At 28.0% G+C, this 59,370-nt stretch overlaps 4 protein-coding genes across 10 annotated transcripts; 2 read left to right on the top strand and 2 right to left on the bottom strand.

Moving 5' to 3' along the window:
• The first annotated feature begins 1,687 nt into the window (after positions 1-1,687).
• Positions 1,688-4,571, top strand: LOC100205523 (myoneurin). The gene is made up of 4 exons (XM_065792682.1): positions 1,688-3,565; positions 3,676-3,930; positions 4,022-4,240; positions 4,357-4,571. The coding sequence occupies exons 1-4, from the start codon at positions 1,750-1,752 to the stop codon at positions 4,506-4,508; spliced, it is 2,442 nt and encodes an 813-aa protein (XP_065648754.1). The 5' UTR covers positions 1,688-1,749; the 3' UTR covers positions 4,509-4,571.
• Positions 4,572-11,035: 6,464 nt separating this feature from the next.
• Positions 11,036-17,292, bottom strand: LOC136078028 (uncharacterized). The gene is made up of 7 exons (XM_065792680.1): positions 16,655-17,292; positions 16,207-16,436; positions 13,715-14,110; positions 13,276-13,618; positions 12,315-12,553; positions 11,998-12,173; positions 11,036-11,904 (listed from the first exon to the last, which is right to left on the bottom strand). Exons 3-5 carry the CDS (start codon positions 13,736-13,738, stop codon positions 12,330-12,332), a joined length of 591 nt encoding a protein of 196 aa, XP_065648752.1. The 5' UTR covers positions 13,739-14,110; positions 16,207-16,436; positions 16,655-17,292; the 3' UTR covers positions 11,036-11,904; positions 11,998-12,173; positions 12,315-12,329.
• Positions 17,293-22,288: 4,996 nt separating this feature from the next.
• On the top strand, positions 22,289-44,027 carry LOC100209036 (poly(U)-binding-splicing factor PUF60). 7 transcript variants are annotated; one of them, XM_065792677.1, is made up of 13 exons: positions 22,289-22,584; positions 24,349-24,430; positions 24,864-25,337; positions 25,676-25,878; positions 25,974-26,065; positions 36,112-36,232; positions 36,337-36,429; positions 36,845-36,972; positions 40,673-40,844; positions 42,731-42,848; positions 42,979-43,421; positions 43,500-43,689; positions 43,781-44,027. In XM_065792677.1, the coding sequence occupies exons 4-13, from the start codon at positions 25,708-25,710 to the stop codon at positions 43,888-43,890; spliced, it is 1,638 nt and encodes a 545-aa protein (XP_065648749.1). In that variant the 5' UTR covers positions 22,289-22,584; positions 24,349-24,430; positions 24,864-25,337; positions 25,676-25,707; the 3' UTR covers positions 43,891-44,027. The 7 variants fall into 7 exon arrangements, with proteins under 7 accessions (XP_065648749.1, XP_065648750.1, XP_065648745.1 ...); XM_065792678.1 differs by having other exon boundaries at positions 22,371-22,584; positions 24,864-25,277; XM_065792676.1 differs by having other exon boundaries at positions 22,405-22,584; positions 24,864-25,277; positions 36,112-36,250.
• Positions 44,028-50,828: 6,801 nt separating this feature from the next.
• Positions 50,829-51,530, bottom strand: LOC136078568 (uncharacterized). The gene has a single exon (XM_065794346.1). It carries the CDS (start codon positions 51,528-51,530, stop codon positions 50,829-50,831), a length of 702 nt encoding a protein of 233 aa, XP_065650418.1.
• Between the last annotated feature and the right edge of the window lie 7,840 nt (positions 51,531-59,370).

The following is a 59,370-nucleotide window of genomic DNA, read 5'->3' as shown; positions in this document are numbered from 1 at the left end:
TTTTAAAACACTAAACGAACAAAATACTTGTACAATGAGATATTTTGCACATTATCTGTTTTCTAACTCGATGCCTAACTACAAAATATTACACAAATCTGTCATGCCAGGTATGAAGCTTGTTTATCTTTTAAACATATAGCATAAAGTGCATTGGCTGATCTAACAGTTGGTTTTCTGATAATTTCCTTATGCAGTTTCTTTTACTTTTGCAATTATTTTAACTGAGTCTTCTTATTTTTCTCACACTTACCTTAAAAATTCTGCTTCTTCTATTATTTGGCAGGTTGATGAGCTGAGGATGTTCTTTATCAAATAAGATTGGGTAAAAAATGTTGTAACTAAATTCAGGTTCAATGGGTAAGTATTCATTTTCCAAATTTCTTGTAATTTTGACAAAGTACTTCTTGTGTGCAGTTGAGTTAGTACAGAATTAAGTTATGGGCAACATCTATGCAACAAAGCTTTATCAACTTAAAAACAAAACCTATTTGAAGCATAGATATTTAATACTAAAAAATCAGCATAAAATATATTCCAAAATCTGTGTAAAATTATATTATCTATTGTAAAATTTAATGATCCAACAGTTAAACACACAGCATGCACACATTAACATGCAAAGAATCAGTAAAATATAAAAAATTGAAATAATAAAATTTTGATTATATGCTGGCAGAAATAGGCAAACTAATAATGAGTAAAATATAATTGTATTGTTTTCTTTGACACTGAAAACAACTAGAGCCTAGGACTCTGGTTATTTTTTTAAAAAGCTGCAAAACTTCAGAGCAAAATGACATAGGGTTAAAGCAGTTTTTTCTTAAAAAATCTCTCAGAATAGATAATACATAACTGTATTATATGTATTTGTTATGGAACTATTATATGCGTTAAAAAAAATCTGTCTGAAATCTGGATTTTGTTTGTTTTTCCATACAGCTTGTCAATTTATATTATTTTCACACATATTGTTAAAGATGTCACTTAGACATATTATGATGTAAAAATATTATATATATATATATATATATATATATATATATATATATATATATATATATATATATATATATATATATATATATATATATATACATATAGTAAATTATATATACAGTGTGTGGTAAAAAACAGCTCGTAGCTTGCCTATGGTTTTTAAACTGACAAAATTAAGGTTAGATTATAACAAAATGCATTAATTGAATTGTGGAAACTAATTAAATTTAATGTTTTTAAAAAACTACAAAAACACCTAGAATGTTTTTATTTTATTTTTATACTGTAAAATATGCGCAGAGTGTTGCTACATCAACTATCTTATAGCCTGACTCGCAACAGTGCTGCTACATCGACTCAGGGTTTGATTAGGGCAGGCAGTCTACAAATAATTTAAAAAAAACTTTTTCCGGTCTTCAAAATATTTTTTTTTTTAAATAACCTAAAACAGACCTATTAATGGTAAAATTAAAAACAACCATGCAAGAGTGTGTATATATATATATATATATATATATATATATATATATATATATATATATATATATATATATATATATATATATATATATATATATATATAAATATATATATATATATATATATATATATATATATATATATATATATATATATATATATATATATATATATATATATATAATAGTACTACTAATAATAAGAATTGCTTAAAGTTTACTTTTTTGTTTATTTCAAGTTAGATTAATTTTTGAAGTTTTTAAATGTAAAATGAATGACCATTATGATGTACTAAAGGATATTCGTTTGTCTGATATTCCATCTCTTGACGATGACGAAAATATTGCTACAACAAAGTCAGTGTACTCAGGAGCAGATGTTAAACTTGATGCTTTTGATAACTTTCATAAATCACTAAATCATAGTGTTTCAGGATACATTTTTACTATTTCTGAAGCTGCAATTTTTTTGAAACAATTTTCTCCAGATATTATTAAGCAGGTAGCTCCTTTGATAATGAAACAGAGGTTAGGCTCTGAAACTATAAAAAAACTACCTGATAAAACAGAATATTGTGATGGAGCACTTGATCAAGAGGTAAGTCAAATAACTATTCAAAAAACTTTTTCTGGTAATAATAAGCTAAATAAAAATATTATAAAAAGACCTGATGCATCTCGTCCTACACGTATGCTGTCAGCAAGTAGCAACTCATGTAGTCCAGTATCTGCAGCTGTTCATGCTTTAATCAGTATTAGTGCACCAGTTACAGATGCTATTAATACAAAAACAACTAGTTACAATACAAATCCCCAAGATAATGGATTATTTATTGAACAACAAAGAGTTTTTAAGCCTCTATCAAAACCAGAAACATTAGGTTCTGAAAGTGTGCAAGTTCTAAAACCTCTTGTTGATAAAAGGGAGAAAAATTTTGTGGTCACAAATGATAATAAAGATGAAATTTCTGAAGTGTTAGTATCTTCAAAAAGTGACCCCTTTATTTTTGTTACAACATCAACAAATGAAGCATCTCATCAAACAAAAATGTCTACTATAGTTAATTCTTCTAATAATCCAATATCGTTCACTGATATGCTTCAAAGTAAATCATTTTCTGATGCTAAAGATCTTGAACAAACTAATTCTTCTCAAAATAATTTTAGTCATTATGATGTTCTACCGAATTTCAATCTTCTTTTGAGTACATCTGGTGTAGATTTACAGTGTGGGTTACCATCACCCTTTCAGCAACAATTTCCTACTTCCCCTTTAACTTGTAACTCGCAACAAGAGCCAGTAAGTACAGTTTGTCAGAACTTTCCACATAATACAATAATGCATTCATCGACTATGTCTCAATTGTTTTCTTCATTGGTAAACAGTTCATCGATTGAGCAACATTCATATATAGATCAATCACAAGTATTTGTAAATAATGATCCGATGCTAATGAGTATTCGATTTCAAAATCCTCTTCGAAATATTCTTCCAAAACCAGAAGTTACTTCAACTCTCGTTATGCCTATAAGCACTTCAATAGTTCCTCCGTCCTCTTTATCACAATTATCTCCTTTAATTAAACTTGATGAGAAAAAGATGTTCCGTTACAGTGTACCTCCAAATAATATATTTCCAGTTAAAGTAGGATCAAATAGTGTTCAACCATCAACATCAACTTCAAAGTCTGCTCATCGCAACCAAAACTTTTTTTTCCCAACTAATCTTTCATCAATGGATGCTTTGATGTTTGGAAAGCATAAAACAAAAAAAACAAAAATTAAGGAAGATAATGAAAAAAAAGAAAATGCATCACATAGTTCTGATTTACTTGTATTGCCAAATGTATTCAAAAGGCATTCTTTAGAAGCTGAAAATACAGGTGGAAGTCTTCCGCTTGAGGTTGCATCAGCTCTTTTAAGTATGGGAACAGAGTCGTCAGCAGAAAACGAGGATACTGTTCAAAATATAGTTGAAAATAGTATTAAAAAGCAAAATCTTCATATCGATGTATCATTTTCTGAAAGCGGCACTATAAAGATTGATGATGTTGAAATTGATCCTAAAAAGCATGGCATAAAAAGAGGTATTCCATTTTATTACTTTAGTTATAATGAAAATAAAAAATCTTTTTTCATAAATGATAATATATTTATTTCATTTGTTCATAATAACTTATCAGTAATTTTTTTAAAGACAAATTTAGTTGTGGTAAATGTGGAAGAATGTTTACAACTATTCTTTACTTGTCTCGACATATTAAGAGAGTGTGTCCAGACATGAGTCAAAGAAAATGGAAGTGTGACAGATGTGACAAAGCTTTTAGGCATCCTTTTGGGTTACAACAGCATTTATATACTCATACTGGTGAACGACCTCACAAGTGCCCACAGTGTGCAAAAGCATTTTACAGTGCGAACGATTTACGGAGACATGTAAGAACTCATTCAGGTAAAAAATAAATTTGTATGAAAATGATTTTTGTAATCTTTTATGTTAAAAGAAAAAGTATTCAGCAGTTTAGTAACGCCTTTGGTATTAGGTGAGCGACCATATGAATGTAGCCAATGCAACAAGACTTTTTCTACAACCATTTCGTTAAAGACTCACAGTTATATTCATACAGGAGAGCGTCCTCATCGTTGTTTACATTGTCCCAAAACTTTTGCTACTTCATCGAAGCTTAGTCGTCATGTTGTTACTCACTCAAATAAGAGACCTTATCCGTGTGATCTATGTTCAAAAACGTTTAACCGTTCAGGTAAATAAACAATATAATATTCATAATTAAGAGATCTTGTTTATATATTTTTTTGCGGTGTATTTTAACATTTATTTTGCGTTGTGTATTAGGATATTACATTCTTTCTAATTAAGGTGATCTTCGTCGACATTCTGGTCAGTTTCACGGAAAAGGAAATGAATTGCTGGAATGCGACCAGTGTAACAAAGTGTTTGCTACTCAAAAATGTTTAGATAATCATAAACTTTCGCATAATCGCGACATTCTCATAAATAGTGATAAATAGTTCTTTAAATTTTATGTAATTTGAATATTTTATACAAATGATAAATATTGCTTGTTTTATAAATGATTTCTCGTTACTTGTAGATTAATTTTATATTTGGTATATCACATAATTTAATACCTGACGTAAGGTTTTATACTTAACTTAAAAAAATATGTAGCTGTATGTAACATCTAAATATGTTGTTTATCGGAATATATATCTTAAATTCAATTGGTAACCGCAATAAAATAGTGCATTTTATTGCTGTTTTACATGGTTTATATGATTCTAGTTTACTTTTCTTGTAATTAGTGTTTTAGAACATGTTTAAGTAAAATTATCAATGGAGTGCTGGAAGTACTGTCATTTGTGGTAATCTCTTCAATAACTTGATGGATAGAGTCAAAATTTAGAGGGAAATAAAAGCATTTTTAAAGAAATATTTGTTTGATCTTGTGTTTCTAGAGAACAGACATAGCGAAATACTGTTCCACTTGTAAATGATAGCGAAAAAAATATTCGAAATGTAATTTGCACACGCGTATCACACTCTTGCATCACACCTAAAGCTTTTTGGTTAATTTTTTTTAAAATTAAAAACAGAAAATTTTTTCATCTCACAAAGTTTTCTTACAAATGTACGGTTAGGATATGAGCTAGTCTCATCGTATATATATTTGATCCACAATTGCAAAAGAATTAGTGAATTTTATTTATTACTATTATTTTGGGTATTAAATGTCATAGTAGCGTCTAATTAAATCGTTCATAAATTAAATCTCCTAATTGTAAATCGCAGAAATGATACTTTAAAATGTTTTAACACGCAAAGACTTCAGTGGTACCAAGTAGTTATGCCTCTTTTTCCTGAATACATTTTTCCACCAAATTTTTACTTTGCTTTATTAGGAATCATTAAAGTTCTTTACTTAACATCATTAAAGTACTGGCAATAATATTTGCTATGGGGTTCATCGTTTAGTCTTTAAACGTTATTGTCATTTCTAAAGTACTAAATATTACACTCACACACTGCTAAAATCTTTTAACTTAATGTTTGTTAATAACTTTTAACGAAATTTTTTGTCTTTTTGAAACTTAACTACTATTTTTTTTCATAAATTTCAATCATGAAAATGAAAAGTTATTTCCGATATTCGTTATAACTTTTAACTATAATTTATTATAAATTGTAACCCGTTATAACCCTTACACACACACACACACACACACATATATAAATAAATATATATATATATATGTATATATATATATATATATATATATATATATATATATATATATATATATATATATATATATATATATATATATATATATATATATATATATATATACATATATACATAAATTGTATACAAAATTCAAAACTTGACAAAATTAAAAAAAGTTAAAACAGGATGTTTTTACTAAAATGTTTTTGCGGTTTCAGCATTATTATAAGATAGGGATTGACAAGAATAGTTTCTTACATTTCCACCAAATAAATTGAGTTGTTTAAAAGAATAACTTGATGCTTGAGTAGCTAGTACATATTGAGCTAACTGCAAAAAAACAACAAAACTTTTTTTAGTATTCTAATGGGCAATTATTACTACATAAGATTTGTAACAAACCAAGGTACCCATTTCCTTGACAATGAGTTTTTAACAGTTCAGTTTTTTAGCAGTTGAGTTTTTTACTGAATTTCCAAGTACGTTGAAATAAATTGCGTAGTTTTTGCTAAAGAAAAAGTCAAACGCTGCATAAAGATTTTTTCCAAACGACTTCAAATGCCTCTTTTTTTTTGCTTTGCTTTTATCTAAGGGAAAAAAAAAATCATTTCAAATAAATAAAATTTCAAATAATTTTTTGAGGTACCCCAATGCATATGTACATTCAATGACACTTAAATTTAGCTTTGCGTTCGTTTAACAGCGAACACAGGTTTCAACTCTTATATGGGTTGCAGTGATGGTTCCAAAGATTTTGTATCATCAACAACATTCCACTCATTTTTTTTCATCCGAAGTTGTTTTTTTAGTTTTAGCTTTTAATTACCGCATTAGACACTGATTAGTCATCATCACTAACATAATTTTTATGTATGATGTTCTCTCGGTGAAAATTTTTACATACTTAAAAGTACAAACTTTCAAGATTTTCTTCAACCCATTTTAAATAAAACATCTTGTATCTAAACCGTTCAATAAGTGAATAAAAACAAGTACTTAGGTGCCATATTCCAGTCACTCTCGCGATTTTATAAAATTAAAATTTGAAGGTTGGTTTTGCCTTGATAACGTAATCATAATATATTAAAACAGTAGTTTTTATACTAAACAGATCGCAGTTCATTATAGGCTACGTGTAACCAAACTTCTTAGTTGTGCATATTGTCATTTTATTTGTTTTAATTTTCAAAACTGAAGTATAATTAACAGTGCTAGTAACTGATGTTAAATGATATTTATTTAAAAACCCATATACTATAATAGACAGCATTTATATTTTTAATTTCTAATTAAAAATTTAACGAGTATAATTTTCTTATAAATTATTTAGGTTTTTCTAGATGTTGTTTCAAATCCCGGTGAGACAGTTAAAAACAAAAGAGAAGATATGAAAATATTAAGTCATCAAATTTTAAGGAAGGATTAAAAAGATGATGCCATCGTTATTTGAATTTGAATACATCATTAATTGTAATAACTCTCTATATATATGTGTATAGATATAACACAGAAATAATGTTGAAATGCTGCTTTACAAGCCCTGTTTGCATAAAACAATCTTTATTTTGTGGACAAAATATTAAACTCTGTCAAGTCGTGTGTGGTATATCTTCAAATTCCATGGCAACTCATCCTTATTATATTCTTACATGAAATAGAGGAGAGGTTTTTTAAAAATGATTGCACTGAACTGCAAACATTTGAGTAACTAAAATTAAGGTGTAAAATGCGTAAATTGAGTGGATTAAAAAAATATAAAGTTAACCGTCTTCCTTTATTAGAACGTTATTTGATGGGACAACAAACTATACCTGTTTTGGAGATACAAACCATATCTTCAAAAAAATAAGCCGCGTGAAACATTTACCGAAATTAAAGAGTTTTGATTAAATCTAAACATAAGCATTTTTAGATAAATTGCTGCATAGGCTATGCAGCATAGAGAGTTGGTGTTATATTATTAACCAACATCTAAAGGATGAAGAACGCGCAACAAATGAGCCGGTAGGCATTTGAACTTGACGTAATTTTTAATACAAAGTAGAGCAATCTGGTATTTAGTAAGTGTGGAATTTTTTTGGAAATCGGAATAAATATTTATGTTAATCATTGGATGAATTATTTGTCTTCTATTCAATCTGACGGTGAAGTTGCATATCCTGCAATTTACGGAACTTTTGTAAACCAATTTACTGCAAGGTGTTTGGCTTTAAAAATTATAAACGGTTGTTAGTGCAACTCCCGCAGCATTTATGCAGTGCCTACCCAGTAGGCATAGCACGTAAAAATAACGTCTCTTTTGAACATTTTGGAAAACACCTTTTGAACGTTTTGGACGTCTTTTAACATTCAAGAGACGTCTTTTTAGGTACGGTGTAGGTTATTTTTTTTATCGTTTCCGGCTACTACAAGAAGACGCTTGAAAACATGTTTGCAGAGAATTGTTTAATTACCCGCGTCACCATGAAAGCCGATTTTATCAAATTCCAGACATTTGACACAGAATATTCATCGATGCTTGATTCTACGAATTAAGTCTTGAATTTGTTGAAATGTTTGTGCATATTATTTTCATTAAAAGAAGCTGCTCTTAGTCTTCTCTAATTTTTGTTTCCAAAGTTTGATGAAAGCAAAGTACAAAGCGTCGACTGGTTTACCGTTTGTAAATAAATTAGCTTATTTTGTATGTTGTAAATAACTAGCAACAAGGTCAAGTACTTTTTTGCGCGCATCACTGAAACCTCAATCGGCAAGTTTAATAAGCATTTCAACATATTGACTCATTAAAATTACTTAAAATGGTGACTGTGCCAGTACCAATAGAGTGTGCAGAGTGTTCTTCATCCTGAACGATAAAGTTGACTTTGGAATACACTATATAAATGATGCTATACATAATGGAAAGTTGCAAGATTTTATTTTTGAAATTGCAGTATTAAGTTGCTCGTCTGTATAACTCCTTATTTTTTTGTTTGCGATTTTGCAAATCTTTTTTCATTGGCTTTGATTTTTTAAGTTATTATTCTACGTAGGTTGCTCATGTTTATAAGAGTAAATGCGTAACTAAATTTTAATTTTTAAATACGTGTGAAATAATTCTGTAACTGTATAAAATAAATAGAATAAATAGGCTGTTCTATTAAACAGGAAATTTCTTTAATTCGATTTTTTCTTCATAACTGATTTTCTGAACTGCGAATTCATTTCTGAAATAACTTTTGAGGCAAACAACAATGGCAAATTAATCTTAATTCACTTCAAACATAACAAAAAAAAACGTCTAGGTTTAACGCGACTGAATCGTTCAATAATGTCAGGAATGTCAGTTTCTTTCTCATTGTATATATTCATTAAACACACGCCAGTCAAACGCGTTTGATGCATAGTTGAAAGCAGATATTTTTTGTTTGGGTTAGTACAGAATATGGCCTTTCTGCTTTAGCAGAAAGGCCATATTCTGTACTAACCCGAACAAAAACGTCTCCACGTCCAAAACGGGCCTATTTAGACGTTCATAGGACGTCAAAAATTCGTCCGTTCGTCCAAGTCTACAACAGACCCGTGTCACATGATAGAGCCGAAAATATTTATCCTCGAAAATATCACCGAAATATTTCACAACCGAAAAATTTAGAACCGAAAAGTATACTTTCATTGCAGGATCGAAGTTTTAGAACCGAATTTTACAACCGAAAAAATTTGGATGGAATTACAAAATCCTTTCTCTTTTTATTTTAATTTAATTAAAAAACTTTATTTCACGTTTTTCGATCGAAATTTTTTCGGTTCTAAAATTATTTATGACATTTCGATTGATGATTCGATCCAAATTTTTTCGGTTCTAAATACAATTATGACTTTCGATCAAAAATTCGATTGAAATTATTTTGGTTCTAATTTTTTTCGTGAACATCGAAATTTTTTCGGTTCTAAATACAATTATGACTTTCGATCGAAAATTCGATTGAAATTATTTCGGTTCTAATTTTTTTTGTGAATATTTTCGGTTGTGTAATAAATTTCTCATATTCGGTTCTAAATTGAAATTTACGATTCGGTTGAATCATAGGACGCCCAAAAGACCTATTTAGACGTCCAAAACGGGTCCATTCTGGTCCGGCCGAACGAACTATATTATATTTAGGGAAACACTAAATCCGATCCTTTAAAGTGTTATCTACATTTTACTAACTACCAATGCGATCTCCAACGGGATTATATTTGTAATTTAAAATAAAAGAACTCTAAGATGGAGTGAAAAAATTTTGAGTATTAATTCAGAAACTTTCTTAATAACATTCTAAGAAAAAAAAAAAAAAGATTCCAAAAGAAATTAGCGGAGTAAATATTTCTCTAATAAATTTAGGTTTTAAATACTTTGTTTTTAAATATCATCGGTAAAATTAAAATTAAAGTATATTTATAAATAAATGTTTGTGATTAAACAATCAATTAATATTAAATATAAATAAATCAACAAATGCTTTCACGCCATCTGATTCTAAAAGAATCTTACTACTAAAATGATTAAAACCTATAAAAAGTTGTTTTGTTACAAATATTATGGTTTATAATGTAATTTTTAAACATTAAATAACACTTCTTGTATCTTTATTTTCCGCAAAGAACTGCTGTTTAAGTTTTACATTAAAAAAAGAGTGTTATCGAGTGTTATGAGTGCTTTTCACTAGTTAAATTAAGTGTGGAGTAACACAACTTATCTACAACTGTGCACAATAAGCTCACGTTTGTGAATAGGAGTTACAGATGCACATCAATCTAAAGGAAAACTTCACCCTTTCCCTTAAAGTGTATTTGTGGAAACGTGAGAGATGCAACTTTACGAGTTTTGGGACAGAGACTCTAGCTCTAATCAGAGGAGTCGTATATATTCCAACTCTTCTGTAGAACTGAGTTTGCCAAGACTCAGCATGATAGATAACTTTTAAACTGATTGAACACCATATTTATAGTTAACTAATAAAATATGATTGACTTGAATGTTCAAAGACTATTTTCTCAACTAAAAATTATGCACGAACTAAAGTGCATGGTAGCGTTGATACTTAATTACATAAGATGCGCTCATACTCTATAAACATAAAAATAAAAAATTAGCACATCTTTAACAAAATTAAAGTCTATACACATGGGTGTAGAGTCTTTAACTTTGTTGAAGCCGAAAGACTAAATAGCGCTTAAGACTAACACTCATAGCTTATATACCCATGTGTTATTAGTAGCAACAATAAAAAATTAATAATCTATATAATAAAATATACCGGGTAATAAAAGATAATGAGATTAAGGTTTCAACTTCAATTATTTATTTTACTATTGAACATTATATAAATTTTTTTTTCCAGAAGCTTCCGTCCCAATCAATATTTTTGATGCCGCTTTTCGTGCGTCATTTGCAATACCAACTCTACCTGAAAGACTCGATTTCTTTTTTTTGGTAGAAGGTAGCATATCGAAGTAAATTTCGTTTGTTTGGCAAATAGCAGGATATCTTTTTTTTTCATGTTCGACAACTAACCCGTGATCTTTTCATGTACTTTCTTCACAGTCTTTTAATGCGGTTTGTAGCCTTTCCTCTAGTTGATCAAACACTTCTTGAGACTCAATTAAGTAAGTCAATGACTTTATTTGATTTAGCGATTCGCGGCAAATAGAAGCTTTACCTTGTTTTGGATAACTTTTGATAGGTATATTAGTTATATATATTAGGTATATAGTTGAGATGGATCATCTACAGGACATGGTTCTTTGACCGACATACTTTCTGAGTTAACTGTACGCGATCCCATTACATCAAAGTCCAAGTTTAAAAAAACAGAGTTCTTGTATTGTGTACCAAACGAATCCCAAGATATTTTATATTTTGTAGTCACAGCGAGCATATGTTTACACGGAAGTAAGTTTTTTTTCCAATCAAAGCAACTACAACTTGGCATTCGCAATTCATCACCAAAAAAAACTTCATAAAAACTATCATTTTTTTCACTTTAAAAACTACACCATCTTTATAAATCAAATTGCTTGCTATGAAATTTGATGAATCCAATTTCTTAATACAGTGGGCAACAAATTTTTTGGGTCGGTTATGAGGCCAAGAAGGCAGACTTTGTTGGTAGGAACGGTAATAACCAGACGCTTTAAAATTAGATTCAACATAACTAAAAAATTAGTTTTATAGTTATAAGCTATTTATATGCACAAAAACACACACACATATACGTGTGTGTCAAAACAGCAGCACTAAAATATACCTGGTATACTTATCAGGTAAAAATTACTCCACAAGAACCGTAATCATTCCACTTAAACTTTTATCATGGAATTTACTTAAGTAGCCATATTTAAATTCTTTATTCTTACTTTCCACTCCATTATTTGTATTAAATGCAACTTCAAGCAAACCCAGTCGATAGTAACGTACCCAGAGCTAATAAAAGAAAATACATATATTAAAAGTTATTAAAATACACTTATCTTTTGCATTAATACAATTGACAAAAATTACAGTATAAGTTTTGCTTAAAACTATTTCTCAATACCTCTGAGTAATAAAACTATTCTATTGTACCTGGTGGACTGGAAACTAAGTTTTGTTTCGAAAATTCTTGGAACTATCACTTTTCCAAAGCTCACTCGCTTTTAACTCTCTAATATGTTCTTCATACAGATCATGTGTTTCAGATGATGCAATCTTTCTTAGAATAACAAAAATTGTTTCTCTTTTATCTCGTAGTCCATTATTATGAGCAGATAACCATCGAACCCATGCTTGCTCCCGATGGAAATCGCATAATAAAAGATGTGTATCTAAAAAGACGAAAACGATTAATTTTCTTTGCAAGAAAATGTCAAAAAAAATTGATAGTTTTCATCTTTTATTATATTATATATAAAAATACGTTTTATAGTAAATAGAGTACTTTTACTTGAACAAACGTTCAAGTAAAAGAATTAAACAACATAGTACTTTTGTTACTTTTCAGACCTATTTTTTACTATATAACATTTTTTTACTATATAACGAATGAAAGAACTGTCTGCTTGGAACACTTTTCAATAGCGTTTATAACAATACGCAGCTATGCTGTTTGTATAGTTTTATCGCTTCAAAGACAACGAGAAAATATTTTATCATTTCATTGAATAAATTCTTTTTTTACATAAATTTGTATTATACAATAACCCCAAACATTAACAACCGCTGAAACACATTTGTTGTAATAAAATTTCTTGCATTGATGGATAAAATATATGTAAAGTTTTATGACAAGATAATTTAAAACCTTATTTCTTTCATGTTAATGTTTGATGTATTTAATTTTGTGACACACCAACTTATACACCGTACTTTTTACTTTATAACTAAAAAGTATTGCTAAACCAAAATACATTTATTTTAGTATTTTGGTTAAGCAATACTTTTTAGTTCACTTTGTTACTTTTAGAGTCAGTACTTTTACTTTTTACTTTTTTTATTTTTAAGTATCTTTAAAATGTAACGACCTCATCCCTGCAAATAATGTACTTACTTGGAAACAAAAATAAGATGGATTGAATTTCTTCAACGCAGTTGTCTACCATAAATGATTGTGGTAGCCATAGTGGATTCCATATTTTAATGAATGTTAAATATTCTGTCATTGAGGTAACTATCTCATTTTGAATGGCAAATGATGCTACAACTTGGTAGTCCACATTAGTTTTAACGACTAAAAAGAACAATGGGATGGCATATCTTGTCGTTTTGTATGTTGCATCAAGAAGACAAATACTGTTCCCATACCTTTGAAGTAAACGACGCTGGTTAGCATTTTGGTAAATAAAGAGTAATCTATTATTTTTTGACTCATTCAAATCAAGTGATGCTACATTCTAAAAAGCATCAAAAGAATTCATGTTACAATAATGACACAATTTTAAGAAATATGTTATTTTGATACAGATAAAACAATACATAAAATGATTTACATTGACGTCAGTTAGATTTTCCATTCCTCAGTTAAACCACAATCTTTCTTTTTGATTAATATTGTGTGAGTCCACTTTTTTGTATCCTCTGAACAAAATTTTATCACTTGGGTGTGATTTTTGCCATTCGCTTATCTTATAAAAAAGAATTTCCTGATCCATTTTAAAATATTTGAGTGCACTCATTGTGATGCTAATATAGTTTCTGATATCAGAAATTCGAGGATGAAAACGCCTGTTACTTGTTTCCGGCTGCTGCAAGCCTTCGAAAATGTCATGCTTAACATAGCGTTGAAGAATCCTTTTTATTTCATGAGCATCCCTAATACCTTCCCCAACCAGATCCTTGATTTTTCTTATTACACGTTTGTCAACTTGTTGTGAAACTCCTCAAAACTAAAATAGAAATTTGTAAAATAGTTTATATATTGTTTGACACCATGGCCTACTATAGTAACAGGTGATTATGATGTTACAAAGTCTGTGAAAATTTTTTTTATGAAAATGTACTGTGAAAATGTTAAGTATGAACTTTTTAATGTTTATTGGTGAAAAAAAGTATTCTTCTGATACGGTTGCTAGGGCATTTAAGTACTTTTCACTGTCAAGAACCTGTTACTCTTGACTATGTGATGACTTTGAACTACCAAGTATATCCTTGATGACAAAGTTAAATGTTTAAAGTTAGAAATGTTGGAATGTTGATCTATTAAAGTTGTATTTTGACAAATGTTCTACTTCTCTAATTCTACTAACTGATGAAACATTTTTGGTAAATCATTTAATTCCCCAAATGAATTAGCAAAAACAGTTTTGGGTTTATTGATTTGTTCTTTATTTAGCTGAAAAATTTTTTTGTATGTAATGGTTTATAAAGCATTACCAGTAACAGGTTTAGATGCTAATTTTCAATATGATCAAACAATCCAAACAATTAAAGCATTGTGGTGGTTCGGTTGTTGCTATTTATTGTACAATAACAAAGTAAATAAAATTTTTTTTGGAATGTTTTATCTCAATAACACCAGGTGCACTAACAATAACACTTTCCTTCTATATGACTTTGTTCATTTAATAAAATCTATTCGCAACTTTTGGCTTACTGAAAAATGCCAAGAACTATGTTTTACTGACAAAGGTATTTCAAGAACTGCAAAAAGGTCAGATCTTAGAAAACTTTTTTTCAAATTTTCAAAATTTAAAAAAGATGCTATTGTAAAATTGCCTAAACTTAATTAAACTGCAATTTTTCCTAAACCAATTGAAAGCCAAAATGTGTTAATTTGTTTAGGAACATTTTGTGATGAGGCTGTAGCTGCTTTAAAAACTTATACATCTATAAAAAACGTTGACGACACCACAGTGCTTTTATTTATTTTTATCAAAATTTTTAAAATTGTTAATGTTAAAGGACTTTATGAAGATATTTGTACGAGATAAATATTGTGCTGTTTTTTCATCAAACAATGATAAACGATTGAACTTTCTTTTAAACTAGGCTAATATGGTTGAAAAAATGCCTCCTGAAAAATAAGGTCATTTTCCTAGTGACCTTATTGAGAAAGCATTTGGAAAACTTTGGTAAGGGTGAGGTGGTACCTACTTTATAAATGTTCAGCAAATATTGCAAAAAGTTGACATAAAAAAAAAAAACTTTGTCTGAATATTGGTATCACTAATGATATAGAAGTATAAATTTGGTAAAGTATAAGTATAATGATAAAGAAGTGTAAATTTGGTAAAGTATAAAATTGGTATTGCTAATGATTTAGAAGTATCATCAAGCCATTTATGTGAAAAATGTAAATATGTAATGCAAGATGATATTTTGTTCAGTGTTTCATAATCTTCCAGTTATTGAAAGTAATTTGCCTAAAGAAATTAAAATGTCTTTGGTTTACATTGCTGGGTATATCAATAGAGATCCACCAGTTGAAGATTATTTTGTTTTGACCAGTTCGGAGATTATGTTAGAGAGGTTAATTGTGGTGGTTGAATTTTGCCTGGAGATATCATCAGTCATTGGATATTTTATTCATACATTTTATTTTATCATCTTTACACATTTGACTGTTGTATTAGCTTATCTAACTGCTTTTGGATGTAATCTGACTTTTTACGAATTTACCCATGTTTCAAAAAAATATTGTAGAATCCTGAAATGGAATCTATGAAATGTGGTTTGCATTTATTATACAAGTTTTTTCATTTCAGAGGTCGAATTCATTTATTTGTAACAAAAATTTTTATTTACGACATAAGTAACTCATTATTTATTAACAACCATAAAAAATGATTCAATAAAAAAAACTTGCCATTAGTTTTTTTCAAAGTTGTATGTTTACTCGGCCTGTCACTAAAGTAGGTCATGTTCCATATTTAATGAAGAAATATATTACTACTTGCATATAATATAGCTAGATAAGGTAGTAAACCTAGTAATATATAAACTTGTAGTCGATAATCTTTTTGAGTATGTAAAAATGATTTACCTCATTTATAAGATGTCCAGAATGATTGTTATTTTCTGGAAGTTGTACAAATATGCGTCGTATACATCAACAAACAAGTTATTACAAGAACAAACAAGTTACTACTACTATTTTACTTTGAAACCATTAAATATCACCACATCTCTTAAACCAACTTTTGCGGGGCAATTCATCTTTTTAGTGTTTTGCGCGTGATATCTGCTTTTCGTGAAGCAATGGTCTTGGTTATCCTAAGAAAACCATTAAACAAAGTAATATTTGAAAGACTTTAAAAGATATAAATTATTAAAAACTAAATCCCCAAATATATTTATAAAGATGTCATCCGCAAATGGCAACCTAAAATAGCTTATTGATAAAGTTATTCTTTAATGATATAAATACAAAACTCAATTTTATAATTAATTTTGAAATTTAGCTTTGCAAAAGCAACTCAAGTATAACTTACATGCTTTAGTTTTTCATTCACTTTCTTCCTCTTTGTACTTATACATCTATCAACACCACTAGAACAATCAAGACATTTTTTTACCTAAGATTATGAAAGGCATACCAGTGAACTGAATTTGAGGTGTTCTGCCAGATCTTTTTATATCCTCAAATAGAAGTTTGTGGTTTGTTAGCTCAAAATCTGCAGAATAAAAAAGTAATTCAACTATAAAAATTATATAAGAGTGTCCCAAAAATCATAGAACTTTTTTTATTTCAATGACAATTGACCAGTCATTGCACATTACTCTAAAAATTAAATATGTTCTTTATACAGTCCTAGAGTTATAATAATAAGTATATTCAAATTTGTATCAATGAAAAGCTTTTCGGAAATCTGGAAAAATGATTAAAAAAATATCTGGAATTCAGCATATACCCAGCAAAAGATAAATTTTGAAGATATCAAAAATAGTCTTAACACTTTAGCTCTTAACCATCCTCAGCTGCAGGAGTTTGTTTGTGGATTCCATTTACTGTTTAATGATGCTAAAAAAATGAACAAAAAGTTCATCAAGATTTGATTGTAGCTACAGAGATATCTTTCAAAATTTTGTTTTTGTAGTAATTTCAATTAAGTCTAAAAATATTTTCCTAAAAGTATGACCAAAACAAAGCTTGACAACTGCTGAAAAATATGTACTTTTAAATTTTTTTGCTTCAAAGCAATATAGTTTTTGATGTGCTAGAAAATATTACATTTAATATTATTTATTTTTATTTGCAGATTATAAATTCAAACTTAAATAGTGGCAACAACAATTGCATATATTTACTTATAGATTATTTGTCTTATTGGTTTTTGTTTCATATGAAGAGAAAATTTAAGAGTGATTTCTATTTTGGATAAAAAACTCAGCTTTTACATCTAGCACTTCCAGTCATAATAAAACCCTGAAAATATTTTTTATATATTTATATATTATATTAATTTTATATTAACACAATGTTTCATAACAAATGTATATATATATATATATATATATATATATATATATATATATATATATATATATATATATATTATATATATATATATATATTATATATAATATTTACATATATATATAACTAGGTCATGGTGTAGTGGTAGAGCACTTGCTTTGTAAGTGGGAGTTTGACTCCCACCACGTCCCTGGAGGTACCGCTCAGCAGCCTTGTTCATCAAGGTTCGCGTTTTGGAGTTGAGAGAGGGTTGAGAGAAAGTTGTACCAGTGTTAATAAAAAAAGAAAAAAAGAGCAGCCTCCTCTAATAAAGTGACCCCTCAGGAGATAAAGATTAAAAAAAGTATATATCGTTGTTGGCCAGGTAATATCTCACTTGTGTAAAAAGCAAAATTTTACAGGAGACTGAAAAAACTATATATTTCAATGAAATGAGGTTTTAAAAGTAAGAGTAAAAAACAAATAACTAACAAATTATAATATAATTTGTTAGTTATTTGTTACCTATAATATTACCTGGCCAACGACGATATATAAATTTGTTATGAAACTTTACACTTGAATAAACAACAAACAGCGTTATGGCCATATATAACATAAAAAATATAAGACTAAGTAAGATGTAGCCATATAGTTGCATCTTATTTATATTTTATGTATAAGTTAAACTAATAGATTATTTAAATTTAGTAGAAAGCAGTTTACAGACTAGCGAAATTCTAAAAAAGCTGTCTGTAAATTTTCCCAATCTTTTAATCGAAAGGAAAATTTAAAAAGTTCAGATTTTGAAGACTCACAGAGTGCAGTTATTGAATCTGTATGTATTTTTGTTGCAGAAAATTTTATGTATCCAAGTTTAACTAGTGTCTTAAAGCCATCTACAAACATATGTTTTGTCTTCTGATTCAAATATTGAAAATCAGGAAGAGAGATTCATAGATATTAAATGAGGTTTAAAGACAAATACATTTTATCAGGATAAAATATATTTGTCTTTAAACGATAGTGATATGGGAAAAGAGCCGTTGGAAACAGTTTTTAAAATGAAATCATCAATGAAATGAAACCAATCAAGTTCAAAATGAAATAAAAAATTGGAGTTTAAAACACAACACAAGGCAATGTACCAATGATTTATTGACAATTTCACGTCATGGGCACCAGGAAATGGCAAAAGAAGCAAAGACACTTTTGTGTACAAGAAGAGTTGTGAAAACAGCATCTTTAAAAAGTGGAAATTACATTTATTTTGGCATAAAACAAGGTATTGAAAATATATTTCAAGTTCAAGACTTCAAGTCCACTAAAACTAATCTTATATGTAGTGTAGATGGTCTACCACTCTTTGAATCCAGTGCCTACCAAGTTTTGCCTATACTTTGTCAATTTGGATATTTTAAACCATTTGTTGTTGGATTGTATGGCAGTGAAATAAAGCTGTGTGCTTCTGAATTATTAGCAGATTTTACAGAAGAGTTAAAAACTTTCAAACAGCCAGAAGATATTTGGTAAGATCTACAATACTTCTTTGTTAGCAATAACATGTGATGCTTATGCTAGGGCACTCTTAAAAGGCACAGTTGAACATTCTGGATACTATGCATGTGAGAGATGCAATTTACTTGGTTTTTATGTTAATGGTCATATTGTTTATGAAAAATGTCACGAAACAGTTACAAATAGAAACTATGCTGATTTAAAAGCTGGATTATACTCTCAACATGATAAAGATGGTTGGTACCATCATCATACACAAACTCCATTGTTTGACATTGAAGATTTAGACATGATTGAGGATTTTGCTCTTGACTATATGCACTTAGTTAATTTAGGTGTTATGAGACGTATGTTATATTACATATAAGGTACATATACCTGAATATTTAATGGTCGTTTATCAACACCTTATTTAAAAGAAATTTCGCGTTTACTCACTAATTTAAAAGGGAAATTACCATCAGATTTTGTGCTTCAAACAAAATCTTTTGAAGATGTCAATAGATAGAAAGCCACAGAACTAAGAACATTCTTACTATATGTGGGTATCGTTGTTTTAAAGGATATTCTCAATCCTAAAAAGTATAAACATTTTGTCAGCATATCTTTAGCAATCTGCATGTTGTGTGAGGAGAATAATGATGTTAGGAGAACATATTTGAGCCATGCAAAAAAACTCTTGGAGTATTTTGTGTCAAACACTCATTAACATTTTGGTGACACATTTTGTGTCTACAATGTTCACTGTCTTCTGCATATAACAAACGATGTTGAACATTTTGAAAGTAGTTTGGACAAGATTTCTTGCTTCCAGTTTGAGAACTTTTTGCAACAATTAAAAAGATTAGTATGAGGTAAACAAAACCTTGTACTAATCTTTTTAATTGTTTTAGTAGAACTTGCAAAACGCTTAAGTGAACATAAATTAGTTAACACATAAAGCAAAATAATAACTAAAATTGGTGTTTCCAAGAATGCTTGTATCATGACAAAATATTTTGTTATTTTTGTTAAAAACATTTTACCAAATGATCAATTAGTTTGCGACATCTATAAAAAGAATCATTTAAACAGTTTCTTTGACAACTTTGTAGAATCTAAGATACTTAATATATACTATATCAAAAACCATAATTGTAGTCCGGTAATGCAAACAATTGACATGCATGACTTACTTAGAAAATGTGTGTGTATTTCATTTAAAAATAACAAAGTTGCAATATCTTCATTAAATAATGTGAATTTTTGAAATTGCGTATTTTTTGTTGTTATATATGTATTTATTGAAGTTTTATCCATTTTTTAAATACGAAGCTTATTTCTAGGATCATATATGTTTTATAAAAACAATTCAAAATATGCAAGAGTTACAATTCTGCATTAATATATTGTACAGAATAAATAGTAAGTTTAATTGTTACGACTTAATTGCTATTTAATTTATAATTATCTAAAATTGTAGATTGTACAGTACCATTGCAATTAAAGAAGATAGTATTGACACTAAGATAGTAGTAACTACTCACTGGGTTAATGCAGACGAAGGTATAGTATACTATCCCCCTTGAGGAAAAAAAACTGTGGGTGTTTATTTATCTGAATGGGCTAGTCCAGAACCTCGCTGGCAAGAGTTTATATTGTTAGAGTGTGGAAGTTATGAAACATGTCAGACAATGCTAAACTTTTTAACTGAAGATGAAAATGATGATCGCCCTGGCAAGTGTATCTATTGCTTTGTTTAAAAACTGTTTGGATTATTTTTTGTCATATGTTATACTGTTATATGATTTGTGAAAAGTTAATATTTGCAGAAACTTGCTTATGTAACTTCTTTATGTAATTTCTTTGTTCAGCAAGGTTATTTTTTCACAGTTATAGGCTTGAGATAAGGTTTTAAAAAAATTAAATAGTAGTTGCCCCTGGACCTTGAAGAAATAAGTATAGTAAAAAGAAAAAAAAATATAAAATGTTACCAATGCAATTTATGATATTAATGTGTATAGAACTTTAATATGTTTCATATTCAATTGGTGTGTTCTATGATTATTTTGTTTTTTATTCTTTTTAGCAAGTTTCTGAAAATATTAACTTTTCACAAATCATATAAAATAGAAATTATATAAAAATAGTTAACGATGTTGACATTCATGAAGAGGAAGCAACATAAAATTGTTGCTTTGTATATTTATTATTTTGAAAGTAAATGATTTTTACATTTTTCAGTTGTTTTCTGTTTAGCACACCTTTTCTATTAGCATTTGAAATTCTGATCAGATTTTTTAAAATGATATATATATTAAAGTGAAATGATATATATATTAAAGTATATATATATATATATATATATATATATATATATATATATATATATATATATATATATATATATATATATATATATATATATATATATATATATATATATATATATATATATATATATATATATATATATATATATATATATATATATATGTATATATATGTATATATATATATATTTATATATATATATATGTATGTATATATATATATATATATATATATATATATATATATATATATACATACATATATATATACATATATATATATACACTGTCAAAGATATAGTTTTATCTAGCCACACAGATATATCTAATTAGACTATCTATCTAGTTAGACATATTTTGAAAAATATTTCACACGTCTATGGATGCCTATAGACGTCCAAAATGGACGGACGAATGCCGTTTCATTTTATTCGTCTATTAAACGTCTTTTGGACGTCCAAAATGGACGTCCGTTCGTCCAATTTCGGACGTCCATCGACGTCTTATGGACGTCCGCCTGTCCATATTTTTCCACATTTTTAGTTAATTTTTGCTAACTTATTATGTACTTTCTACGACAACAACAATAATAAAAATTATATTTCATAAAAACTAAAAACACAAAAGTTTTTCAATTCTAATAGCCCGCTTAAAAATGTTGTTCAATTTAACATTCCAATTAAAACCGGTTTTACTCTATTTATAAAGTTTTGTAAAATTATTTTTAATAGCAAATTCAGCAATACTTGTTATTATATTATCAAAACGGCAAAATCTGGAGAGTTAGAAGGTCTGTGATAGCAAAACTCTAAGTTCATATTTGTTTTACTACATTTTTTAATTTACAAAATTTCCGTCACAAATTCGCAACACGAGTGATATTTTTTACGTCTCACAAACAATTTGCCTAGCAGTATTTATGTTTATTAACTATTATCTCCGTAATTGGTTAAACGGGTTTTTGATTGTGCCTTTGATCACTTCCTCAATTTCTGTAAACGTAAAACATACGTGCATCTTTGTAATAGAGTTCAACGCGCTAAGTTAAAAGCTAAACTTTAGTAGTTAATGTTATATTTCAACTTATAAGCAAATGGTTATGGCTAATGATATAAACAACATTGAGACCGACAGTGTAAGTTTCTATACATCATATTAATGTTATTTAATTACATAGACGTTCTTCTTATTATATGTTATACATTATTAAAACGAACACAGGGTAGTTTTAAACCTATTCTTTTATACTCTTTTCTTTATTAAAAGTATTTAAAATATATTCATCAGTATATTATTAATTTAAATATGTATATATACAAATACAGACTAACATTGACCTGTAAACCTCAATGTAATATTAAAGTATGCATTTGAAGTCTTTAAAAGTTATAAAGTAGTGGGGAATTGCTTGAAATTCTCGTCTCTTTACATTTTCAATGTTGAATTATAAAAACCTTATGTCTGAAAATCCTAGAAAAGTACTGTAATTATTTATAAAAATTTTAAAAAATGCAAAAACAGTTTTTAGGAATGTATTTTAATCATTTAAAAATATATTTTCTGTTATGTAACATGAATTTTTATAGTTATTAATATAAAAGTTTATCTGCAGTTTTTTATGAAGTTTTATGAAGTTTTTTACATCATAAATAATTAATAATAGTAAGTATTTTAAAATAAAATACTTATTTTAATAGATTCTATTTAGTTATGCAAATGAAGAATGATAGGGATTGGTAAAAATAAATTTATAATTATCAACTGAGACTTAGAGATAAGTTTAAACAAATGTACATATAAAGTTAGTAAATTAGAAATGCATTTTTTGTGGTGAAAAAAACACATGATAATGTGATGATTGTCCCTATATCATAATAGTAACTGCTTAGTTAGCAGCAAGAATATGCTTTTCAAAATTTTTCAAAATTTACTGAAAAAAAAATGCACTTAATATGAAAAGAAGTGTAGAAATAAAAAACTTAAAATAAGTTTGAGACTAGTTTGCATTCAAATATTCAGATGCAAAATGTTTTACGCACACTAATACATGCTTCATTTTTAGCAACCAATATTAAAAAATGGAATATTTCTAGCATTTTGCAAAATTTCTCTTTGGATCAAAATATAAAAACTCAAGTTTTGATGTTTTTATACATTGCTTAAACAAACACAGCATCCATTCACCATTTTTATTTCTTTGGTGTCACTCTTTTTATCAGACTTTTGTATGAGTGACACCATCCCAATGAATTATCAACTTATTATAAACTAGAGTTTAATAATAATACATACATACAAGTTCTATTCTAGGAAAATAATTTGGGTGGCAGTATCCCCTGCCATGAAGTAATTTGGAATAAACATTGTTGTATATAGACAATTTTTTGCAAATAAAACTATTTGCCATATATAAAAAAAAGAAAAATAGGTCCTCAATGTCTGAATTTGGGTGGCGCCATAATATGTTCATCTCTGATGAAAAGGTTCTAGAATAGCCTCTGACATATCAATGCTGAAACAGAGATAACATGTCCCTACAGAACATATCACTAGGTTATTGCAGCGGCTTGAGTAGGATAACCACAAAACACTAAACAAGCATTTTGTTTTGAGCATATGTTTTAGTAATGTTACAAAAAGTTCAAAAGTATATTATTTTTTTTGAAGTACGTTATTCTTTTAATATACTAATAAAAATAAGGATTGATTCTTTTTAAATTTTTTGAATCCATTAAGAATTTAAAAGCTGTGAGTGTTCAAGCATCAAATAATTCTTTTTTTTTTTAATTTAAAACAAATATAAGTCATTGTTATTATAACAAATTGTTTTAAAATATTTCTATAAAAATTATACTTTGTTTATTTGCTTTATAATTATGGGCATGCTTAATTTTTAAAGGTAGCTGTTGAGATGGGACAAGCATCAATAGGGGAGCCAAAAAAACGAAAAAGGCGAAATATGTTTGATGTAAAACCAGAAGGTATGCTTTTAATTGGGCTCTAAAGTTTTTTTTTATTTTCAAAAGTTTATTATTTTGATTAAATGTTTTTAATTAGGAGTAATTTTTTTTCATTAATTAAGTGCAAATAAACAGCTGCAAATACAGTTAATATTATTGTAGATTTTGGATTTTAGTTATGGTGGCTTATAATAATTATAATCTAAATATATTCAATCCAGAGATAACGATTCTACTGTTTTTCTCTTTTAAGCTCCTTTCCCTTTTATTTTATCTCTTGTCTAAAATAATTTTTTTTTTTCTTAATCAGAATTCTAAAATTTTTTATTGCTTTAAATAATATATATATTTTTAGTTGTTCTTCTAAAGTGTTTTTTTTTTTTGTAGGACTATTTCTAAAATGTCAAAATCACATAAAAAATTTCACATTTTCTTTCTGTTTGTTTCATTATAGACATCAAGGTGATTGGAATCCATTGAATTCAGCAAATTATTTTTAATTGTTGTGTTTGCTCCCAGATTAAAAAATATTTTACAAACTACTAGGTCCTATTTTTAAAATTGATAGGTTTGTGTCCTTTGTCAAAATGTTGACATTTAAAACTATAAAGCAGTAGAGCTTAGTAATTATTGCTATTGTTTTTAGTATTATAATTAATGGAATATTGCGTAAGCTCGCCCAAAAACACATGTGGAAGATGAATGCTCAACTTTTGGATCTGTTTTAGTTATTTCACTTATAACTGTTTGGCACCTTTTTTCTAAGTTTAATTTTTTTTATCATAATGTTGTTTTGTTTTTCTTTGTGTGTCTTTTAAAAGATCATGCTGAAGTTTTAAACAGTGAGTGGTATCATGCTCCTATACCAGTGAGTACTGCCCTGTGCAAATCATTTTGCATATTCTGTTTAACAACTTGATAAAAACAGGTTTATCTAATAAGAATAAACAGCAAAGTTTTTTGAAGTTATAAAATGCCTTAAGTAAATGTAATAATATTCAAATACATAGATTTGGATTTACCTGATTAGTTAGTTGTATTTATTCAAAAAGCTTTGCTGTTTTACTTATTTTTTAATATAAATATAAAGTTTTATCTCTCAATATTAAACATTATAGTGATTTACTCTATTATAACTAATTCTCATTTTATAATTGTCAAAAAGGTGTATGTTTTTTATTTATTTTATAGAACATTAAACTATTGAGAGATAAGGCTTACTAACAATTTAACTGTTTCTAATGTGTTCACATTTTTTTACTATAGAAGTTGGATTAGAAATTCAGCCTCCAGAAGGAATGGATCAGCCTAAAGATAATGGTTCTGGAGAATTACTTTTAGGACCAGGAAATGGTGGACTTCATCCACGATTTTCAGAAGCAAAAAAAGCTTTGCCAAAAATTATTCGTGCACAAGAAGAGATGCTAGCCCAAGCCAAGCGGTTTGCAATGGAACAGTCTGTACAACATGTAAGTTTATAAATAACTTCCTAACTTCAAAATTTCTTTTTGGTGTAAAAAGTTAAAAATCAATTTTTATAATTTCGAACAAATTTTTATAATAGGTGTTAGCCAAGCAAAAAGTTGTCCAACAGCAAGATGTGAGTGCAGTTCAAAGCTCTGCTCAAAGACAAAGAGCTCTAGCTCTCATGTGCAGGTTTATATTTTTAGTTATGAGTTTTACTTTTAATCAGATGCAAGACAATTATTATAATAGATTTCAAATTACTAATTAATTTTTCTAATTTATCAAATCAGTTATTAAATAATCATTGAATCTATTTAAGCAAAATCTTTATATCACTACTCAAATAATTGTTTTGTTTTGATCCTAATTCGTAAAAATTAATGTTTTTAACTTATGTAATGCCTCATTTGGAGTATTGCTCAACAGCATGGGTACCCTTTTCAGTTAAAAATATAAACGCTCTTAAAGCTGTTCAAAATTGAGCCACAAAACTTGTCCCATATCTTTGTACCCTGAAAGCCAAGAATTGCTGCTTAGCTGTTGGTCTTCAATCGCTTAAAAATTGATGGCACCAGAGTGATCTCGTCCAATATTTCAAAATTTAACACTGCATAAGTCAAGTGATTTAATCACCATTACTGGTTCCTGTACATGCATAACTTGGACCAGCTGGTGGTCATCAGGTTTTTCCCATTGCGTTTGAGCACTAAGAGTTATTCAATGTGTAGCTCACAAAACTTTTTTATGTAACCGTGGGGGAGCTGATTAAAATGAACTACCTCCTGATCTCATTTTCTTCAATAGAAATGTACTAGAAATTGTGAATGTCAACACTTTCAACAATAGACAATGTATCAATTAATTGAACAAGAAAAATGTTTAAGATGATCAATGATCATTTGGTCCTACACTGTAATTTTTTAATATTGATTTCAGATATATGACATATTGTTACGATGTTCTATGTAAAAATGATTTTTATTCTAATTAGGCTAAATCTTTTGTTAATGTTAACAACATTTGTGACTTTCTTAAATGAGTATATAAATCTGGTGATGTTGATGTACAAAATGAAACAAAATGTATCATGTATCTAATGTAGGATAGTGAACATCTTAAGTGGTGTTGTTGATTCCAAATGACTTTAAATGTTGAAATTTGTTAAGAGGATGAACAAAAATGGACATGCAACATTTGTGCTCTATAAAAAAGTAAAGAAAAGTCTTATTACATTTGTGCAATATAAATAACTCGAACACAATTGTTGATCAATGAAATTTAATCCTTAATAAAAATACATTTGATAATCCTTAAATTATCCTAGTAATAAATTTAATAATCATGGAACAGTGAAAATTATGAATACTGATTATAAATAATACCGCGTGCTATTAGAGTATTAAGTTCCATAAATGAGTCACTTCTTATGGAGTATTTGTATTGAATAATGTATGGGCGACTCTTTTCAAATCGCATCCATTTTATTTTCATCCACTGCACTGCTTCGTTAAGAGTATAAGGCTTTGAGATCATGTACATCATTATGGTACCTTCTTTTGACAATAAAGAGTGGATCCTGCTTTCTAGCAAAACCAATTATGAGCTCCCGCTCTTGGGTTGTGTAGACTTTTTTGTGCCGGAATGCTTTCTCAAAAGTCGCATGCATGGAGTCTGCCTCCAGATAACTATAACCTGATTCCATAAACTTCAAGTCAATAATTTCAATATTTTTTAAGTTCTGGACAGCATACAGCATTGCTGATGCAACATAGAGATTCTTGTTTTGACCGCTACAGGATCTGAAAATGTAGTAATGTGTTTCACAATAGAAGGAAGATTCCCTAAATAATCTAGAAGAGCAGATCCTATTTCATTGGCGCCTCTTCCACCTTCGGTTTCATCCCACGAGTAGCAGTACCCTTGGTGTGATGCTGTCTCAAACAATGTAAAATTGTACACAGCCAGCTTTCTTTTGTAGTATATCTGAGCATCCCCCACATGCGGTGTCACCAAAACAGCTTCCAGGTCAAAGGTAACTACAAGAAAAGATTTGTCATCATGAGCACATTGTTTATCAATGTATTTTTCTTCCATTGATTCCTTTTCTCTTTGTTTATGTTGATCCCATGCAACTTTCAATGTCAACTTCCTTGCTTCATCTGCATTACTGTAAGCATTGCAAACAGAGCACTGATCTTTTTTGGCTTGAAACATCTGAGATTGAAATCATTGGTAAAGATCTGTCTATATTTGTGCTCTTTTACCGGTGGTAAGTTCAGGCACACGCAGTAGTCATCTCTGTAAAGTCTGTACATTTGTTTTATGTTCAGGTCAGGTGACAAGTACTGTTTGTTAGAATTTTTTCTACAATAATGTGGGAGAACTTTTGGAAAAGTGTTTATATGATTGTGGACGTGTTTAACAATGTCCTCTGAAATTTTGTTGTGTGCTGGTCCTCTTTTTCTTTTATCAGTTCCCACAAATGCCCCAGAATCACCTTTTCCTGCTAATGCCAAATCAACACATCTGAAAGAAAATGAAAAGGTTTTGCAGAAAAAATCCTGACAAACTCTTTTCTATAAACCATCATTTGAGAATAAATAATATGCACGACTTTTTGTTTTCTTTTTCTTAGGATCTGGCGCTGCACACCTGGAACGCTGTCGATTGATAGGCTCTTCATTAACAAGGCTGCACAAAAACTGTTTTTTAACATTATAATCTTGAAAACTATAATATTCCTGGCAATTGTTGACTTGATCTTCCTCAGATATTACAGAGTTGCATGTAAATCTGCATTTGTTACAATCAACTGGTTTGGAATTTTTAGCAGGAACTGTTTTGCCTTTTCTGGTAACATACAACAGACCATTATTGCGTGCCTTAGCCTAATACTCCGTATCCATTTTTCAGGTTCTCTTTTTCTTTTTCTCCCTTGTTTGTCTTTTTCAAGATCAGGAGCATGCACATGTTGGTCCAAGATTAGTGAAGAGAAATTAAAAGTATTCCCAATTTAATGATCATTATTGTTAAACTCATAGCCATCCGTATCACTATCAGAATTAGGCAAGTTGAGTTCATTGGAACTAGCGATTATATGTTGATTTGTAATAGTCGAAGGCACTTCAATTTGTTTTTCTACTTGATTATCCAAGCTAGCCACATGGAGGATTTGATTAGAGCTACTGGCAACAACATAAGATAAGCCTGTTGTTAAATCATATAAACTATTAGTCGCATTAACCTTTAAAAACACTTGACAAGTTGATTTGAACTAACCGTTTCAACTAGTTGATCAGAGTCTGAGCTAACTGTTTGGACAAGTTGATCAGAGCTAACTGTAGGCCTATCAATGAGTTGATCCTAGGTAAATGCTTCATTGAATTGATCTGGACCAACTGTTTGGATGAGTTGACCAAAGCTACCTAAAACACAAACAATAATGTGACAGTTAATAATTTTGGCTTAAATATTTAAATAATAAAAGCATAATATAAAATTGTCAAAAAGGAATAATAATATAGTTATCTATAAAAATGGTTAGTTGGTTTTACTTTCTAAAGATGTAATTTATATTTCACAGTTTAACATCTAGATTATTATTATTATTATTATATAGACATTCTAGATTTAGTTAAATAATGTCTCCAAGTCCAAAGTGGCTAAAGTACATGCTATGTAAACTTTAGACTAAGGGCCTAATTCAGCACCTGCCTTTTAATACTTTTATTTTCAATCATGGCCTGATAATAATCAATCATATAGAGGCTATGAGTATGACGCCTATGAGTCAAGTATGAGTATGATTATTGCAGTTTGGTACTACTAGTCTAGTAATGATGTGCCAGCACACTATTAATAAGTAGTAGTCTACTTACTACTAAGCCTACTAAATCTAGTACGTGTACTACTACTGTTAGTGAACAGTTATAATTGTAATAATAGAACTAGACTCTACTCCTCTAGTCTACTCTGGCTCTACTAAAGTACTATCTAGCCTCCTCACTAGACTAGGTCTAGGGAACTAGAACGGCTAGATTATGTTGTAGGGCATATAATTTAATATTGTGGTAATTATTAATCAATTTAATATAATAATATTCTTCAACATACCTTCTTCAAAATCATCCTCTTCATCAAGGAGCTTTAATACTTCTTGAGCATTGCGAAAAAATTTAATGTTTTTTTTTGGTGGCCATCTTGTTTTGTAATATGTCCGGCAAAAATGAAACAAACCAAATAGTCCAAAAATGAAACAAACCAAATAATAATAAAATTAGGTCATATTTTGATGACCAAACACATATATTTTTTTGATTTTCTTTCAACTAAGGATTAATTCAATGAAGTAAAGTATTTTCATATGAGATATTATTATAAATTTATGCAAAGTTGTAATTATTTGCAGTAATAACTCATTTTGTCTTATTACAAAAAAGATTGAGTATACTGGTTTATTTACTTTGCAAGCAAAGAGTTTTTTTTAGATCATTAAAATAATTCTAATTCCTTCAATGATATAAAAAAGAAATAGCTACAAAATAAAAGTAAAAGTACATTTATGCAAAACAATAAATAGTTGTCAGGGAAAAAATGTTTTATGTCCAATACTACATTTGTGCTCTGTTGATTTTGCTAAAATCAAGATATTACACTTGTGTTTTGTGTTATATCTAATGATGGATATCACTTGTGGACATATTACAAATGTCCTCTACAAGCTTATGTTACTGCCAATAAGAATATAGTAAAACATTGATTTCATAAAAATGTGGACATAATACGTTTGGGCTCTATACAGTCGATGTGCTTATTCATGATAGCCAATTATATATTATATTTAATTATCAAAGAAAGCTCCAGTAAGTAATCTGACAAGAACCACAGATGTGTCTGGTAAATGCAATTTAGGTTGTATCAACAATTATTCAGTTGGGATGGCACAGAAGTATGGGTCATTGTGTTTCAATCTAAGTGTGTTACAATGATGTTAACACAAAATAACCTAATCAGGCAAATATTACCTTTTGTTATTTGCCCGTCTGGTTGGACAAGGCCAATTTTAAAATAAACACAGAGAGAAGCTTATCTTTAAAGTTTGTTAAATTGTATACGCTTTTCAATTTGATTAAAGTAGTAATGCACTTTTATTTACCTTATTTTAATTTTGGCATATAACAATAAGTATTTTAATCCTGTATTTGTATTACCTGAATAAATATCTGTTTTATACAAATAATATTTAAAACGTGTTAGGTATGAGAGTGTTTGTGAACTTAGCTATTCGTGAAACAGTAAATTTGTTGTTTTTTCTGCAATAAAATTTTACGATCAGGTAAATTGAGTTAATTTGCCCCTTGAGCTTCACTAATTCATTCAAGTCAACAATAAAGACTTAATTCTAATCAATTTAGTATGCGGTAGTGGTGTAGTGGTAAATGCGGTAGTGGTGTAGTGGTAAAGCGCTCGCTTCATAAGCGAGAGGTTCCGAGTTCGATCCCCACCACGTCCTTGGTAGTACCGCACTCAACTTGTTTCTCCGCGCAGCAGCCTTGTTCGTCGAGGTTTGTGTTTCAGAGTTATAGAGTTGAGAGAGGGTTATAACCACTATTAAGTAGCCTCCTCGTCTGTAGTGGCCTTCTTGGCCTTGGGAAGGTGAATAACAAAAAAAAAAAATTTTTTTTAATAAGTGATAAAACAAGCTAAATAAAAAGACAAAACCAAAACTCTATAATATTAATATAAGGTCAGAATTTTTTTTTTTTTTTTTTTTTGTGATAACATTTGGAAATTGTTATATGTTCAAAGGTCTTGGGGAACCCCTAAAAATATTTTTAATTCAAAAATATTTTTAAACCAGTGTTTTTTTATCATATAGAACACATTAAGGGGGTAACAACATACTTTTGCTTTTTTTTGGGATACTCTATTGTAGAATTCATTAATACAAAAAAAAATCATAAATAACACTATATTATCAAGATTATTCTTCCTAAACACCTTATGGTAATTTTTAATCACATGGCAACAACCATAGCAACCATTTTTATTCTTTCAGTTAGTCCCTAAAAACTAAACATGCTAAGCATGAAACCATTCATTTTTGTTTCAAGTTTATATAAGTACATAGGTCTAAAAGTCACGTTGCTTTTTTAAATGGTTTAGCATTGGGTTGTTTTTTTGAATTCAGATGTAATAGTGCTTTACACTTTATTTTTGTATCTAACCTATTACTGTTTCAGGTTGAAAAGTAAATTATGGCAAACAAAAAAAAGAATAAGACCAAGGAAAAGAAAGTTTAATGGAAATCAGCATAATAATTCCAATAATACCAAGCCAACAGTATTTGGGTGTCGCCCAAATTCAGAATTTAAGTGCTATTTGCAAAAAAATGCCTGCATACAGCATGTTTCTGCAAAGTTTTCTTACAGCAGGCGCCGGCACGGGGGTACTGCCCTCTAAATTATTTTCCTAGAATAGCCCCTGCAAACACAGGAAGGTGTTTTACAAGTAGGAAAAAGCTGAGAAATGATATTGAAAAAACATCTGATAATGGTGAATTTGTGTTTTTTATGCATTTCAAACAAATAAAAACATATTTTGAAAAGTATGCTACCTGTAGTGATCGACCGAAACCGAAATTTGAGCCGAAACCGAAAGTACTGAAATTTTGGTTCAGTGAAGCCGTAACCAAAACCAAAATTTCGGCCGAAATTTAAAAATGATTGTTTAAAATCCCTGAACCTTTTATGATCACCAAATTAAAGCAAAAAAAAAAACTATTTTACATATATCTAGCCAATCACCATGTAACATAGTTTGATAAAAACTCTAATATGTCAAGACATTTCAATAATTTCAGTTCATTTCGGTTGCGGTTTGAACCGAAATTTCAGCCGAAAAAGGAAAAGTAAAAAAATTGTTGGAGCAGAAATTTCAGTTTCGGCAGAGACTTCGGCAGAAACCGAAAGTTTCCGTTCACTAGCTACTTGTAATACAACGGAGAAAATAGAATTAGTCTCACCTTTATTTTTTGTTCTTATTTAACAAAAAAGGCATTGAAACAATTATTAAGTCTATTTTGTATTATCTTCTACTACAACTAGAAAGTTTATAAATTGGTATGTTTAATTAATTACAATTCATCATTTAATAATTAGTATTGCTTCCTGAATTTTTAATGACTTAAAATATGACATACTTGTCACAAGATTTTGGATAGTTTCTATAGATATTTCATTTCAAGCTTCTCTGATACAATTTTTCAGCTCCAAGGTGGATTTAAATTGCATTTTCATAAACCTTTCTAGAAAGTATTCCCCATAGATTTTTAATTGGGTTAAGATTTGGACTAGATGCGGGCCATTCCAATATATGATTATTTTTTTCTCTTAACCAAGCTTTTGTAAGCTTTGAGTTATGGATAGCATCATTATCTTGTTGAAAAGTAAAGTTTTCACCCATCAATTCCTCACCATGTTCAAATAAACTTATTTCTAATAAGTCAATGTTGTTCTGTGAATTCATTTTTGTTGAAATCCATGCCAGTGGAAGTTTTCCAGTGAAAGAAAAAGCCCCCAAAACTATAACAGTTCCACCACCATAGTTACGACTCATCTGAGTTTCTTTCTCTTTTCAAAAATCGTGCCAGTAATATTGATAGCCTTTTTGCAAATTGTAATCTAACTTCTTTATGACAAGCATTAAGTTTCGGTTTTGGTTCACGCTTTTTCCAAACAGTGTTCGGATCTTCATGTAAAATTTGCCTCACCCGTTGAACAGATACAGGTAATTGTAAATCAGCACAAATTTGAGATGCAGTCATATGCTGAGAAGTAGCACAGCGTACGTTAAGCGCTTACCACGTCCCATTTCAAATTAAGGTATCAAAAACCAAATGTTAAAAACTTTATGAGCACTGATTTCGCAATCTTTGTTTAACTTACAACTAATAATTAAAAACCAAGTCACAAATGCATATCATCAGATCAAAATATACAAGTAAACTGAAAATAATTATTGATGAGGCTAATTCTATTTGTTACCGCAAATATCAAGTATTATACATTTTATGATTTTATCAAATGTACCACATTTTAATTATGCTATATTATAATCTAAAAAGTTGTTGTTTGTAACAATAATTATGTGTGAGGATACAAAAGATGCAACGTACAAACTTGCTTACAGTATTACAAAATATTGGATCAATACATGGTGAGGCTAGTTCTATTTTCTCCACTGTATATGTGGTACAAAGCTTTCCATGTATCATCAGGCCTTGTTACAAGATTTCGCTGTGTAACGAAAACCCGTAACACATTTCTAAGTAACTCAACTCAGCAAATATATTGTTAGGAGTTATATTGCGTCACTAACATTTTTCCAAGTACCGCCTTGTAATTAAAGTTATTTTATTAACGCGTTAAAAATTATTCAGTTTTTTTTCTCACTATAACAAAAGTTACAAATTAAATCTAAGTTCCTATTTGTACAAATATAAACTAAATTTTATTTCAAAATAAAATTTAGTTTTTATTTGAAAAAAATCATTTTTATTATTTTTTCAAATATAAACTAAATTTTATTTTGAAAAAAATATTTTTTTCATAAAACATTAAATAATATTTTTTTATTTTCTTATATTTTTTACAGTTGGTTTTTGGTTATTTTATTAACTGTTTATAAATTTTTCTTATTTATTTCGTGAACACTTTTTTAAAATGTTTTTAAACAATAAAGAGTTTTTTTTTAATTATTTATCAGTGAAACAAGAAACAAAATATCTTATTAATAGAATATTTACATCAAAATAAATCGTGCATTTTTTAAACTTTTATGACAAAAAATAATTTTTATATTTAAAAGGAATTTATATATTTAATTCTTTAAGGTAAAACTTAAAACACTTTATTTTTTTTTAACTAATTTTTAACAACAACAAAAAAGTTATTAAACAAACTGTTTCTTTAACAAAAAATCTATTAGTTTATTAATTACAATTGCGGTGAAATGCTCACTCAAGACTTTTTTTCTTCTGAATAAATGTCACGTTAACAACATCAAAAGATAATTTAAATATTCTAAAAGATAAGTTTTTGCGTAGCGCAAAACTGCTGAACACGTAGGCAAATCACCTTTTCGCAGGCAAAATGCGAGCTGCATAATGCTTCTTAACAAGGCCTGTATCATGATCATGTTTGGGGTTTTCTTTATTTTTTCAAATTTCTTGCAGTGGTCGTTCTTTAAAAAAAATCTGGTATATATACTAGTGAAATTAATGTGTGGAGTGTTATAGCATTCAAGAAGATTAATAGAGGGAGAGATGCAATGTTAGCTTCTACATTAATAAACATGCCACCACCTCTATCAAAATCTAGTTTTGACTGTATTATTGATTGTGGTGTTTTAATTGATGGTACCAGGCAGCATAGAGAATTTTCTTTTGAACAGTGTAATGTCTCACGACAACAACAAGATATTGGATACTGTTATATTATCTAGGTTTTGTAAAGTTAGTCATTTGGGAAGGTAAAAAAGAGGCACTTAGATATGAGCAGTAAATCACACTAAATCAGCTGGTGCAACAGAAATACTTTGCTTTTTAGTAAATATAATATTCCCAATTCAAAATACCTTGGTGATCAAGACTCTACCTCATTTAGCAGTTATTGCACACAAACCTTGGTGATCAACTTGTTTATTTTAACTTCAAACTTTCAGGTTGTGTTCATTATTAAAGTTTTTAGTACCTGAATCCAAAAAAAAATAATAATTAAACCTACTAAATAATTACTCTATCAATTGAGTGTTTTATCGCTAGAGATGGTTTTTTATACTATAATGTCTACCGTTTTAGATCATTTAAATATTTAAAAAAAATTTTGGATCAGGCACAAGCTACATTATACTACTAGCATTGTGCAAAATTTCAACCTTTGATATTGATGTAATCTGTCAGAGTTATTTATGTTTTGGGGACGTTAACTTTTTCATCTTTTTTTTTTGCTGAGTCAGCAGTTTTTTGTTTGTTTTTTTTCAAATAAAAATTTTTTGCAATGTGTTTTTGATTTTGATTTAATATTGTAGAAATTGTTCTAAGGTATTGATTATGAGTAAAATATGATAAAATAAAAATGTATCAGGATACCACCTTAATCATTTATATTTTAGCAATTTAAATAATTGTTAAATATCTTTTAATGGTTGCCATAATTTTTTTTTTTTTTTTGTAGGACATACATAGGCAGCATAAACTTTCAGCTTAATGAAGAATCTGTCCGCGCTTCATTTCTACCATTTGGACCAATTAAAATGATAGATCTATCATGGGATTCTGCTACAATGAAGCACAAGGCGCGTACATCACAAATTGTAGATTTTTTAATCTTATGAGTTTAACTCCAAAAAATTTTTATAATTGACTTGAGAATTTTATAATTTTTCAACATTCATTTTAGGGATTTGCATTTGTGGAATATGAAATTCCTGAAGCAGCTCAACTTGCACTTGAACAAATGAACAATGTACTAATGGGTGGAAGAAATATAAAGGTTTTTTTTATTTTGTATTATTAAAATTTAGTTGATTTATGCTTTATATATTGTTACTCATTTTTTAATGCTGTTTATATGTGTTATAGCATATACACAAAGAAACATGCATAAAATAAGCAGCTTTACTGAAAAGGAAAGAAATAATTTATTAACTAACCATTAGTTATTAACTTATTCAAATTCAAAAAAACCTTCAGAGTTTTTTTTCAACATATTTCAATATACTTTTATTTTTATTCTTTTATTTAGTATTTGTCTGTTTTAAAATACTCTGTTTATTCTTGCACTTTAAAATTTTTCTTTTTTTAGGTATCATTTTGCTACTTTATTGTTCTATATTTAGATTTTTTTTTTACAAATTGTTTTCAGATTTTTTATAATAAAATAATTTTTAATTATTTTTTTTTTTCAGGTTGGTAGGCCAAGTAATGTTCCCCAAGCTGCTCCGTGGATTGAGCAAATACTTCAAGAGGCCAGGCAGTATGCTCGCATATACGTTTCGTCTATACATCCTGATCTGTCTGAAAGTGATATAAAAAGGTATTTTTCTTCAATATTCTGAATAAGATATTTTAATTATATTTCATTTTCTAATGCAATCTAGTGATGCAAATTGTAGTTATTCTAATAATTATCATAAGAGGAATGTTTTATCTGTCTGAGTGAAATTTATATATCATTTGACAAGTATTCACATAATCAAAAATAATTTAAGAATTAAAATGTAAAATGACTAAACATTAAGTCTCAGAAAGAAATCCAAGGATTGAAAACATAAGAGTTACAGAAAGTTATGTCAGGAAAATCATTGCTTGAGAGAATAATCAGACATGTTTTTCTTTTCCAGATTCCTGCCCTTGCTATTGCTATCAACAAATCACAAAAATGCAAGCATTCATCCAAGAGCAGCCATTGTCTAGTATTATAGCTAGATAAGACCTGTGAAGATAGTTCTATGAAGTTGCTAGCTATAGCTAGATAAGATCTTGAAGATAGTTTTGTGTCAATGTATATCCATTCTTTTAATTATTACTCTTCCTTTGCTAGCATTTAGTAAGCTAGTGTTTAATAGGAGGTTTGCAAACAATAGTGAGTCACATTTTGTTTTTCTTGTCACTCTGTGAGTGACAAAGAACGTTTCACATTTACTGCAACATCACAAATAATAACTCTCTTGAGCACTTACATATTATTTCCTCAGAGCCTGAAACAAAATGACAAGAAATTATTCGTGTTTTGATAAATTGCTGAATCTTGTGAGACAAACTATTCTTACAAAAAATAATAGTTCACATTAAAAAATTCCTTTTTTTGATAAATAAATAATATAAGTTATAAAAAGAGACTTACTTTGCTTATGTGTTGACCAGTGTGTCTTCCCATTAGATTGTCAAAGTCCATAACTATTTTTTTTAAACTAATTATTGATATAGTGAAGTGATGAGTCAGGGACCCTTAGACCTAGAAATCCAACCAGTGCCAACACCCACTTGTTGACAACTGTGCACTTCATTTTCAATTAACTTGCTTATAATCTTGCTTTATGATGTATTCATGTCTAAAGCAAACTTGTACCCTGAAAAATTGGTGGAATACTATAATATGTTAGGATTTAAATGCTCCGCTAATTCTTTTAAGCAAGGTTTGTTTAGTACTGTAAATGGACTTATAGACCTGGTAATATAAGATTTGATCACCATGGCTTTCTTAATTTGGCTCATTCGGAAAAATACTTTCCAACAGTTGCTATACTAACCTTTGGAGAAACTTTTTTGTAAAATTGGAGTTTTACAAAGTTTAGTGTTGCGAGAAAAACATTATTTTACAAAACTTTATCGTATGCATTATACAGTTAGATAACATATTTAGTTTAGCGATCTTTGCAACAAATTGCGATTTTTTGATAAAATTGTGGTATGATGCGAGAATAACGATAAATATGTGATTTTATTGTAATTGCTGCGAATTTTGTGCTTGTAAATTAAAAAAAGTTGTATTTCGATTAGTTAGTGGCTAATCTTAATAGAAAAAATTGCTTCACAATTATCTAACTAAATACCGCAATCGTAAATAATCCCCCGCAATTCCTTTTCTAAAAATCGCTATGGAAATTTACCGTTACTTTTTTAATTTTTTTTATGAAAATAAGCGATAGTTTTATAAAAAGTAACAACTTACTATTAATGATCGTTTAGTAAAGAAACATTCTTCAATTTCTCAGAGTATAATATAATTCTTTAGTTTAATTTAATAATAACTTGAGTGTTAATGTTTTATTTCAACATAAACTGTGTAGTTAGCAAAGTTAAAAATATTTAAAACAATTCTTCTTAAGTAAGATAAACAAAAGTTATGATTAAATCGTCGCATTACTTTAAAAAAATTATAACAATCTTTTCTTTTAGCAGTGTCTAAAGCTTCTTAAAAACAGGTAGTTTCAGAAAACAGCTGTTTTCTGTTTTACATTCTAAAAAAATTGCTGTTAATAGCTGTGTCCTGTTTTTCACGGAATTTACAACAAAATAGTCCGATTTCTAGCATTATTCTTAATTATAGTAAAATTTAAGGAACTCATGTGAATTCAGATATTCACCCAAAGGGCTTGATCAAATCTTTGTGCAAAAGTTTGTTGAAATTGAAAAAAACTCATTCAATGCCTGTGGATATCTGTTTAATTGTAAGGAGAGCCTCATAATTTTATGTTATTTTTGCTGGGTTCCATATAGCAAAAATTTTTGTTTTAGCCATTTGAAATCATTGTTGACTGTTGAAATGGGAGCAACTTTTTCCTTTCTCAACAATAAATCCAATTCTTCTTGAAGAGATATTAAAGCTGCACAAGTCTGACCAGAATCAGAAGTTTCTTTATCTCCTCGAAAACTGAAAATTCTTTTTGCTAATTTTTGAGCAAAGTGTCTCAAGTCATCAAGTGTCTCTTGATGAAATATTAGTAGGATCTCTCAGTGATTTTACTAAGTTCGTTACATTGTTATTCCATTTTTCACTCGTTCGCTTTTTGAGATTTTCTTATAACTCCTTCCCAATGTTGTTATTTAAATTCGAAAGTTTTTCCAGCATAAAGCCAATAACAGTATCAGCTGTCAAAAGCGTTGAACTTTCACGACTCAGTGTTTCAACAGCAACAATGATTTGCTCCGTAGTAGTTAGCAACATCAACAAAGTGTCAGTTACTCCCAAGTGAATGCCATGGTTAATGCACTACTGGTTGATAATCTTGACAATTTTCATATATTTCTTGTTGATTGCTGCATCGTCTTTTGTTGATCCTACCAGATCTTTTTCAAATTCAATTAAACAACTCTTCAAGTGATTTGATATTTTTTCAACCATTTCAAAATTGCATGAACCAAGATGCAAACTAATCCCAATTTGTATGTTTTATTTTCTTCACTACAATACAGATTTATTCCAAAGAAGCAGCGGTGAACAGTTGTATACTTGTCAACACTTATCTCAAAACATCTTAAATGCCTTGACCAAGTTATCGCAATTGAATATAATTTGCATGGTCATGAATAAAGTCACGCACCTGTTTCCCAACAAAACCTGATGATTAGTAGATAAATAAATTTAAAAGGTTTTTAAAAGTACTCCTATAATTTTAACTTTATATGTATTTTAATAAAATTTTTTATTTTTATGTAATAAAAAATATTTTGAGAATTTTTTTTATAACTATAGACAGATTTATGTTAATGTTGTCAGACAGATTTCTAACTACAATACTAAACTGGAGTTGTTAATGTTGTCAGACAGATTTCTATCTATAATAAAAAATTGTGATTTTTGCAATTAACATCTAGCTAGGCTAGCATCAACTTCGGAAACAAAATGTATGGTTTGTACCCTACAATCCAATGATTTAATTTTTTTTTATTAAAGATTATGTGTAGTTGCATAAGGACACATTTTTGCAGTATCATAAGGAATTAGCAGATTCAGTTTTATATCTTTAAAGGTTTTACATCAAAGTACTTTAAAATAAACATTAAATCATCATTGATTTTCTTTTTTATCGATTCAATATGGCTTCCACAAAATATGTTTTGTCAACATATATCCGTCTTTGAAGTAACACTGATCATTTTATGTTTTAAAGATTTTCATATTTTTACGGGAAATATTTGAATATATTAAATAATTTCTTCTAAAAAGCAAATAAAGTTTTAAACATTTATGATAGAATATTTATATTATATATTATGTTTTATGAATTTAGTGTATTTGAAGCATTCGGAGAGATTTTATCTTGTAAACTTGCACCTGATCAACTTACAGGCAAGCACAAAGGTTATGGTTTCATTGAGTATGCAAATCAAAGCTCTGCTAATGATGCAATTGTTGCTATGAATTTGTTTGATCTTGGAGGACAATATATTCGTGTTGGAAGGGTACAGTTTTTATTGTTGTTTACTATAATAAAATTTTTTTGTTTGATTTCTTTATTTGTTAAGATTGTTTTTACTTTTTTTTTTCTTTTTTGTTTTGTTATTCATGAGATTTTTGTTTTTCTTGTCCATTTTTTTTGAAAATGTCAGACAGTTTTTCATTATACAATTTTTCAAATATGCTCATCATTTTATCTTTAATTTTTTTCTTTAGCTTGAGATTTATTTTAACATTTATCTATATATTTTAATATTCAGATAATCTGGTACAAATTCTTTTTAAATGTTTTTATTTGTGATGATATTCAATCAGCTGTATCTTTATGCTCTAAGTTTCTTTTATTTTCAGCCCATTTTCTACACTTAAAATTAACATTTTTTAAAATATGTATATAAAAAAGTCAGTTTTTGTTTTTGTTGCGATTGTGACAAGAATGTACGTTACTGACCTTGTAATTGATTCTAGAGTTCACCACTACCACAAATTTTTAAGAAATGCACCTGTTGCTTTCTTAAACACAAATTGCATTTGATTATTATACATGTTCCTATTTTATTGGCAGCTTAACTTTTACAAATTTTTTTTTGTGTGGTTGAGATTTTTTTACAATAATTATATAAAATGGTTTATCCTACTGAGGCATATGAAATAATTTATCCTACCAAAGAGTAAGAAACTTTATTCCTCGATAGGATTAATATTATAATGTATACTTTCTTCCTGTTTAAAATTTTGCCATTCAACATTGAAATTTTTTGTTTTTATATATTACTGTTTTTGTTTTCATATATTAAAAGATTTAAAACCTCTATTAAGTAAAGCCTCTATTAAGTCCTTTAACGCTTCCCCTAGAACACCATATTTCAAGATTGGCATCTATGTCATATTAAACCTTACCAAACAAATTTACTATTTTGTTTATTGTTGTTCAATTTAAAATAAAAAGTTTATTTTTACATTTAACTAATATAAGGCTCATACCACTTATAAATTAAATATATATTTGCTCATTTGTTGTTTTATTGTTATTTATTTTGATTTTAAATATTTATGGTCAAAAAAATAACAGGAAAAATATAGTAAAAAAGAAAAGAATTGTTTTTATGAAAAAATCAAGTTTTAAAAAATTATTAAATTTTTTTTAAATACTACATTGATTTCAAATTTGGTTTCAATTCTTTGGAGACTTAGATTTTATGGAGTGATTGTTTTACCTGATACATAGTACTATTGCAATAAATAATTGAATAAATAAATGTGTGTTTTATCCTATATATTGTTTGTGTGCTTTGTCTATTTTTGCTTTTCTATGAGGCTTTATTTTTGACTGAACAACTATTATTATTTCATTCTTCCTTAGATTATTTACTGTTTATGTATGACCATTTTGCAAATGTTTTTTTGGCCTAATTTTTAAATAACTATGATTGTTTTATCAAATACATAGTTTTTTTTGTAATATAAGATAGTGTTATTTCCTAAATTTTTGCTGCAACAGAAAAGTAATGTAATAAATATTCAAAGTGAGAGTGTAAAAAAAATTTACAGATTAACTTAATTAGTTGCAAAAAAAAAAAAAAAGAAATATAAATCCATTATTAATTTAAATCAATTTTGATAGATAAAATTGTAAATATAAAAACAGTTACATAATTGTGAACAATTTATTTAGCTCAGGTTTTATAGTAGACCTGTATTTTTAAGAACTTGGGTAAAACATTTTCTTATAAGCTTGTTATTTTTGCTTGTGTAATTAATGAGCATTATTTTACCATTCAACATTAAACAATAACGACTAACTGCTCCAATAATTTACCAAAATTTAAGTTTTTGTTTTGTAATGTGAACTTTTGCTATATGCTTAACATTTTATTATGTAACCTTACAGGCTATAACACCTCCTGATCATGCACTTAAACAAGGGCCTCCACCTGCTGCTTCATTGCTTGCTGCAAATGTCATATCAGCTAGTATTCAAGGACAGGAAGCTGTTTCAGCTCATGGAGGTAAGTATTTACTAATGGCAAAAGTTTTGGTTTATTAAATCAAGTATTCAATGCTTTCAGCTAATATTAGAATAAGATTTTTCTTGCATTTAATATGAAAGTTCATAATGTGTATATTTTTTTATTTAAGCAACCGCTTTGCATATGAATCCAGTAACACCTTCTTTGTCTCCAGATCCTTTTGGGTTGCCGCCTATACCACTACAGATTCCAGGTTTTTCTCCAACAGTATCTAATGGCTCTGTGTATAATATTCAGACAAGTAGTCAGGCTCAGGTATCTTATGGTCAAACAACACTAAGTTATGGTTTATCTACAATGCAGTCTCCTTTTTCTCAGCAACCAGTTTCTTATAGTCAATCTACTTCTAGTTTAAATAACACTTCATATCCGACGCCTGGTAATCAACCAGTTCCGGAGGAGCGTCTAACTAGTCGACAACAGCGCAAAAAACAAGAGCTTCTCGATCACAAACACGCCGGTGAACAAAATCTTGAACGAGAAGAAAAGTTAGAGATATCTGGAAAAGATGCAAGATACATGATGATGCAGAAATTGGCTCGCAGCGGCTCAGTATAATTATTTTTAAAATAATTTAAATTACTTTTTTTTTAAACTAAAGAAGCTCATTTTTATATTTAATTTTTTTAGTCTCCTGTCCTCGTTTTAAAAAATATGGTAACAAGTGATGAAGTAGACGAGGAATTACAGACAGAAGTAACGGAAGAGTGTAGTCGCTTTGGCGATGTAGTTCGTGTTGTTATATACCAAGAGCGTCAAGGTGAAGAGGACAATGCTGAAGTTATCGTCAAAATATTTGTCGAGTTTTCGAAACATTCGGGTAATAAGGGTATTTTTAGTGTATTGCATTATGTCTACATAGAGAGAGGACTATATATTAATATGTTTTAACGTCTATTTACTTAATGTAGAAGCAGAATCAGCTCAATCGGCATTAAACGGTCGTTGGTTTGGAGGAAACTCGATTCAAGCTGATATTTACGACGAAGATAAATACAAATCTCAAGATTATACGGGTTAATTTAACAAAAATTCGTTTTAATTATGATGCTGTTGTTGCGTGAAATTCAATTTTACTCAGCGGCATTTAAAGTTATTTTTATTGCAAATACTTTTTGTACATATTTTTAATAATTATTATATATATATACACATTCACATCAAGCCGTTTTTATTGTATGATGAATAGTAAACTCTGTTGACGCGTATTTAACTTATCAAACGTATAATTTATCTTATATAATGTATATCTAACGAGTCATTTCTCAGAAAACCTGGCAATCCTCAAAAGTAATATTCTTCAACCACGCCCAATTTTATATAATGCTGATTGGGTGAGAAAGAAGTTTGTAATATTTTTTTCCTAAATATATGAAGTTCCTGATCTATGGCATGTCAAACTTTTGACCTTAAAAAGTCGTGGGGTTTAGTGATTTTCAAACTAAATTCAAAGCCAATAACTTCATCTTAAGTTTTTTTCTATATTAGGAAAGTATCGGTAGAACTTTCAAAAAAACTGAGGAAAACTCTTCCATAGTCTAAAAATCATAAGCTGAAATTTTTGGATTAATAGCCTGCTTTTAATTATGTAATAGTTGTTTTAAGTGAACGGATGTGCTTTTGTAACTAAATTTACCGTTTCTCAAAATAAAGACCTAATCAACGCCGTTAATGCACGTTCTGGAAAATACACGAATTTTGCGATCTAAAAAAAAGGATATGTTTAAATGATTTTTTTTAGCACAACTTAAAAATATAAAAACGATTTTTTTTTAAAAAAACGATTTTTTAGAAAAAAAATCAATTTTTCAAATACTGATATTTTTAGTTCATAGAACATATTTGTGATTATTTTTTTTTTAATAAATATGTAAAAATGTGAGTATTTTGGCCATTATAGGATTTTGAGGTCCATAGCAACGCATTTTTAAACAAAAAAATTTCAACTTGTTCAATCTTCTAAACATCAATATCTTATCTATACTTCAGCTTCTTCTCTATTATGTGCTTTATGCCTTGTGAATGTTTTTAATGGTCTCATGCTTTTTTTTGTAATGTAACGAACTTTTCTTCGTTTTTTGTATTTTTCTCAAAACGTCAATTTTAGCAAATACGTAATTTTTAAAACAGGATATTTTCAGATTGCGACGTTATGTTAACTTGAAATTTTCAGGGTGCTTTTGTTATTGTTTGACTTAGGTAATGAACCAGAATTACAAATAAATATGGTGCTAAAGTATATTTAATGTCCCTTTTTTTTTTCTTTTTTTATTAAAAATTTTTATAAATCTATTAAAAATTACTTTTAAAATGTTCTATGCATCTTCAATGCATGATTCTGGTTTATAACCTCTTCGCATCTTTCAGGAACATTATGTGAAAATTGTAGAACTAATTGATTTATGGAAATGGAGATATCTTGTTTTAAATTATACCCACTTTTGCTTAATTTTTATGTAATAAGTGAAGCAAAAGTTGGGAAATCAAAATTTCATATTTAGAAAAATATTAGCATACTTGTTTCAACTTTTGCGATGGTATTTTTAATTTTGTTTTGATTATTTTGAAGAAAATTTTTTGAATGGGGATGTAAATCTTATGGTTTAAACCATAATTATTTAAAAGTTTAAGTTCAAATTTTAAACATTTCTGTGATACGTATCACCTTTCATAATACCATATCAACTAAAAATCTTGTCTTTTAATTACCAGAGATAATTGCAAATATATGTAAAATAGCGTAATCCCATAATATCACAAGCGGTTTTGATAAGTAGCAATATTTAGCATTAATTTATAGTTTAACTAAGAAACATAAAATTAAACATTATTGATGTTGTTTTTTATTAATCTTGATGTTTTTGATCTTGATCTAAAGACCTTGTGATTTTCATTTATTTAACATCATCATGTAAACAAAAATCATAAGGTTTTTTGATCAAAGCTATTAAATCATATAAAAATATAGATATTGAAAAATATTATTTATTTCATATCGATTATAAACAATTTGAAAAACAGCGCCATTTTATTGTAAAGCATTTAAAGCACTGAAGGAGAATAGGTCAAAATTGTTCTAGAAGACAGAGATTACTTTTATGCTGCATAGCTCTAATTTTAAATCTAATTTTATTTTGCCGTATAATACTATTTACAATGAGAAAAATCGTTTACATATATAATAAATGGCCGGAGCAAGAAGAAGACATACTGTCTTATCACCGAGCCCCGTTAACAAAGAAGCCGTCAGTTAATATTACAATTTAAAAACTTTAAACATAAAAGTATATATCTTATATATATATATATATATATATATATATATATATATATATATATATATATATATATATATATATATATATATATATATATATATATATATATATATATATATACACACACATATATATATATATATGTGTGTGTGTGTATATATATATATATATATATATATATATATATATATATATATATATATATATATATATATATATATATATATATATATACACATACACACACATATATATATATAAATACACATTTCTACAAAGATATTATAAAACTTATAATAAGATATTAAACTAGCATAAGTTTTCAATAACAAAATATTTAAATGAAAAATAAAAGTCAGAAGATCAAAAAAAAATAAGTTATGACTTTTTCACACACACAAAAAAAAAAGTAGATGAACCCCTATTCAGTTTATATATTTTTTTATTATTTTATAATCAAATTTTAAAATAAATATTTTAGATCGAAATTTTTTCCTAATAAGAAACGTTTACATACTATTTTGAATTGTTCAAAAGATATGTTTTGAAGAATGTTATTTTTATTAATTTTTTGAAAAAATTCATTCCATAGAAATGCTCCACGATATTGAATTTGGAATGAACTGAGTTTGAAATAGAATCTTGGAACTACAAAATTATCATTTGAAAAATTTGTGGGGTACTTATGAGAAATTTTAGTTAAGTAAGAGTGAAATATATTAGGCGACAAACGATGTTTAGATTTAAACATGAACAGCATAACTTGATATATATTAAGTTTATAAACATTGAGTGCATTAAGTTCCATTAAGAAAGGCTCTCCATGAGCAGTTCTCTTAACGCCAAAAATAATTTTGCATGCAATTTTTTGTTTACTATAAATTTTTTAAAGCTTTCCATAGTTGCTACTTCCCCATGCAATATTGCAATAGGATAGATAACTATGGATAAATGAAAAATATATAATTTTTAAAGACTTGATATTAAGAAATGGTTTAACTCTATATAGAACAGAAATATTTTTGGAAGTTTTATTTTCAATAGATTTAATATGAGATTTCCATGATATATTTTCATCTAATATTATTCCCAGGAAGTTTACATTTGATTCCCTTTTAATAACTGAATTATTCATAAAGAGATTGGGTAATTTTAGAGGGAGGTGATCACTCTTACTAGGTTTATGAAACAACAAAAATTTAGTTTTCAGTACATTTAATGAAAGTTTATTACAAATAATCCAATCATTAACTTTTATTAGTTCTTCATTAAATATATTATAAAGATCTTTTATATTTTTATTTGAGTAAAAAAGATTAGAGTCGTCAGCAAACAAAATAAGATTTAAAGTCTTTGAAGCTAAATATAAATCGTTAATGTACAACAAGAATAATAGTGGTCCTAGGATGGATCCCTGGGGAACACCACAAGTTATAACTTTGTTTCCTGTTTCATTTTCTTTATACACTATGTATTGTTTCCTGTTTGACAGGTAATTTTTAAACCAGAGTAGGTTATTGTTTAATACTCCATAGAATTCAAGTTTTTCTATAAGTATGTCATGGTCAACTGTGTCAAATGCTTTTGACAGATCAATAAAAACTCCTAGTGAATAACAATCATTATTGAACCCATCGGATATATAATTTATTAAATCGATTACTGCATGATCCGTTGAATGTTTTTTTTTGAATCCAAATTGTTTATTATACAGTATTTTGTTTTTGGTTAAATATTTATTAAGCCTATCAAACATAATACGTTCTAACAATTTTGAAAAGCATGGTAAGACAGAAATAGGTCTATAATTTGACATAATTGTGTTATTGCCAGTTTTAAAAATAGGTGATATTTTAGCAATTTTTAATTTCTCCGGTACAATACCGGATTATATTGAAAGGTTAAAAATATGAAACAAAGATGGTTCTATGATATCGAAGATTGCTTTAACTACGTTCACGCTAATTTGATCAATGCCAGCGGATTTATTATTTTTCAGACTATTGAACGCATTACGCACCTCAGTTATATTTAAACTAACTTCTTTCATAGATATATTGGTTGGTTTTATATAGGATTTGAAATTTGTGGTGTTTTTTGGGATTTTATCTGCTAAATTTGGGCCAACTTCAAGTTTTTGTGGCAAATTATTGTTAGAACATCTTTTTTTACCAATTATCTGGTTAATCACATTCCAGGTTTTTTGAGTGTTTTTTTTAGCATCTTAGCATAATAAATTCTTTTAGAGTGTTTCTTTGTTTTTTTAAATAAACTTTTATAATTTTTGTAATTTATTTCATTTGTAAATGATTTATGTTTTAGATATTTTTCATAAAGTTTTTGTTTTCTCTTAGATGATTTAAGTAAACCTTTGGTCATCCAAGGGCTTAAAAGTGATTTTAAATTTATAACTATTTTTTTTATTGGAAATGCCAAATCGTAATATTTACAAAACTGCGCCAAAAAAAGATCATACGCCTTATTTTGATCTGTCGCATTTGGATTGTAGATTTTAAAGCAGAATAGTTATCAGTTATATTATTTGTAATTAAGAATATTGGGAAATGATCTGTTATGTCAGTTTTGATTATACCAGATTCTAGGAGGCAATTATGAATATTATTAGTAAATATATTATCAAGTAATGTTGATGAAGTGTTAGTTATTCTGGTTGATTTATTTATTGTTGTGGAATTATATCATGTTGAATTAAGGTATTTAAAAAATATTGAACATTTACATTTGAAGAATGATTTAACAAGTTTATATTGTAGTCACCAGTTAAGTAAACGTGTTTCTTTGTTATGTTGGTGTTGCTTAAAAAATTTTTTAAATAAGATTTAAATATTTTAAAATTCTAACCTGGCTTTCTATAAATAGAATTAATAATAATATTTTTGGTTGCTTTATTTGTTATTTCGATGCACAACGACTCACAATCTGTATCATTAACATTGACGTCATTACGCAATATAAAGTTAATAGATTTGTGAATAAAAGATACTTACACCGCCACCAACGTGGGTTTTACGAGGTTGGTGAATTGATACGTAGTTATTTAATTCATAATTACAATTTTTTTCATGGCTTTTTAACCACGTTTTTGTGAGACTAATTATTTTAAAATCGTGGTTTAGATCATGCAATAATAGTTTTAGATTATCAAAGTTTTTATTAATACTTCGAATAGTGATCGACCGAAACCGAAATTTGAGCCAAAACCGAAAGTACCGAAATTTCGGTTAAGTGAAGCCTTAGCCGAAACCGAAACCGAAATTTCGGCCGAAATTTGAAAATGAATGTTTAAAATCCCTGAACCTTTTATGATCACCGAATTAAAGCAAAAAAAAACTATTTTACATATATCTAGCCAATCACCATGTAACATAGTTTGATAAAAACTCTAATATGTCAAGACATTTCAATAATTAAAGGTAATAATTGAAGTATTTTCTCTGCGAAATACATATTTTTTTATGTTTTTTGACAAAAGTCTGTTTCTTTCATTTGAATTTTTCTAGCAGTTAAAAACAACCTTTTAACTTCGGCAGATGTTGGTGGAGGTCTAAGGAACCTCTTTGCTACTTTTGCCAAACCAAACTTTGCTTTTAATGTTGTTTTCTAATATAAATTTAGGAAACTTTTTTTTTTTTTGTTATTTAGGTGCCCCAAGAAGACCTATAGATCTTGTCACAGAGCACCGCGGAAGTGCATTTAACCAGGAAGTTCATTACCGTGACGCAAAAATATATCCAAAGCTCGTTTTGAGCCTGGATCTCCTGCTTATAAGGCAAGCGCTCTAACCACTACGCCACGGTCGCACAAGAAACTTCAGATCTTCTTTGAATTTTGAATCAATTTTTGAGATTTATAGGACTGCCGGTAGTTGTATTGCTTTTTCAGTTAAGAGATTTTTTAGAGTAAACCACTTCTTAAATGTGATAAAAGTCCGCTAAGTGATTGAAGTTTTGGATTGTGCGATCCACGAGATATTTTCAAATTGCAAGTTCCGTATTTGAAATCACTAACTGTCACGGTAAAATGATTCCATAAACCAGTTTTTATCGATTATTTTCCATTGTAAAATTTAGCACTGAGAATCTTTTGATGAAACTATTGGTTTGGGTTGCTTTACTTGAATGTTAATTCATTTTGTGAATGATTTGAGAATAGTAACTTAAAACTATTATGTAACGTGATTTCAATTAAAATTTTTACAATTGTTATAATTAAAAATTGATTTACTAACAAACGATTACAATTAGGAAACTGTCATGATCCCACTCTATATTAAAACTTGAAAAAATATTTTAAAAGTTTCGGTTCACTTCGGTTGCGGTTTGAACCGAAATTTCGGCCGAAACAGGAAAAGTAAAAAAATTGTTGAAGCAGAAATTTCGGTTTCGGTTTCGGCCGAAACCGAAAGTTTCCGTTCACTAACTTCGAATGTTTAGATTTAAAATTGAAAAGTTATTATTTATTTTTTTACTAAAAAATTGAGTAGATTCACGGACTGAATAGTATTCACTTACAATGTTTTTTTTATTGAAATAGTCATCAAAGCTGCTATTTTCCTTATTACAATTAAATAAAAAGTTGTCATCCATTTCGAAAAGAAAAAATAATAAAATAATTTCGTAATCACGAAAATAAGATATTAAAAAATTAAAATACTAGGATATTAAATTATTACGATTTTCATCTGTTCTCGTAGATTCTTCCTAATTTGCACTGTCTCAGCGCAAAAATCTTCATTTATATAGATATTTTTACCTTTAAGATTAGTGGTCTTTTTAAGAATATCGATTTTATCTTTAAAGTCCAGAAGTTTTATTATTATTGTTCTTGGTTTAACTGAGTTTTTTTGGCCAGTTCTGTGTGCCCTTTCTATTTTAATGCCTTTTAGACCTAAATAATTTTCAAAAATTTTATTTACCTTCAATTCGCTGTCTTCCCAGCTTTCCCCATCGTTTTCTTTAACTCCGTCAATTCTCAGATTGTTCCGCCGTGATCGATCTTCCATTTCTCTTCGTTTGCCTCTAATTTTAATAAATGCTGATTCGTTACTTTGAATTGCGCTTGTTGTTATACACTTCTCTTGTAAATTAACGACAGACCTAATTTTTTCATCTATTAAATGTTCGTGAAAATTTAGACTCGCTTTAATATCTTCAACCTCTTTTTTTATTGTTTTGATCTGTTTACAATTTTCTTTAATATTTGATTCAACAATATCTAATCGCTCGTATAATATTTTTGTGCTACTACTTATAATGTTTAACACATTCGTTTCTTGTTGTTTTATCATGCTTTCAGTTTCTTTTTTAAACTCCTTAAACATTTTTTTCATCATTTTCTCTATTTGATCGATTGTAACTGCCATAATAAATATATATATATATATATATATATATATATATATATATATATATATATATATATATATATATATATATATATATATATATATATATAATAATAATAATAAAATAATAATATTATATATTTTACAATAAAATAATATCTAATACGAAATAACTTTTTGGCTTTATAAAAACGTCTTGCTTGTTCAATGTTCAATGTGCGATGTTGCGAAATTTCAAATGTAAAAGGCTTAAGAATAAAGCTGAAAAAAGACAAGGTTCCCACTCCTCCTTAAAAACCTTAAATATCTTTAAAAAATAGAAACCTCCTTAAATGTCCTTAAATAACCTTTATAAAAGTTTAAATTTGACTGCTCTTCTTATTTTCTCCTTATTTTTTTTTTTTTTCAATCATCTAGTATCTTTTACAAAGAGTTTCCACAAAATATCCACAAAATGAAAAATTGAAACATTGATATCATAACAAATATATATATATATATATATATATATATATATATATATATATATATATATATATATATATATATATATATATATATATATATATATATATAAAGTAATAAATTAATTTATAATAATTTCTCTGTTTATATATAAAATTTATTGAAAAAAATAAGGTTCTGTAAAATAATGTAATCGTTTTCACCTTAATTCTCCTTTTTCTTTTAAAAAATTGTCGTCCGCGACAAAATCTCCTTAAATATTAGGAAAATATCTCCTTAAAATCTCCTTAAAATCATTACTTTTATCATCAGTTTTGATAGTGGGAACCCTGAAAGAAGAATGAAAATCCAGAAAAAACTTTCAGTTTTAACTAATAAAGCATAAAATAAACTTGATTATGATTTTCCACCACTTTTACAAAGAGTTTCCACAAAACATCCACAAAATGAAAAATTGAAACATTGATATCATAACAAATAAAGCAAACAAAATAAATTTTTTTTATTGAAAATCAATAAAAAGAAACCTTAGTACAGGTATATACACATCTAAGTAGTTAGGTCTGTATGTACTACGTACAGGGAAACTGTCTGTATGTACTGGGTCAGGGAAAGGGTCTGTATGTACTACGTACACTGAACCTGGAAAACCTGGAATACCTGGAAATAGCATGAATCCCAGGGAAAACCTGGGAAACTCAGGGATTTTTTAAAATTTTCATAAAATTTAGGAAAAATAATTTTTTTTTTTAAATCTTGTGCAAAAAAATTTTTTTTTTAATATTTTGCTAATACATATAATAATAAGTTTGCAAGATCTGGGTGTTGTTGTAAAAGTTTTAGTTTGTCAAATATAAAGATTGTGTTTAAATAAGGATATATATATATATATATATATATATATATATATATATATATATATATATATAATGTATAACAACTTTATACAGTAGCGGACTGGCCCGGTGTGCCACTATTCTATAGCACAGTGGGCCGGTACCTGGATAAACGTTTTGGGCCTCAAGCAAAGATATCTATAATTTTATATTTGCACTTTTTTTTTATTATCTTTTATTATAATTTATAATATAATATAAATTATTGTTATATTGGACGTGGCCGTTTCCCGTTAACACATAGACACATAGTATAAAATGTTAAAATATAAATAGACATCAAAATTCAAAACAAACAAAAATATTTTGTTTCTGCGAACGTTATCGTCTTATCGGATATCGGTATTATATCATAATTATATGACAATATCAATATACGCCATGGATAGCAACGTATTTACGTATATCAATAATCTCTAAATAAATACGAACAATATATTGTGTGTGTGTGTGTGTGGTTGTGTGGAACAATATATTGTGTGTGTGTGTGGTCAGTGGGTGGTACCGTGGTGGTGTATATCAGGAAGAAACTGACTACAACTGCCGGAACAATTATTAACTTAATAATAATTTGTTGTTGAGTATTACCTATACTGTTCGTCGTACATTTACCGGAAAGTACAATAGGTGCATTAACCTAACGAGTATAATATAAGATACGACTACGGACTAATAGTCAATTCTAAAAAATAAAAATGAATAACGTTAAAACTAATCGTAAAGGAGGAGCGGAAAAAATTAGAGATAAACGAATTGCCGAACTGAAAGCAGCAGGAAGTCATCCAAAACAAAAGAAATTACAATTTTGTTCAACTATCAATACACGAAGTGGTAAGTTTATAAGTTTATATAATTCATTTCTAAGTGGGTATGTTATAGATAGTATATGTATATAAATAATAAATATAAGACATGAAGTACTTTAAGTTCTTATGTACCTATTTTAATTTATATTACATTAACATTTGATACATCGGAGTTCGAAATAAAAACAAATAATGCTATATTTTCAAGTGTAAGTATTAAAGTATATTATATACCTACCACCAGTCTTGTTAAGTATTCGAATACTTGTATTTAAATACTTTTTTTGTATTTTAAATACTTTTCAAATTCTTTCAACCCGTGTGTTTTTAAATATTTAAAAAATACTTTGTTTTGTATTTTTATTCGAGAATACTAAATACTTTTATTCTAGTGTTCAACTCGAAATTCCAATTACCAATTTTTCGTAATATACTAATTTAAATTTTGTTTCTAAAGTATTATTATTTAATGTTAATAGTTTTGACTTATGAGAATTTATAAATAAGGTTTCCCAAAACACAAGCAGATAACAAAATGACTGAAACCCTCATCTGCTCCTCTCTACCATGGCATACGGGACACTTGTACTTACTACTTATTAAAGAATTATATTTAGTCATTGAAACATTTATAAATAAGTTTAAATATCTATACATTTGCATATCGTGTTAATTATATATTATATATTAATAATTATTAATAAAAATAACATTTATAATATGCAATTTATTGAACTAAAAAAAAATATTTGTTAAGTATTTTGAATATTTTTAAAAAGTATTTGTATCTATATTCAAATACATTTGAAAAGTATTCTTAACAAGACTGCCTACCACATTAAAATATATTAAATGTAAATAAAGAAAAAATTTACACAAAGGTATTTTTAAAAAAAACCTAGCTATACACTTTTATTTTAATATAGTGATGTAGACTATAGAATAAAAAAACTTATGTTTCTTATTCAAAATAACTTATATTGGAATTATCATTACAGGATCCTGTATGTACTAGTACATCTACTGTGCATAATTCCAATAACTTAAACATCAATGAAAAAATAGAATCTGATGAAACGAAAATCCTACATTTTCTAGTGTGAGTACAAAGTATTAAAGTATCTTATATACCATATTAAAATATATAAAATGTAAATAAAAAAAAATGTACACAAAGATATTTAAAAAAACTAATACTTTTAAATAAATTTGTGTTGTAGTCTTGTAGACTATAAAATACAAAAAACTTATGTTTCTAATTGTTTGATTGCAATAGGTAGAAGATATTATTATACGTTCTAATATCAATATCAATAGTATTATAGATGATGAGACAGGTATTATGAATAGCAGTATTGGAAAAACTGGTTCTGATTTTATTTCGGTTTGTACATCGACAACTGACTTTCCTATTGTGAGGACATTTACTTATTGCCATTTTAATTAGATAGTTTACCCATTAAATTTATATGAGATTTTTTTTTTTGTAGGAAAATTATGGTTATACTATACAAGTTGATTTAAAATTTCCGACAAATCCTAAAAATTTAACCGTGGTTCAAAAATTCGAGTTTGTTAATACAATTCACCCTTGTCAACCTAAGTTTTTAGAAAATGTAGCTTGGTCTCTTCACAGAATATATAATCGAACAGACCTAAAAGGTAATTTAATACCAAGAAAATGGTTGACTGTAAAATGTAAAGGCAATAATTATGTAGAAGCTGTTTATTGCACAATTTGCATGATATTCAGTTCTTCAGCTAGTAATTTTTGTTCTGGATGTAAAAATTTCAAAAAAAATATATATGCCACCATTGAATCACATGAAAATAGTCAAGTTCATGGTTTAGCTGTGAAAGCATATATTTTAGCATCCAATAATTACAATATTGAAAATTATGTAAATATGAATATGATGAATTTAAAAAAAAAACAAGCACTTGAACGTATTCATGTTTTAGAGCAAGTTTTTGAAATTGTTAAGCTTTTGGGGAAACAAAATCTCCCTTAGAGAGGTTCAGGTTCATCTGAATCTTTATATAATATTAACTGTGAGAATATTAACTATAATAGAGAAAATTTTTTAGAACTCTTAAAGTTTACAGCCAAGCGAGATTCAATTTTAAATGACTATTTGACAGTTGCAATTAAAAGTAGTAAAAAGCGCAAAGAAAATATTTCTAATAATTCTAAAGGAAGAGGATCTTTAGTAACAATGCTCTCTAAGAACACAGTTAATAAAGTTATCTTAGCTATATTAGAGTTAATAAGAAGAAAAATTAAAGGTGAATTGGGAGATAAACAATTTAGTATACAAGTATGTTATTTGAAAATTATATTTTTTTTCTATATGTGTATATAATACATATTTTAAATATTTTGTTCATAGGTAGACAGCACACAAGATATAGGGTCTACAGACCAAGCTGCTGTTTGTATACGATATGTTTTTAAATCTGAAGTAAAGGAACGTCTCTTTGCTGTATTAGAAGTAAAAAATTCTTATGGAAAAGGCATGTATGAATTATTAAAAAAATGTTTTGATGACCATTCGATTAATTTTAAAAACATTGTTGGTGAGTCTTTTGATGGTGCTGCTAATATGCGAGGAGATTTCAATGGACTTCATGCGTACATAAAAAAAGAAAATAAAAACAGTATTTACATATGGTGTTATGCACATATTTTGAATTTATGCATTTGTGATACTTGTGATAATAAAGATGCTATTAAACTATTTGGATTATTGAATCGTCTATCAACATTCTTCTCAGACTCTTACAAAAGAATGAATGTTTGGAAAGAACAACAGGAACAACTAGGAACTGGTCAGAATAAATTAAGAAAACTTCAAAAAATTGGTGAAACCCGATGGTGGTCACGAGAAAAAGCATTAAAACGGGTTTTCAGTGGTGCTGACTGTTTATATCCAGTTGTTCTTAGTGCTCTTAACTTTGTTACCACATCAAGTAAATTTGATCCAAAGTCTTCATCCGAGGCCTCGTCTTTAATAGAAAATTTATGCAATTTTAAAACCATATGTACAGCTCATGTATTTTTGAAAATATTTATTACTGTTGGTTCTACGTCAACTTATTTACAAACTAAAAATTTAGACCTCCTTGCAGGGTTGCATGGTTTTAACCAAATGGTTTAAACCATTGGTTTAAACCATGGTTTAAACCAATTTAAAAAAATGTTGGTTTAAACCAAATTAATGTTTTTTTAAAAAGATTTGAACTTACAACAGAAAACTAAAACAGGGTTATGTTAACAACTATAACTGATCTTCAATATAGATATTTTTTTTAAATCCATGATTTTTATTTCTGTTTTTTCATAGAATAGAGTCCTCTGTGTTCTTATAGAACAGAGCAGTAATAAATTAGTAATAACACTTATTTATCTGTTTTCTTCTACAGGCTTTTTCTCCTTCATTAGGTTCATCAAGAAGCATTGCTTCCTGATGAACTTATTTCATCAGGAAGTTACATACTCTAGCTTCAGAACAGTTGAACACAAAGAATTTTATATATAAAAAATAAAAAATTTATCAATATGCTTTATCCAGGATAAACTCTACCTAATAGAACTCATATTGGAGGAGAAATATTAGATAGGGTTTACGCAGAAGAAATTGAAAAACGTAATGTATTGAATGGTAAAATTGTAGCCATGTCTTTAGATGGCTGGAGTAATGTACATAATGAACCTATAGTTTGTATCTCTGTAATTACAGATAAAATTAACATTTTAGTAGAAACAATCAACACTTCGGGTCATTCACATACTGGTGAATATCTTAAACAATTAGCAAGAGAAGCAATAGATTCTGAAAGATGTAAATTTGGATGCACAGTAAAGAGCTTTGTGACTGACAATGCAGCTAATATGAAATCAATGAGACAAGTACTGTCATCTGAAAGAGATATTATCATAACTTTTGGGTGTGCTGCTCATGTGCTGAATCTTTTAGCAAATGATCTTAAGATTGAAAATGTGAGCAAATGTTACACAAATAATAAAATGTATAAGAAATAATCATAAAGCTGGAGCAATTTATAAATTAAATGGAGGAGCAAAATTGCCAATTCCTACTGAAACTCGCTGGAATTCTGTATGTGATTCACTTGAAAAATATGTCAACAACTGGAGCATCATTTTCACAATGTTTGAAAAAAATAAAGACTTAGATCCTATGATTGGTAAAAAAGATAAAGCGAAACACAGAAAATTTATTAAAAATATTAAAACCAATTGCAGTAGCTCTAGATAAGTTGCAAAGAGATCAAACAAAAATAAGTGACACTGTTGAAATTTTTAAAGATTTGATTAACAGTTTATCATTTTTAACAAACGAAAAAAAAAAAAAAATTGAATCTAGATACCTTTAGACTGTCAGTGATGCTCATTTCCTAGCAAACACAATAGATCCTAGATATTTTGGATGTAATCTTTCTGAAAATGAAAATGAAGCTGCCATGAATTTTGCAGATAAAGAATTCAAGAACTTGTTACCAATAATATTCAAATTAAAAGCCAAATCTGCTCCATTTGATAAAAGCTATTTGTATAGTGAATCTGTTTTAAAAAATGTATCACCAATAGAATGGTGGAAATCTCTAAAAATTGTGGATTTTAACATAATGGATATTGAAGGTTTATTAAATGCACCAGCTTCTAGTGCTGGAATCGAAAGGATTTTTTCAACTTTTGGCCTTGTTCATTCTAAGTTAATGAAATCAATTGGGGGTAGAAATCAATTGGGGGTAGAAAAAACAGCAAAGCTTGTATTTATATATAGTACATTAAACAATGATGTATTGAATAATTTTGATGAAATATTACAGTAATATTGATAAAGAATATAGTTTACTCAAATAAAATGCGCTATACTTTTTTTAATTTAAAAGGATAACTAAATACAGCATTATTTAATAAAAACCTAGTTTTAACCAAAAAAACCATGGTTTTTTTGGTTTTTTTGAAAAAACCTATGGTTTTTGGTTTTTTTCAAAAAAACCGGTTTTTTTGCAACCCTGCCTCCTTGCTGCATGGGAAATGGTCAAAACAACTATTAAAGAAATAGATAAAATTAATTTTGATGATGTTATGTCAGAATCAAAAATTTTGTTCGGATATGAATACCAAGTTAACAACTGTTAAATTACCTGAAGATATAATTGTCGAATCCGAGTTTAAGCAAAACAGAATAAGATGTACAAAGCGAATGTTTGACGAAATATGTAGCGATGAATCACCAATAAATCCCAAACAAAAATTTAAGGTTGAAGTTTTCCTGTGTATTATTGATCAACTAAAAACTAGCCTGTCAGAGAGATTTATAAATAATACAAGTTTAATTGTTGACATGCAATATCTTTTACCGAAACATTTTAAGGATTTGAAGTCAGATGATCTTCCAGAGTCAGCGTTACAAAAATTGTAACGCTGCTGTGAAAACAAATAAAGATTTATGTAAGTACATAGTCTATATTATACTATTTAATTGTTTATTCCAGGGGTCGGCAACCTGCTGCTTGCAAGCCAAACTTGATGTTAAAATGTGGCTCTCCAGCCCCATGCACTTATGTTAATACATTATTGAAAACAAGTTAATAGCTTTTTTTGTTAATAGCTCTTTAAAAACTAGAAAACATTTAAAAATTGTAAACTTTGGCTTTTCCGAC

The sequence above is a fragment of the Hydra vulgaris genome, chromosome 03 (assembly GCF_038396675.1).
Source record: "Hydra vulgaris chromosome 03, alternate assembly HydraT2T_AEP".
Taxonomy (NCBI): Eukaryota; Metazoa; Cnidaria; class Hydrozoa; order Anthoathecata; family Hydridae; genus Hydra; species Hydra vulgaris.
Note: the sequence above shows the minus strand (reverse complement) of the source record. Positions and strands in the feature narration are given on the sequence as shown.

Excerpts from the sequence above, each read along its gene's own strand:
- LOC100205523 (XM_065792682.1), top strand. The coding sequence starts at position 1,750 with ATGAATGACCATTATGATGTACTAAAGGATATTCGTTTGTCTGATATT. Across the intron at positions 3,931-4,021 it reads ACATGTAAGAACTCATTCAG|GTGAGCGACCATATGAATGT; the intron begins GTAAAAAATAAA and ends CTTTGGTATTAG. Across the intron at positions 4,241-4,356 it reads AAAAACGTTTAACCGTTCAG|GTGATCTTCGTCGACATTCT; the intron begins GTAAATAAACAA and ends TTTCTAATTAAG.
- LOC136078028 (XM_065792680.1), bottom strand. The coding sequence starts at position 13,738 with ATGGAAAATCTAACTGACGTCAAT. Across the intron at positions 13,619-13,714 it reads AAAATCTAACTGACGTCAAT|AATGTAGCATCACTTGATTT; the intron begins GTAAATCATTTT and ends GATGCTTTTTAG. Across the intron at positions 12,554-13,275 it reads CATCTTATTTTTGTTTCCAA|ATACACATCTTTTATTATGC; the intron begins GTAAGTACATTA and ends TCGTCTTTTTAG.
- LOC100209036 (XM_065792673.1), top strand. The coding sequence starts at position 22,543 with ATGGTTATGGCTAATGATATAAACAACATTGAGACCGACAGT. Across the intron at positions 25,879-25,973 it reads TGGAACAGTCTGTACAACAT|GTGTTAGCCAAGCAAAAAGT; the intron begins GTAAGTTTATAA and ends TTTTTATAATAG. Across the intron at positions 40,845-42,730 it reads AATATATTCGTGTTGGAAGG|GCTATAACACCTCCTGATCA; the intron begins GTACAGTTTTTA and ends GTAACCTTACAG.
- LOC136078568 (XM_065794346.1), bottom strand. The coding sequence starts at position 51,530 with ATGGCAGTTACAATCGATCAAATAGAGAAAATGATGAAAAAAATGTTT.